The sequence below is a fragment of the Coturnix japonica genome, chromosome 6 (assembly GCF_001577835.2).
Source record: "Coturnix japonica isolate 7356 chromosome 6, Coturnix japonica 2.1, whole genome shotgun sequence".
NCBI classification, from domain to species: domain Eukaryota; kingdom Metazoa; phylum Chordata; class Aves; order Galliformes; family Phasianidae; genus Coturnix; species Coturnix japonica.
This window is the reverse complement of record NC_029521.1, coordinates 28365113-28424837: the sequence shown is the minus strand read 5'-3', so window position 1 is coordinate 28424837 and position 59725 is coordinate 28365113. Positions and strand designations below refer to the sequence as shown.

Sequence of the window (59725 nt, the reverse complement as noted above, 5' to 3'; positions counted from 1 at the left end):
TGCCTCAGTACTTGAGGTTTTGCTAAGGAAGGCACACTCATACAGGACAGGATAAAACCCTATACCACTCCGCAGTGTGAACAGTCTTAGCAGGGCTCATGCCTCTTTCTCACACAGTCAGGAATAAAGTATTAGGGCCCAAGCACCTGAAGTTCAGACCCTGTTTCCATTTATTTTCCTATTTGTGTTGCCAATTATTTCGCTTCTTTCCAAAATCATTTGTTTGGTATCGTCTAGACAGCAGCAAATAATTGAGAGGAAGGCCTTGGGGTGGTGAACGTGGTTAAATCTGGGAAGAGTACAATCATGACCTTTTACAACCCGTGTGAATGTTTGAAAAGGATCCTAAAGTCACAAGTAATCAGCTGGGTCACGTCTTTCATTAATCAGACCATCATTCTGCCTGGCTGCAGTGCCAGAATAAGGACAAGTTTCAATTTCACAACTTCTGTTGTGAAACTTCCGCATTGTGTCACCTCAGTCTACCACAAATGTTAATTTAAAGTGGTCAGCGGTGATGCATCTGCCCGCAGAGGATGGTGAGGAGCAAGGCTTAAATAGGAAGGTCACTGGTGAGACACAGGACTGCTTAGATAGATACAGGATTCAGGTCTGACGCTGGTTTTTATCCTCTTGCCTTAGTCTATTGTAATTGTAAGAGCCTTTTAATTCATATGGAGACGTTACTTACAGCTTGCTTTAACCTGAAGCATGTTAACTCCTTTAACCAGACAATTTTAGTTCTTTCCTTGAACTACAGTTGACATCAGAAAATTATGCTCATGAATCATGGAAGCAATTGTGCAGTGGAGCCCTGTGTTCACTCTCCAGCTCCTCTAGAAAACAGAGACTACAATGGGAAACGAGTTCAAGAATAGCACCTATGAAATCCTCTTTCTTGGCTTTTGGGAAGTGATTCTTTGGGGTGACTTAGCACACAACAATGAGGCGGGGTTGCATGAGAAATCAAAGTAGTATGTGGGCACTTTAACTACCGTGCCTTTTAAGATTAAATCTTCTCTTGCAGGTACATGTTTCCTGTGGGTTATGACTATGAATAGCTCTCTCTCCCTTGCCTTTCTCTATCTCTTTCTGGTGTTGGTTTGTCTACCAGAATTTCTAAGTAAGTCAGGTGTTATATACCTGGCATTACAGTGAGCCATAAGTATTTGAATTCTTTTCTTATAGCTGGACAACAGAGATTTGAAAAGTGTTATTATATGCCTACAGACTCTTCTATGCAGGAAGATGCAGTAATGCCAACTCTACTCATTAAAATGTCTGTTTAGATTTGAGCTTAGCAATGAGAGTTCATATCAAGTGAGATGCAGAAATCAAAGCTCCAATGGAAACTTCAAAGCTGAGGCATCTCCTTACAGTTACCACCTCCTGTTGAACTTTTTCCTGGAGTTGCAGAAACATTAAGGTTGGAAAGGCTGTTAAGATCAAGTCCAACCATTGACCCATCACCACAAAACCATTAAACCATGTCATTCAATGGGTCATCTACCCTTTTCTTGGACACCTTCTTAGAAGGTGACCCCAACACCTCCCTGGGTGCCCTGTTCCAATACCTCACCATCACTTCCATGCAGGTTGGAGAAGCTGAAGACTACAGCCAGGTGATGCAGTAGAGCCATTATATTTCCCATCATTTTGTATAAAGTTAGCCTCTTTGTTTAAATAGTTTCCCTTATTTTTGTCTCAGCCATGGTATTTCAAGCATGATCATCTAAGGTTCAAGTGAGGCAATAGCTTTTAGGAGCAGAAAGTTTATCTTATGTTGGATCAGTGTAAGACAACAGATAAGCACCCAGGCACGCAAGGCCAAGTGTTTTGAAAGGAACTGCTTATTTGAAAAGCTTGCCCTCTCTCTCCGGCTTTGTTAGTTTGTGTACAGAAAGTACTTCTCCCTGCAAAAAGGCCTTGGCTACCCTTGAAATGCTACAGAGGAGCTCAGGACATGGCAGTCTGGATTCCTCGTCAGGAAGTGCTCATAGATAGTTATTGAAGAGCTGGAATGCCAGCCATAAACATGAGTTATACAGAGGTCTCATGGACTTGGATGGAAGCAGATCTGTGTTTTGTGCTGCTGACGCTCAAGGCCATTCCTTGGCCATGTTACAGGAGCAGTATTTATGAAAGGATGAAACACGGCATTGTCAAAGCATTTGGACAAATTGAAAACTTTGCTTTTTCTTGCTATTATTTATAACAGCGCTCTGAGAAAAAAAAAAAACAAACCCAAAAAAACAACCAACCAACCAAACCCACCACCTCATTTTAGTTTTTCAATGAAGGAATTTTAATCGGTTTTCATAGCAGGACTGAATGACTGCTGTGACCCTTTCTCAAGAGCACAGGGTCTGGGTTTCTTCACCAATGTTCATTAGCTGTTTATGGCTACCTGTAGATCGCTTTTAGTAGCTAAGCAGTAAAAGATATGTGCATGATGTTAAGGTGTGATCCTGTCACCAAATTCATGCCCCCTTTTGACTCCATTCCATCTTTGATGAATCCTCTGTGCTTGAAGCCAAACTGCTCAGAGCCTTTCTCTGCCTGCAGCTTCACTTTGTAGGCAAATACTGGAGCTTCTTCATTTCTTTTAAATTCCAAAATACAACACAAAGTTAGCAGTTGCTGATGTAATTATCATCAAGAAACGCTATTGTGGTGCTGTTGAAGAAAGAAAAGAAGAAACAGTGAAGCTATCAGCTTATCAAAACAAGGCAGTGTCAGTTTCATAAGGAAACCGGCAGATGTAGTAAGAACTGATGTGTTATCTCAGATTGTTGCTGCAAAACTGCACTTCTCCTGGTCTTGTTCCATACCTCTACTAGGAAAAGCTGTAGGAGCCTCATAGTATAGAGCTGTGTCCTGCAGCTCACCTTTCTCATGTGTTAACAGTGGAGCAAGAATTTTCCAAGAATACTATTAAATCTGCTGATATCAGTTGCTCTTGTGTCATGGTGTCCTATGTAAGAACAGCCTGACTGAGCAGGCAGATGCTCTTCCTGCCCCAGCACATAAAATACAGCAGGATATACTACCATGTCACCTTTGTGCTGGCATGTTCTAAAAAGCCTATTTCTTGGAGTCTGAGCTGTTTATGTATCTTTCTAATCCTACCCTCCCTGCCTTGTGCAAAAGGCAGCTCTCAGATTTGCAAACTTCTGATCTCAGCACAAATTCTACCTTCTGTTGCAATGAAGCAATAGTAGGAATGGTGGGAAATGTTAGGGAATAAAGTCTGGTTTGACAAAGGTGAGCCAGGTCCCAGAAAGTCTATTTTGCTCCAGAGCTCTTTAAAGAGAAAAGCTTTGTGCATTTGTTCTTGCTGACAGAGTTAGAAATGTATGAGGCTGTCAGAAACAAACTCAGAAGCAATGTTACGTCTGTCACCATGTTGGTGGAGTTTAGATATGACTGAGAAAAAGAATTTGTTTCCTTGGTAGCAGAAAATTGCTTATTTTACAAGGTGCCATGGAGAGTGTTATCTACTTGGGATTTATGGTGTAGAGGCCTTAATAATGTATTTCAGCAGGAAAGGAGTATTTGTTTTATGACATGCTTTCCAGTGTGGTGGTTGGCTTTTAGACACAGTGTCTTTAAAATTAATAATGCACATTTCAGAGTGTTGGGAAATCACTTGCCCCAAGGGCAGGAAGGATTTGTGAAGGGGTTGGGGGCTCGCAAGTGGGGGTCCCTAAGGCTCAAGGCACCACAGCTGCTGGGCACCCTTGTGGGATGCTGCCAGGAGCAGAGTGTGAGCACAAACTTCAAGCACAGCTCATTATTTTAGCCAGTACCTCCTGGTGTGGAAACATCATTAGCAATAGTGGCGGAGTTTGAGCCACAAAACTACTCCTGCATGGTAGTACTAGGGCCTGGACCTGTGGGATACAGCTTGGTGACATCTGGAAATATTGATGAGACAGTACAAGATTTTGAACTAAACTCAATGAGGATAAAAACGGTGCTATTGTTTTCATGCTGAAGTCAGAGGATCAGAAAGCATAATGTAATTTACAGTTATTAGACATGCATTGGTTCTGTCAGCTGAGCAGAACTGCCGCACCGGGCTGGGGAGGGAGGAAAGCTGGCATGTTGTGTGACAAACACCAAGTAGGTGCTGAGAGTTATTTGTTGCTTAATGAAGAGCTTCCTGAGGTTAAAAATGGATGGTCCTTGCATAGTTCCGTTTTGTCAGAGTGTGCAATAAAAATAACCATTGACTAGACTGCGGGGATGGCTCAATACACAGGGGAAGTACTGCAGACCTTGAAGACCTATGGCACAAAGTTATATTGATGAGAGGTGGCGGATGTGGAAGATGAGCATTACTGATTTACTTTAGACCAATCTGCCTCATGATTTCTACCACCTTCTCCATCTTCCTTGAGGGAAAGGGCCTGGTCAAATAATAGGAATCAAAACTGGATTTTGGTGAATGTGTTCAAGGCAGGAATTGCCCCTTGCAAGCCAGAATGCAGCACCGCTCTTTCAACTCTTTGAAAGGGTAGATAACAGCAGGGTAAGGAGAAATGATTTTAAGTTGAAGTAGGGAAGATTAAGGTTGGGAAGCTCCTTACAATGAGAGTGGTGAGGTGCTGGAACAGCTGCCCAGAGAGGCTGTGGATGCCCAGTCCATGGAGGCTTTTAAGGCCTGGTTAGATGGGCAGTCTAGTCTGCTATTAAATGTGGAGGTTGGTGGCCCTGCCTGTGCTGGGGAGGGTTGTAGATTCATGATCCTTGAGGTCCCTTCCAACCCAGGCTATTCTGTGATTCTGTGACTATCTCTCTATGCCATATATATGACTCCAGAGAGGTAAATTACAAAGAAGACCAGGTCGCCTGTGTTTCCAGAAGCAAAACTTATGTCCTACTGGCAGCTGAACTTGATTTTTTGAGATGGTTGGAGTTCCAGCAGGATCACTTTACTGGCCTGTGTTTGACTTCATCCCGACCCCCTCCTCCAGGCCAAATTTATAAATCACACTCACTTTATTATACTTTTCATTTCCTGGGCAAGCAGATCAATAGTCCAGGCACACGGAAATACAATCCAAATCTTCTCTTCATTCCATTTCAGTTCTTATCACAAAAATGGCTTACCCTGAAAAGAACTTATACAAAAGATTGTTGATTCTGCCAGGATGGATAAAGCTAAATCCGTAATACGAAGAGATGAGAGAATTCGAATAGTCAGGAAAAAGTAAAGGCATCTGGGGTACAAAATAATTGTGCAATTTTAGCTGTGACTCTTTCACCTCTGCTTTTTTGTCTTCATACTATTATTATTCTAAGTAACATCTCGGATACAAAATGAGCATAGTACTTGAAATGAGAAAAAGATCAGAAAAGCTACAGAGCCCTGAAAGAGAAGTTCTAAACTATTTACTGGGTCAGTGTTTTTAAGGTACATGTGAAAATAGTATGAATTGAGGTGCTGAAACTGGACCTGTGATTGACCTGTTGGCTTGGTGCTGTGTCCCATCTCATGTGCAGCCTTAGGACAAATCTTTCAACCCCCCTGGAGAGAGTTCCCTACAGAGAAACTGCACTCCAAAGAAAGAGACTGGTCAGTGGGGTTTCTCTGGTTGCATCTTCCAAAGAATTCAGCCACTTTTGTCAGAGAATCATAAAGGTTGGAAGAACCACTAAGATCATCTATTCCAACTATCACCACTAAACTACGTCATTCAATGTGACATCCGCTTTTGTCTTGCAAACCTCCAGGGATGGTGACCCCATCACCTCCCTGGGCAGCCTGTTCCAATAAAAGGGTTGCATCTAAATCTGCTTACACCATATTAAGTCTAAATAAGACTTTAAATAAGAGAGTGATCATCTGGAGCAGCTGATAACCAAGCTGCACTCCTCAGTTTGAGCCCAAAGTTGAAGCAGGAACAAGATGATATTGGCCTGAAAAATTGGCTAGAGGTCACCTTTTCATCTATCCAACAGCAGAAAGAGCCAGGAGCCCCAGCTCAGCTGGTGACCAGTTGGAAAGGAAACCAGGACCGGCAGTAGGAAGTCTCCAGCCATGTGGTGAGAACACAGTGTGACTGTTTGTGTCCCTTTGTGTTGGGAATGCCAAACCTTTCTGTTGCTGTGAGCTGTAGGGGAAACAGCTGAGTACATGGCTGGCCACAGCTGAAATAAAAACATACAGGGATCAAACTGAGCATTGGGGGCAGAACCAGTGGGGAGGGGTTGCAGGAAGGGGAATGAGGAAGAGGTGGCTGCAGAGCTGTGCCTGGGCCACTCACCAGCAGTGGGTGGGAGTCCCCATTGCTGGCAGCATCCTGCTGCAGGAAGCACTTGCTGAGTCAACAGGAAATGACAGACAAACGTAAAACATTGGAGAGGAAAACAAATGTTGCAGCTTGGGATGCAAACAGCAATGTTTTCATTGATGCCGTCACATTGGCTGCAGATCACTTTTATTTCCTTGAAAGAAGTTGGAAGATGGAGAGTCAATCCTGCTTTGTACCTTCTATATCTCCAAGTGATGTGCACGGAGTGAGTTTGCAATGCCTTGGTGACTGCCTGGTGCCCCATGAAGTTCAGCATCAGTTCTTCTCTGTTGCTTGCAGGTCATAATTGACAGCAGCAGTTTAATTAAACAAACACAGAACGGTCGTTTCTTGCTAAAGCAGCAGACCCTAATCATCTGCTAGAAATGGATTCCTCCCGCTCTCACTGAGGATAAACACTTGGAGCACTTGCAAATTCTGATAAGTGAGTTCAAGCCTTCATTGTTATCTTGCTTTTTTTCATACTGCAGAGTTGTTGGGAGGAATAAAAAGAGAAAGAAATCTTTATTATGCTTCCTAAGGGATTCATTGCATTCTACTTTACAGTGCATTGTTATATTACCAATTTTCACTGTACATGCTCTTAATAAATACATAGCATTGCAAAGATAATGACGCTCTTATCTCATTAATGACTTGGCACTAGTGTAAATGAAAATGATTATTAAGTTAACAGTAACCTTGATACAGGAAAAAAAGATTCCATGGTTATTTCCTTTCACAGATCAGTGTCGTTTCTCTTACTAAAAATATCTGCTCAGCCCCAATTCTTTCCCGAGACAGTTCTGCTGCCTATCAGCTCCGCAATGAATGAAGACACCATATGTGCATTTCTTCCAGCACATATACAGGTCTTTAGGGGTTCGGCATGAATACTAGCATATGGGTCAGACTGACATTTCCCTTTTTTGATCCAGAATCAAAAATGCAATGGTGTTACAGCAGACTTCTGAGACAGTTCTGTGTCGTCTTACCCAAACAGCTTTCCTTTTCCTTTCTGATTGCTCATTCCTATGGGTTGTGTGCCAGCAGAGCGTGCAGCCACCTTGGCTGCTGCCAGGATGTGTCAGATCACCTTCATTGCCTCGTTTTTTGTCCTGCTCTGTAAAATAAAGCAAAGCTGGGATTATGTTTTAGGGATGTGCAAGCTTCCAGGTGGGCTCAGACATTGTGTCAGAGGGGGATCTGAGAGCACACAGCCAGCTCAGCTGGTGCAGGACACATCCAACTGGCCAAGGCACAAGCATTTGGCCTGGCATAGCCTAGAGATGCTGGAATGGCTGCGATGTTCTTTTGATCTCCATGACTGCAGGAGCTATGTCTGTGAGTAACAGAGGTCATGTTGCTTGGCATGAATGACTGGGAGCTGTGGTCATGGGGACAACACCCTGCAATTGCAACCCACTGGAACAGAAAAATTTGTGGAAGCAAATGCATTGTGGCACTCGTTAAGTGATTCAAACAGATCATTAGGTCATCTTGTGTTCTGTAAATATAGTCACCTCCAAGTAAATCATACTGAGATTTTTTTGCATTCCTGTATATTTCTCACTTTTTTTCCCTGTTCAGTAGAAAGGTGAATTTGGCATTGAAAGAACGTCAGGCTGAGCACCAAAGGTTTTCACACGACTTTACAACACTGTAGACTGTGCTGACCTAAAAACCTCCTATAGGAGCCATTAATACCAAGCGGTAGTATGTTCTACAGCAGAGAGAATAATCTATTCTCAACAAATTGCTCTCAAACATATGGTACCTCCTTAGTCTGAAATGAGAGTTAAGCCGAAATGCTGAATGTGCAGTCAGAAGGAAAAAAGATACTGCAAGATTTCAAATGCTAAGCATGGATATCTTAAACTGAAAAACCAGAAGCTTATGTAAGCTTAAATCTTGAGATTTTTAAGTCTGCACAATCTGATAATTCTAAAGTTATTGTCCTTCCTACGCTGAATCCTGTCACATTGCTCATTTGCTTTTATAGTTGGTGGACGTTTTTATACACTAAGGCATAAATTTAACAGAATAAACACTGGTGTGAAATACTACAGATGGCAACTGCAGAGCAACCAAGCATTGGTTCTCGCAGTGAATTTAACTTTAGAGTTTCTTGGTTTAACAGATGGCAAATGTCAAGCCTGATGTTGTATTAATGTAGACTTCTTCAGTGTAAACTTGATGGAGGGAACTTGTGGTCAAACTCGCAGAAAATCTGCATTAACTGGTGTCGGTATTTTATCCAAAATATTCACTTGTGGTAACAGCATCTCAACTAAGAGTATATTTGTATGGATGCAACTCAGATATTTGAGCTTGGCTTTCTTTTTTGGTGGTTTCTGGGGCTTACAGGGGGATGGGGTCTATTCACAAGCACCTGGTGGCAGAAGTTAGGAGAGATTAAAAATGGAGAATAATTGATTGAACCTGTTAGCTTGGAATAATGTGTTTCTCTATTTCTGATTTGTAAATGTAAAGAAGATGATAAGAAGATGTGGCTGTATCACTATGGGATCCTGCTCTAATTCAATCAGTGATCCCTGGGGAGCTTCATGAATGGTGTGAGATCTTGACTGAGCTATCAACACAGCCCCGTCTCTTGCACCATTATGATAATGTTACTAGCCTTGGGTATAAATGAAATGTAGCTGAGTTTTACAGAAAAACATGGACTCCAGCATGTTTGTTCACCTTACCATTTTGGCATTGCCGATCTGTCTTTCTTTGCTGCTCTTATTTACAGCACTCCATAAAACACCCACTAGGACCTCCCACGATTGTTATGTTAAAGCCATTTTTCTTTATTTAGTCTTGCTTTCGAGCCATCAGAAGCTGGCAGTTTTTAAGTATAAAAATGGATTGAATAAATTAATAATGGCCAGAGGGTATCGTGACAACTGGAGGTGTGGAGGAAAGTGCCCAGTTTCCCAAACACTGTGAGTAAATATGACAATATAACCATGGCAAATTAATGAGGCATCAGTTGCCCATATCCAAAACGATAATTTTACCATTCAGAAATACTCCGGGGAAATAAACATGCCTCGTGGTTGCCAGGGAAGCCAATAGTGTTTAACAATAGACAGTTTGCCAATGCAACAAGAAATAAGCAGTAGAGATGCAGGTTTTCCAAATCTGATCTCTCCAGTGGTGCTCCTCTGCTCTCACTTTGAGGGGCGCTGGCTCAGTGTGCATCTCCATCCTCAGTACTTCTGGGTAAGAGTCAGAAAATTGTTAAGGCTGGAAAAGACCTTTCTGATCCTCGAGTCCAACCATAATCCCACACCATGCTCACTAACCATGTCCCTCAGTGCCACATCTCCATGGTTCCTGAACACCTCCCAGGATGGGCACTCCATCACCTCCCTGGGCATCCAAGTGTTTCATACAACCTGCATAGTAAAGCTTGAGGTCGGTATTTCACTTTCCTCCAGAAGCTCTCACAGCTCTTTTCAAAGCTAATTAAGGTTTACATTACTTTTAAGAATGAGGCAGGTATCCTCATGACAAGAAAAATAAGGTTGGGAGAGGCAAAGTGACCTACTCAATGTCACACAGTTTCAGTCTTGAGACTGAAACACAAAGAGCTCAATTCTTGGTAGTTTGCTGTAACCACTAATGAATAATAATGACTGACCATATTGATAATTAATAGCACTTTCACCGTGCTTGGCACAGTTAAAGTGCTGTTGAAATACTAATTCATTCACCCTCTCTGATCACTGAGGGTATGTAAGAGCTTCATCCTTCATCTCGCTCAGCTTTGCACACATGGGAGACCACTGAGTTAATCAGTGGAAAGCAGAGCGTGGAAGTGATTGAAGGATGAGAAATGAGAGAGGATGCTGACATTGTTTGGCACTGACTGAAGAGTCTGATGTTGGGGTGCTTGAGTTAAGAACTTATCATCAGCAGAGAGAAGCAGGCCCCATCAGATGGCCATTCAAAGCATCTGAATGAGGAGCTGTTTCTCTCTGCTGAGCCACTGGAGAGCCCAGCATTAGAAGTCTTGAGCAAGATGTGTGAATTCTCTCTCTTAAGTGCTGATTATTGTTCCCAATTTGCAGGTGGGTGAACTGGAAAGGAGGGGACTGTGCCAGACGAGGTGAACTGCCTGAAGTGGGGAGGCTCCCTCCTGCCCCTGGAAACGTGGATGAGAAAAAAGAACACAAAGATGAACAAAGCTCAGGGGAACATGTTCAGGCTCAGTAAAAATAGTGAGGCAATATCAAGATATCTGGAAGCTCGCTTGGAATACCCCGTGAGTCATGGGCGCTGTATATTACATGGTCAACGCTTATTCAACACAAGTGATTTCTCATGCGAGACCACGGGAGTCAGAGAAATTGGCTTTGCACCAAGGTGCCTGATTCAGCAAGATGTTACCAGCACAGAGGCTCTGCTGCTGTGCTCCAGCTCTTAAATGCCAGAGAAAGAGAAGGGAAGTAAGCAGCATGAGGAGAAAACAGGAGATCCCTTACAGCTTTGCATGGCAGTGTTTTAACTCTGTGAGTATAAACTCATCAGTGAAAAATACGCGGTAAGAATAGGTAATATACACACGGGATTCATCCCTCCCATGCTGTTTCTTTGTATGATGCAGACTGAATGCTGCCTCCCTGTTCTCTGCCACCTCTGGCACTCCCCCTTGAAGTCAAAATTCTGTTGCAATGACGGCAGTCATTAAAAATGATGAGATAAGAAAGTGTTTACCAGTTTTATCATTGCAGATGTACCGGAAGAATGATTGCACGTCAAAATGGCTCCGTAACGAAGCCTGACTTAGGGGGAAAAAAGGCAGAAAAAATAGGCAGAAAACAAAAGGAATATTCATTTTTTTCCTGAAATTGGCAGAGAGAATTACACTTGGAGAACACATTTATCAGTATGTCAGCAAGGAGGTATGTGGTTTATCTTCATAATAATGGTTTGCATAACTTTGAAGGTAAAGACAGCCGATCCAGCTCGATGTTTTACACACCGTGTCTAGCAAGTTAAATGACTTTATTTGTGTACACAAAACAAAGGCAAACAGCAAAGTGTGCTGGCAGCATCGCCCTGCAGCTGGATGGGGTCAGGGTCCCTCATCTGGTCTGCAGGGAAGGAAGCATGGCATGAGCTGTTGCACAACCAAACCCTCTTCTGAAGGGTCTGACCTCACACACTGACCTCATCGTGACTTCAGGCCTATGGGAACTGCGCTGACCATGATGTTCCCTGCACCCAGTACCATCAGGGGCATTGCCTGAGGGTGAAGCCAGAGCCTGCAAAAGCATTGAGAGGCCTCAGCCTATAGCTGGGCTCCACATTTTGGCCCCTCTAACCACACTGCAGCCAGTTAGCAATGTCTTGCCAGGTCTGAGCACCTCCTGGATCCCCTCTCATGCAGGCATGGGATTTGCTCTTCATATATAGGATTTCTATTGCAGCAAACGGCAAGTCCATAGAGTGACCATGTTCCCCAAGTACTCCAGTTAACAAAACAACCCTGGTAACTGAAATATTTACAAATCGTGGCTAAAAGAAACAGTCTTTTTCATTTCATTATTATTGTTGTTTTTTTTTTCCCCCAAGCAGTATATAGTGTTTCATTCAGAATGTGAGTAATTCTTAAGATGCACAGTCTGGTCCTGTGTGGAGGTATGAGTTGGACTCAATGATCCTTACAGGTCTCTTCCAACTCAGGATATTCTGTAATTCTATGATTCTCTGACTGCTTGTTTACTAAATGTGCCTTAGATTCATGTCACAATCTTTTTTCAATGCTGAAGGTGCTGTTGAAGGTTGGAGTTTGGATGGAACTTACCTTTAGGCATGAACAGATGGCAAAGGGGGAAAGAATAAGGTATGCAAATTTACTTACATTTATAAGATGTTATACAGTTAAACAGATTTTTCTTGAGGCAGAATGGTCAACATTAGCTGAGGAAATAAGAGATGTAGAATCCACGTATTGGTTAGAATATGTACCTGATCAAATTTTAAATGGTTCAATTTGAATTCAGGGGCTGGAGGAAGAATAATGCATGACATGGAAGGAGAAATGCTGGGCAGTGGAGGGCACACAGAATGTCCCAGTGACCTACTATTCCCTGCCAAAGGCACAGGGATAGAAGATGTGGATTTTATAGTGGTCCTAGAGAGCAACATTTTCAATATACGACATGGAATGGAAAAGATTACTCTGTAGCACAAAGAAATGCAACACTCTTCCCTCCTCACTCACAAAAGCAACAGGCAACAATTGAGCTGGGCACATGGGAAGACTTATTTTCTTTACGAAAACAAATTAAACTAGAGCCAAATGTTGAGGCCCTTGGCTGCCAGCTCACATGGATGTACCACGGCTTTGAAGAGCCCTTGGTTGGTGCCACACACTTGAGAGGAGGAGCAACGCAAATCAGCACACGTGAGCTCTTGCTGGTGCCAATTGGAACCCATCTCCACTTTCTTCTAAATCCCAGCTCCTTGCTCTAGAGGATCACAGAGCACTGAGCTGAAAAGCTTCGCCTGCCCTTGGAGCTAAAGGCACGTATTTCCAAAAAGCAGCAAGCTTCATCCAGCTCCAAGCCTTCCTGTTGCATGCAGAGCCACAAAAGCATTATGGTAATTCAGAGCGCTGAACCATTTAAAATCTATTTTAATTGATTCCTGGCTACTTTGTGATTCCAGCATGTTGTTAAATGAGTGGTAGATAAAAGTAGCAGGAGGTAACATCTTCTGTGGGGAGATCATGCCTAAAATGCGGCGTTCAACTCTGGGTATCTCATTGCCAGAGAGATGCAGACAAATTGGAAGGAATTCATAGAAGAGCATTAAAAATGATTAAGGGTCTGAAGAGACTGAGTTATGAGCGAAGATTAAAGGAACTTAATATGAATCACTTGGCTAAATGATGACTAAGAGGGAAACGATACCCTTCAACAAGTACTTGGAGGGCATAAATATCACAAATAAAAAGGAATTATTTAGGGTGCTGAAGGACATACCACTTGGGATAAAAGGATGGTGTTAGGCAAAGGGAAACTGGCTCTGAACATACATCGTTAAAGTCTAACAGACCATTTATGGGAAACTAAATCCCAACACATTTATCTAACTCCGCTACAGTATTAATTTTTGCCTATAATAGTAAAAAAAGAATAAATCCCATTGTCTTTGATTAAAGATTGAGAGAGAACTCCTAGATGCAGTCCAGGGATGTATGGGAAAGAGGCATCACTGCCACTGGCAAGTTGGGAAAGCAGCAAAGAAACATTCAGAGCTTTTGAAGGTTGGTGTACCCTTTACTCAGCACCAAAGGATGTATAAGACGTGAAACCAGTGATCTGAATTTTAAGGATGTGTCTGTTGCCAGGATACCATGGGGAAAATAAAAGTAATAACGCATTTCTTTACAACATACACATTCCATTAATTCCGGTGAGAGCTGTACCAATATTATAATGGGAAAACAGTTCACAAGGAAGAATAAATCTTTCTCTGATTTTCACGTAGAGCCATTGTGCAGCTGGAAGAAGTGCCAAAAGGGAAGAAAAGCCACGGTGTGGCAGCCCTGACCCCAGCCTGTCTTAGAAAGCGGCTGTGCATTGAACAGGATTGAATATCAGCATGAAATCAGACTTGGCCATGCCTTGATCAGCAGAGCGGATCAGCGGCACAGCGCAGTGATTCCTTAAACTGCTACCACATATATCTACATACATCACCTTGTGGTTCTTTGGGCTTACTGCATGGAAACTGCCCACTTGCAGCCAGAAATCCCCACCCAGGGGGCAATCCCAACCTGACAGCTCCTGCAGATCCAGGCTCTCGGCCTTTCTCATTGCAGACACCCAGGGTCAGGGGATGGGCTCTGAGTACCTGATGGAGCTGTGGGCATCCCTGTCCATTGCAGGGGGTAGGACCAGGTGGCCTTTAGAGGTCCCTTCCAACTCCAACCAAGCCTTGAAAAAGGCTTTGGAAACTGTGCCTGGGGGTGGGAGGTCATGGGAAAAGGGCTCCCTGAGAGCAGCAGGAGCAGGAAGCAAAAGCCTCTGGGTGGGGTGGTTATGGGCAATGAACTTCTCTCTTTAGTCTACGAAGCACAGAGCAGAGACATCAGCATTTCCACCTCTCTTTGCAAGGGTAACCTAAAGATGCTGACAGTACAGTGCAGTCCATTTCCCCAGATTAGTATTCCATCAAAACTGTGCTCTGAGGACACATTCCAACTAGTTTATCACAAAGTTACATCTGGCTGTAAATGTGCAGCTCTGCTGTGGGCAAACCCAGACAGTGAGCCCTCCTTCAGGCCTCTGACCCCAGCATGGTCAGCAGCTTGTGATGGCAATAGGGAAGGACTGCCTTGACTTACAAAAATCACCTTTCACCTTCATACACATGCAATCCCCATTGTACTTTTCAATGGGAAAGAGGGCTGCCCCACCTTTTTCTGCTAGATAAGCTTACGGTTAGTGGGCATGGTGGGGATGGGTTGGGGTTGATGATCTTAGAGGTCTTTTCCAACCTCAGTGCTTCTATGATTCTGTGGTCTTGAAACATGATAATCGATGTCCAAACTTGGCTGTGTAAATTATTTATTCTGATGCTCTTTTTTTCCCCCGAGTATAATTGTCCACGATAACATAATTAGTTGCTGGAGAGTGACTCACGATGCCCAAACATGCTGGATTTCCCTCTCCACGTCACCAGATAGCACTGAAAATACACTGTGAATACACAACCTTCAGGGACCATCTGGGATGTTGTGGATGCTGCAGGGAAGCATCGACTCCAGGTGGCTGCCGGTAGGGATCAGCGCTACAGAGCATTCCCCAAGGAACAGAGACTTTGTTTTCCTGGTGTTTGTTTGAAATACATAAAAAGGAAGGAAGGGAGTATAATTATGTAGGTTTATGGCTGTGTGTAATTACAGCTCAGAGCATCTCATGAGGCCTAAAAAGGCCATGAAGGGCAGCACGGTCAACCCAGGGCAGGAATGTGGGGTGTGTGAATATTCCCAAAGTCACAGGTTTCCCTCAGTCAGCTGTTCTGCTCCGGGATGATTTTACAATGAAAAATCAGTGAGGTTCCAATGTGACCCGAGGTTCTCTGATCCATCCTGAGCTCACAGGCACCACAGGGAAGGAAATCTATGGATGTGTGATTTTAAGTCCATCCCTTAATTATCTACATGTTGTCTCACAGGTGTATAATCAATCACCCACTGGAGATTCTTAACCTGCTTTGCTCCAAATCCCAAATATAGTTTGGAAGGCTCTGTTTTGTGTTTTACTATTTCTTTATGTCAGGTTTCTCGTAGCATTAAATTTGTATTTTACTACAATTACTACGCTTTCACTTCAAAGGATATTCCCACAAATGGGTGTTTTTGATGCTTCTGAAAGTTATAACCAACGCTGGTTGGAAAACCTCATGCAAAATGCAGTATTTTCACGTTCAGCTCATGCTTCATTACATCAACTTGTTGGCACTAACACTGCTGAGCATTAAATGTGTGGACTGAAGCCCGTGCGAGGCTTCATGCAGTGTCAGGAGGGAAGTGTAGAGGGCTGTGCACACACACCAGCTGCACATCTCGGGGTGAGAGCTGTGCGAAGCAGCATGTTGTGTCCCAGAAGGTCCGTGCACATGTTATGTGGATGGCTTAAGAAACGGGCTGTGCATTCACATGAACGTGTGTATGCACACACAGCAGCGTCCTCTCTACGGAGAATGAACGTTGTACTTATTGAGTACCGGCTTACTGGCTTTTTAGTGGATTTCATTACAAAAAATGACGATGGCGGTACTGCGAGGAGGGATGGGGACCCGACACGAGCCGTGTCCCTCCTCGGCTCTACCTCTCACGCTCTGCGATGCCGCCTTTCCCCTCCTCTCCCCTCCTCTGTTTGCTCGGGAAGGACGGAATTTCCTGCGGGATCCCTCAGGAAAAGCCCATCTCCTTCGGAACGCTTCCTCCAAGCGGGTCGGAGCGCAAGTGTATATCTATGGGGGGGGGGGGAAGGCACTGCTGGGGACCTCCTCCCCCGCGGAGCTGAGCACGCCTCCTCCAGGACTACGGCGCAGCGCTGCCGAGGAGTGGCGAGGGGTTGCTCCCTCCCTCCCCCTTTTTCTTCTTCCTCCTCCCCCTCCCGCAGGGCACAGGCGGCGGGCGCAGCGCGGATGGGCGGACGGAGGGAGCTGCGGGCGCGCCTCCCGGCTGCGGGCAGGCGGAGCAGAAGGTAGGAGATCGGAGATCCTCGTTGGGTTCGGAGCTCTTTAGGTCGCATCTCTTCAAGTTTGGGAGGCAGCGGGGACTTTGCGGGAAGTTGGAAGCACGCAGCGCGCACCGCGGAGCCCCGAGGGGGCGGCCCCGGCTGTGCGGTGTTGCTGCCGTCGCCACCCGGAGGCACCGAGGGCTCGGAGCGAAGCGTGCGGGTACCACCGTAACCTCCATCCACCCTGGGAAGTGGGGTCTGGGAGCGTCCCCACATCGCGGGTGGGTGCTGGGGGGACACGGGGGGATGTTGCCGGCACGTGGAGCGCGGGGAATGGGGTTTGCCGAAGGGATGGTGACAGGGATAATGGGATTTGCTTTGGGAACGGTGCGAAGATAATGGGATTTGCTTTGGGGACGGTGACAAAGATTCGCTGCCGGCTGCACGCTGGTCGTGCAGGGGAAGCGCTGTGCCGGTTGCTGAGGTTTGGGAGAGCAGATGTATGAGGGTTGCATCCCATTCGGGCAGCGCGTCTCTGGAATGAAGCTGCGGATGGATGTTGCTATTCACCACTGCGTATTTTTAGGTGAAGAGAGGGGTATTTCTTAAATGCGAGCTGTTGGCTGGTAAAAATAGCTTCCTGTGTGTGTCTGCCGGGAGTGCAGTCAGGGTTTGGGGGTGGGTTATTACGGTGAGAGGATCTTCAGCAACAATTCTCTATCTGAACTTTGTCAGTGTCGTAAAGGGTGAGTTGCTGGGGTTTGGCTGGTTTGTTGTGTTCCTGCTGCTGCTGCCTCTTAACACTATGCTGCAGTGCCTCGGGATGATAGAGTTGAGTTCTTAGTTGGTGCATCTCAACACTGACCAAACTTTCAGATATGAAAATACAACATTTTCTTTTCCATTGTATTCTATGGGTTTTGGCTTAAAGGTGTCTTCCTATCGATCGATTTACATGCGACACGAGGAAAGTTTTGCTTCTTGAAAACTGTGACCATCCAGAGAATCGATGCGTGCCTTTTGTGTGTGGTGAGCAAGAAAAGAGCAGAGCGCTCAGCTGAGCAGATTGCAGGTTAGAACTCCGAGTTTGCTGGAGCTGTTTGTGAAGGGTAAATATTTTTAAGGTCTTACTGAAAATTTTATGTGCTCACGGGTGTAAACAGATGCCTAAACGAACAGCGTTGCGCTTCATGCTAACTGGGGAATGCCTGATCTCTGGCAAGAAGGGAAGTTTCCATTAGTGAGATGGCAAAGCATCTCTGTGCATCTGTGTACATTTCTATCATTGCTATTCATATAAATTGATACAAGTATTTCATATATAGAGACACACACGTATATATACATACTCCCTCTAGATACCAATGGAATAGCTGCCCTGGAGCTTCTCTTTGACAGCAATTAAAATGTTGGCCCACATCATCTGGTCTGGTGGTTGGTCCTGCACATTGCAGGGGAGGGTTGAAACTAGATGATCATTGTAGTCCTTTTCAACCCAGGCCATTGTGTGATTCTATGATCTCTTGGCCTGAGAGTTCCTTTGCTGCTGGTGCCATCCCATTGTTGGGCATTGAGTCAAAGTATTTGGCTGACTCTTCGTGTTCCACCAGGAGCAAAATCAATTTGAATGCAGAAAGGATGTAACTACCTCTATGGAGAGTTAGTAGGGAAACTAATACATGTTTTTTCCCCTTTAAATGGCACTTAGATCCTATGCCTGCAAGTGCAGTCAACTCGCAGTTCTAAAATCAATAACAAAACAGTTTTATGGTTCAGATTTTGTAATAGGAAGAGTAATCTCAATTTCAGAGGGCTTTATTTGAGGGTCTGGACCAGGAACACGATGAAACGGTGGAGATTTGCATGACAAAACACTTAATTCCACTAATGCAGGGGAAGACGGTAATGGATTTTATCTTCTTTGCTAAACAAAAAGGAGTTATCTGGAAACTCCAAATGAGCAGGTTGGAGCAGGCTCTGATGTTTGGATTATTTCGTGTGGCTGAAGTGGAAGGATAAAGTTATATAATCCACTCGCAGCATTAGCAAGGATGGGATTATGTGGGCATAATCAAAGAGAGGCAAATAAGATCCTGCTGATATTTTAATGCTATTTTAAGCAACACAGGCACTGTGCTATTTGTACCTGGAGGCAGCGTGATTTGGGAGCTGTCTTCTTCAAGTGCAGAATATTGCTCTGTAGTTACTGGCTGGAATGGATTGATTCGCTAGAAGCAAACTGGTAACTATCAAATTAATGGAACCTGAAACACGTGGTAGGTTTTTATGGGGGAAAAATGGAAGTAACCAGAAAGTCATAAGCCCCCTGGATGAAGTAAATACACTTGTGCAGAAATGGTTACAAATGGGGATGAACAATTCTAATACTGATCAATAAATCATTATTCTGTGATTTATACTCTGTGTTAATGACCTGCCAGTACCCAGAACAGTCTCAGACCTTATCAAAGTGTCACAGAGGGTGATTTTAGCTTTTCTGGGCTGGTAGCAGACACCTGTGGCAGGAGCTGTATGAGAACCAGGTGCTTCAGTAGGCTGAGATGGTAGCCCAGGTGAAATCAGTGGGCACTGTTATTCAGTAATGGAACATGTCCCAGCATTCTCCAATTGGTATTTAGTTAGGTGGGTGGCAGCAAGCTCCCAATGTTCACGGGGCATTGATGATGTGATACTACATATCCATCACCATGTAAGGCTTTCTTTTTTAATTAAAGTCTCTTTGCTGCCTGGATAGGGGATCCTTCTCATTATTTAAAACTATGTCCATTGGTCAAAGATGCAGCATATTATTTGGGTGTGTATATATCCGTATATCTATCTATATATATGTGGATTTACTCCATGTTTACATGGGCTGATAGTGATAGAACAAGGGGAAATGGTTTTAAACTGAAACAGAGGAGGTTTAGGTTGGATGTTAGGAGGAAGTTTTCAGCCAGAGGGTGGTGACGCACTGGCACAGGTTGCCCAAGGAGGCTGTGGATGCCCCATCCCTGCAGGCATTCAGTGCCAGGCTGGATGTGGCTCTGGGCAGCCTGGTCTGATGGTTGGTGGCCCTGCACACAGCAGGGGGTTGGGACTGGATGAGCACTGTGGACCTTTGCAACCCAGGCCACTCTATGATATTAATAAGCTGTAACTCAGCACTGTGTTACCTTTACATTTTGTGTTCTAATCATTGTTCAGACACTTTCCTTAGGGGGAGGCAGTAGCTAATGTTGCCCAAATGGCATACTGACTCAAGGAGCTGCAGCATCCAGCTGTGCTGCTGTTTCAGTACCAATACATTGGTAAGGCAAAGAGAGCCATGACTTAAATAGGTGCCAATATACTCCTTCTACCTCCTAGGACTTAATTACACCTGCAGTTACTCTGTCCTTAAGGGCTATGTATCCTGCCACCAGAAACTGCAAGGAAATATGCTGTTAAATCACTCGGTGCTGCTCTGAAAACTCAGGTGATGTGAATTGCCCCATTTCCAACAGCTTGGAGGTTTACAGGAGCCTCCCCTGGCTTGAGCTGGGCTCCCTAATTGCTTTCTTCAGTCTCAGTCCTCCCCCCACTCCACCCATTTTTCTCTTTACTTTGCATTCCCACCACATTTCTTGGCTGAAGAATGCAAACCACGGTGGAAAAAATAAGGTAAATTTCCAATAAAGTAAATTTTTCAGGGCTTTCCCCCCACAAATGAGTATTATTTATTTATGCAATTAGTGCAGTGCTATGTTGTTGTTTGTTATTTTAACTGAAGAACTGCAGTGCCAGATTGGAGTCTAAATACAGCTATTCACACGAGGGGACGGGATCTGTAAGCTCCCACAAGCTCTTATCTCAAAGCAGCCTGAATTACACTGATCTCTCCACTTTCACTGCAATCTCACTAAAACTGCCCGGTTATACGTAGCATTGTTGACCTGCTCCCTTGCAAATATGTTGGGCTGCTTATGTGTATCTACCAGAAAGCACACTGTGTGCTCAGCCACACTGACTGTTTGTCTGTACAACCTTTGCATTTGTGTTTCTGATCTGAAGGACGCGATTACAATTCTACCCCAGTTGCTTGCTTTGGTTTTTACACGCGAGGGAGAAGGGAAAGCTCACAAGGAGCTGGAGAGCAGCAGACGCGCTGCAATGGGAGCTCTGTAATCCTTTGATTACACAGCTGTGCTTGACATGCCACTAAACAGCACTTTAGGGGCAAGCAGTTAATGTAGCTTTGCTGTGGAATATTTATTGATTTATGTTACACCTGGCTTCCAGCAGCTGTTGGATGTGGCTTGCAAACGCGACTTGGAGGAGCATGGTGCCCTTGTTAAGAGGCAAACAGGTGAGGTGCTTGCTGCCAAGCAAGAAGAAACACTTGAAATGAAGTCTAGTTGGGTAGCAATGGCTGGCTGTGTCCTCTGTGTCCTTCTGTGGCTGCATACTGGAGTCAGTGGTTTGACAACACCAGCCCATTGCCTCTTCCTGTTCTTGGACCCAGATGAGTAGTAGGGAAATGCCACAGGCTTTAGAATTTCATGCTAACATGGAAGTGAAAGATGGAAAGACATAATATCTGATAGGATACTGGCAGAACAAAGCGCTGCGGCCCTTCCCCAGACTGAAATTGACACCTGCAGAGTCCTTTTGGCAGCCCCAGTGCAAGTGCAGCTTTGGGCTTTGAATCCATCCTCTGGAAGCAATCTAAAATCTAGGAACCTGTTTTGATTCTGGATTGTAGACCCTTAAACTGTGCGTTTGGGTGCAGTGTTAACTGTGTGGTGCCTAAGTTAGAATGTAATGACCTGTGAATACCAGAATGTATTGTTCTGAAGAAGGAGTGGTATAGCCAGGAGGTCTGACTGTGTAAAGCAAGGAATGGGAGGAAACGGAGAGGGATCATTTAAGACTAGGAATATTTATCATGTAATGAAATGGGTTTGCCTGCAAGGCCAGCTCTTCTCTAGGAAGCTTCTTCCCCTGAGAAGTCTTTAAAGTCTTAAAGCCAACACTTCTTTTGCAGGGCCATCTGGCCATAAGCCATTTTGCTATGGTTTATCTGGTATTCCTTTCCAACCTCTTGGACTTCGGCTACTTGTTAGATCAGCAATCTATCTTTTGACAGACATATAAAGATATTAAACAGATAATGTGAGGTAGACACTGTTAACGCTAAATAAGTGAAATAGAAATTTAAAACTTCTAAGACTGCCAAGGAACGCCTAAAGCTCAGTTCTTCATAGATCTTTTTCACAGTGGGATGCCAAGGGTTGTGCTCTTCTTCCTCCTGCAGTCATGGTTAGCACATTTGTAGACTACTGCTGTAGAATTGATCCTTTTGGTTTGATTGCTGAGACTTCAGAAAATTGCTTGGGGTCGTTTCTGTAAAGCATCTTGGATGCTGTTTTGTTGAAGAGGGCCAGGCTGCATGCGTGCATCAGGCTTTGAGCACATGCAGAGCTGATGGCAGGTCAGCTCCACAAAGGAGCATGGGTTCGTGCTCTGCAGCTGTGCTTCAGGATTAGTAACTCCTTGCTACTTTGGTGGCTCTCTGGATTTCTAACCATGATATTTGAATAGTAGTTTTGCATTCATTGCAAGTGCAGAGCTCAGATAGACGGACTCAGTTTCGCTGGGTGAAAACCTACAAAGAACAATGACTGCACGAGCTAGAATTGTGTCTCTGCATAAAAGGACAAAAACTTGTTCTTGAGCACTTCAGCATTGACTATTACAGCTTCAGGGCTTGAGCAGCTCGTTGGACCTATTCATAAGGAAAATAACTTAGATGAAAAAAGAAATCATAAATTATAGAGCTATGAAAACGGTATCTCAGGTTGAGGATTAACTTGCCTGAGGAAGAGATAAGAATAAATCAGAATGAAACCACTATTGCTCTTGACATTCAGTATTAGAATTACTTTGCAAAGCTATTTATGTCAGCTTTAAAACAGTTTGAACAAGAAATGAGATGTGAGAGGTGAGCGGAAGGGAGCAGTGGATCCTAAGCTCATCGCTCGCATTACAGGAGGGAGGAAAAATTGATTTGTGTAACATCAGGCTATTTAAATAATGAAGCATTTAACTCTTCAGAGGAGATACTTGGAACACTGCTAAGGAAAGCAGCCAAATTAAAAATACTCAGTGTAGTAAAATGGAATATATGTATTGGTATCCATGGAAATCCCACATGGACTCTTGCTTTGAGGTTGCTCAGGAGCAGCTCAGCTCTTGGTGTTGACTGAGGGGCATGGTGTTAATGGACATGGTAGTGATGAGCTGATGCTTGGTCTTGGTGGTGTTGGTGGTCTTTTCCAAACTAAGTGATTCTGTGATGTAAGGGAAACCAGAATTTGGCTCTTCCAAACTGTGGGCAATGGGAATGTTTTCCACTTGTTTTGGAGAAGTTCAGTATGGACTCTGAACTGGGAGCAGACTGGTGTATTCTCTGGTGCCTTTAATGGTGCTGGATGGTGACAATAAAGAATCGTTAGTTTCAGTCTCCACTGCCTGTTTAATTTATCTTTTTTTAAACAGGTTTCAGTAACTCTTTGGATAAGGTATCCTTCCTAGGTGGCTTCAGGTCATCTGCTCCTTATTTCTGCCTACAGCTTAAGAAACAATCAGTATTCTTGCTGTTTGAAATAACAGTTTCTATGTTGCAGTAACTCGTTTTTGGTGTAATACAGTGGAATGCATAAAAAGCTGCTGCTGTGATTTAATAGCTTTGTCTTTTAATGGTAGCCATTAAGTGGGTGTAGTAATCTCTCCAGTTTCGTAGGTTTTCATCTTGCTATGCAGCTACGTTGGATAATAAATGACAGAAATACTGAAAAATGTACTTTGAAAATACATGTAACCATTTAAATACCAACAGTGGCTTTTGTTGGGCTATTATAATTCCTAGATATTTTGCCAAGGCTTTTCTGTATTAAGAAAATTCACTTTCTGACAACACGTGCATTTAAACCACCTGCCTGTTACTGAAACAAGACTCTCCCAACCATAATACCTAAAAATGTAACACTGCAGTATTTTAATAACTTTATCTGTGTATCTTTAATGGTAACAAATAGTTCTGCATCAGCCAGTACCACTGAGCTGCATTTAAGCAACAAATCACGGGGTTTCAAATTAGGTGATATAAATGCTGTGCTCATTCCAGCACAGCAGTTCTCAGGGTAAACTTCTGGCTTCATTGAAATCAATGAAAACTCTTCCTGCTGACTTAAGCGTGCCAGGATTTAAAAAATAAATTGAGATGAGATCCTAAAAAGTTTTCTTGATGAGTTGCTGGAGATGGAGTCGTGCAGCTGGAGGTTTCTGTGCGTGTGTTCCTTAGTTCAGCTTGGAAGTCTGAAGGTGGAAGTGATGTTTGCTGGGGTTGAGAGCATGTGAAAGGGGATGATGCTTTCATTTGATAACAGCACTGCTCTATTATTTCATAGATTTGGGGGATGACCTCAGCTGTAAGGAACCCATGAGGTTCCAACCCATTGAGTCCAACCCCTGGCTTCAAACATGACCACCCCAAATCCAAACCTTGTGTCTGAGAGCATTGACCCAGTGCTCCGAGTTCTGGCAGCAAGGGGCTGTGCCCTCTGCCCTGAGGGGCTGTTCTGTGCCCGCTGCCTCTGGGACACAGACTTTCCCCATCCCCCAGCATTACTATCTCCTAATGCAGCTCCATGACAGAGGTCCCCTTTTTATGAGGTAATGTGGAGATGTGCAGGTTTCAGGGCTAAGGGAAGCGAGTGTGCAGGTGGACTTCCTTGCTATGGATATTTAGGCACTCAAAGTGATGCCAACACCCTGAATCCACCTCTTTATTTAAATAGACTTATTGCGTTGCGTGGATAGGAGTTCAGCCTTTTGCATTGGGGCACCATTCAGGAATGGTCTTAGGGCCATTTTTAGTGTTGCCCTTTTGGCACCAGGGATATTTTTAGGTAGCACTTGAATAGGAGGAAGGAATTAATTTGATTTAGTGATGTCAAACTGAGAACCAAGTTCCTTCTAGCGCATCCATCGAAGAACACTCAGTGGCTCTGGATTTAGCCTGCCATCCACTTTACTTTGCAGAGATAATTTTGAACTTCCTTTGCTGATAAATATTTAGACTCTGTTTATATTCCTTCTGATTTTTTTTTGCTAGATAGAGCTTACAGACTTTTTTTTCCTGTAGATATTTATTACTGGAGAGATTGGTATCACAAGATTTGAAAGCACGCTGATGGCAGTTTGATAATTTTAACTGTAGCTCACCACATCTTTGCTGATTATCCAAGAGAATCTTACTATTTTCCTAAAGGGATCCGTGTTTCTGGCTGCAGGAGTTGGAAGGGCAGCTCTAATTGCTTCACCTGCAGTGCAGGTGTAGGTGCAGAGGGCGTGGATGGATTAGATGGGACCATTGCTGAGGATTGAGAAGGGGTGAAAAGAGGAAAGACTTCCAGGTTTGTTAACGCTTTTGGTACCAGTACGTTGCTGAACCCAGCATAAAATCACACCCATTTCTTTTGGTTTTAAAGGTAGCAATGTAAAAACCTGGAGAAATCTAAGCTAGTATTCATTAATATGAGCGTCTGAAGGATTTCCTTCTCAAAACTGTGTGTGTAACCCTTTCCTTCTGCCCTGGCTCTGTGATGTGCACTGGGGTAGCTTGGCTAAACTTACTCAGTGCTGTTTTGCCATGTCTTGCCAATTCCTTTTTTGAATCCTTTTTTTTCCTGATGTGAACGTGACAACCACACCTTAATTAGCTAACAGCAGTTGTCACCATTGCTGGGGATCACAGTAAATGAGAGTCTTAGAAGTATCTGTGACAAAATAAATGAATAAAACATCTAAGAAGCTTCACAGCTTTACTAGGAAGCAATAAACTTAACCAAAATGGTTAACAGCATCACAATGACTTGCCGACTTATATTACAGCCTGTAGCCACCAGATGTCACTTAGTTTGTGCGCTGTGTTGGGGAGAAATATGTCCCCGTGTGTAGAAGATTATAAAAAGAAAAATAGCAGCTTGCTCTAAATAGGTTTGTTCCTGTTTGTACTCATAATTGGCAAGTTGCCTTCCTTAATAAATATTTTCATCTCAAAATAGATTGTATGGTCCTGTTTTTCACAGACAAGATAGACATTGCATTTTTTATGAGCCTTAAATGTCAGCAGTGACATTTTGAATTCCAATCCTTAAAAGCATAATTAATAGGCTTACTGAATTTTTTGAAAGGATGAATGTACATTTTATGGAAAGGATTTTTTTTATTACGAACTGCACAATCACTAAAGATGCCTTAACCAGGAGTTTACACGTTCATTTCTGGCCAGTTTAAAAGCAGTGAGATGGATCAAAAACTCATGCAGGACAGAAAGGAAGGTGGAAAGATGCAAAGACAGGGAAAACAACATCCACTTACAGAACTCTGCAGTTCATCCTCAGGTTTTAAAGTCTTCAAAACAGAATGTAAATATGGGTAGACGTGTTCTAAACTGTAGAAGAAGCACTTGGTGCCCAGTGTAAAACTGCTTCTTTCAACCCCAACGAGCATAAGCTGTCTCAGTGGGCAGGATGTGATGGCTGATTGGCCATTCTCACTGGTGAGAAAAGAGCTCGTGCTCTGGGTCCTTGTGGTAAGCAATGTTTCTTCCTTCCCATTACTAGTGATGCTAAATCTCTGCTGCACGCTTGGTCTTTTTCCAAAGGCAGTACTGTGGGAAAGTAGAAACTGAATTTATTGGATTGGAAGCGAAGAGACTGAAAACAGGATTTTTATTGGAGAAGAGTGATGAGTGCTTTTCAGAATTTGTTTCTTTGCTGTTGTTTGCTTGTTTTTAATATTTCAATCCCAAATAAAGTCTGGTGTTGTAATAGTTCTGTGTTCCATGCAGATTGGAGGGCATAAATCCACTGTTTGATGTTTGAATGATGTTGTTTCTCTCCTATCTTTTTCTTTGAGGTCCTCAAGAGTAGCTGTTTTGAAAGACTACCTACCTTCATTTTTCATCTATGGTGGGAAAAATGTGCTCTAGTATGGTATTCAGTAACTTGAGGCAAGAGTTTATGACACAGCCCTTTCTTTTTTTTCCCCTTTCTTTAGTGCTTGAGCAAAACCAGAGAACATCACCTGAAAAGAAATGGCGTTAACCAATAAGTGGGTCAAACTGGTGTTTTAGCAGCTAATATGAAACTAATTATATTAGTGGGGGCCCCAGTGTCTTAAATGAAGGCTGTTTACTGAGAGTTTCACTTCCTTGCTGCAGGTCTCGCCGCAATAGCTCCGAAAAGACCATCTGTGACCGCGGTCGGAGCGAGGGGCGGCCCAGTGCCGGAGGCGCTGCGTTCTGTCTGCCACTAACATAAATAGTCTGTTTATTCTTTCAAGCTCGTCGGGAGGCTGAGATTTGCCTGGTTTAATGTGGCTACTAGGGGAAATTGAGATTCAGCACTGCCTTAGATGGTTTATTTAGAGTTTGGTTTGCCGGTGACTATCTTGTGCAATGCTTATCTGAGCTTTGGGTAGTGTCTCTCAATCCCTATGTAACAGGATTCTGGTTGGTGAGTAAGGATATCTAGGTTGTGCTTGGGCTTCCACTGTTTTACACCATATTTATTTGTGTTTGTGGATTATTCAGAATCTGTGGAGGCACTTACTTTAATGATTAGAATTTTAGATAGTGAAGGCATTTTCTGAGATTTAAGCAAGTGAGAGAATTAAAAATTCAGTTGAATGTCCAGTGGTGAGGCTGTCATTTCTCCAGTGCCGCTAGGATGGCTGTCTAGTTTGCCTTATTTCTCCGCACTCTGGGTACTGTAAAAGCAGGAGGTTAATTACTTTCACAGTTTTTGCACACTACAAAGTCTTTATCCCTTGGGTGCGCCACTAGTGTTAGTGCCAGAAGGTGGAGAGTTCTCACGGGCAGAACACCAAAGCAAAATCACTTAATAATAATAATAACTAACCAATTTGGCTGAGAATCTCACGGCCTGGATTGAGAGACCCCCACATGTGTGTGATGAGGCTCTGTCTGTGCTGGTGATAGAGGTGTTTGTAGACAGAGGGATGCCAGAGCCAGCTCTTTACCTCTGTGCTGTGGGGCTGCTCCATCTGAGATGGCTCTTGCTGGCTGCTGAGTCACACTCCTGGGGCTGTGATGAGAGATGTGGCATTTAGCAGCACTTTATTGCCTGTTGCTGACTTTGGGTGTGGGTGTGGAGTGATCTTTGCAGCAGACAATGATTGATATGACCTTCTGCAGCGCATGGCGAGTTTTGTTAACAGCATTCTTGAGGGTGGAAAGCATTAAAGGAGACCAAGCGCAGACCAAGTTGTACAATGCCATATTTCTAAAACCATAAAACTCCTTCTGGTGCCCTTAATAAAGCTGGAGGCATAATTCAATAGCATTATTTATATAGCAGGTCAGCACGGTGCCCTTTTTTTGCATTTCTCAGGACTTGAGGCACTAATACAAGGGCCTTCCCTGGAGCTGCAGTTCGGTGCATCAGCTATAGCTTACACTTCCACTGCCAAATGCACCATTACAGAAGCATATGTTATCTCCCTAACACACACATATTCTATTTATCCTTGCTTTGTAGCGATGAATGTTACTTTTGAAAAACGAATCCTGCTTTCCTAGAATGCTTGTGTTGTCATTTACTGACAGAATTTTAGGGATTTTTTTATGATGTCATTATTTATATTGCATAGTAGTGCTTAGAAACCATAAGTGAGCTTGGAAGCCACCTCTTCTAGCCCTAAGACACCCATTTAAGCTTTTATCTCAGCATAGACCTTGCTGCAGACATATATTAAGGAATCCACAGTTTATTTCACATAAAAAAAGAAATATCCCTTCCAAATGTATCTGTATGCACCTGATGCCATTTGGGTCTCCTGGGTGTCTGAAAGCCTTGAACACATTAGCAACCTAAATTAAGTTATTAATTAGGCTCATAAAATCAAAGAATTGTGTCTTTAACTCGAGGTAAATACTATTGGAAATAGAGAAACCTAACAGGTGGAAACATGTTTCAGCACTTCAGAGGTGCTTTTGCTGGAGCTGGTTTTGATTAAATGACTAATTTGGCTAAAGTCGGAGTTTCGTTACAAGAAGTGGAACGAGTGCTCCATAACTACTGAAGGTCCAGATTTCAGCTGCAATGTCCCAATGAAGCTCTGTCCTCCTCTGAGCTTCCCCCTGGTGCTCAAGCAGGGGTGCATTGAGGGTGAATTTTTTCATGTTTTAATGCAAAGCCTTAAGAAATGAGTTTTGAGCCCTTCATATGTTACTTAAGTAATTAACGTCTCCATTGGGAAAAGATTCTCAGAGCTTGCCTTGGCTGACTTCTGAGCCATAGATAAAGACTGTCTGGGTTGCCTTTATGTTAAAGAAAACCTTACAGAAGAGGAAGGGTGGGGAGGAGTATGTGCCAAGTTTTTCTTGGTGCATTCATCAGTAGAATTGGTGGTTGTTCTCTTTCTTTTTTTCCTTTATTATTTTTTAACCTTTTTTTCTGTCCATAGAAAGGAAGTTCTCAGATTTTATCATGTTTGTTCACGATCTGCAGCTTGGTTAAGTGTAACATAAACCATGCAGAAGCATTTGTGCTTGTGTTCTTGCCAGGAGGGCAATAAATACAGTGAAACCTATAGGAGCACACGGCCAAGTCCAGGGAACCAGTGACCCCCATGACTGAGGAATGGATTTATGGTATTGTTCTGGATATTATGGTGTGTGCTTACTGGGAACGGGTTGGTCCTGCACGTGGCATAGCTTTATTTGTTGTTTCATTGTAAATTGGAATCCTTCTGCTGTTCAAAGATCACCGATCTAGAGTTTTCTGAGCTATGAACGCTGCGTGAAGACCAGCGAATTTGTGAGATGCTGATGAAAGACTGTTGAAAGACTACTTCTTTCCAGTAGTAGTAAGTATTAGCAAATGAAGATATTTGAATTTCCTCAAGTTTGTGGTTGTCTGAACATTATCTTTTAGCTGTGATTATCCGAAGAAATGAGGATGATAACGAGCGTTTAAGCCGTTATCGAATGGCATTAGGTTCCACATCTATCATGTGCTCTGTGCCTGTGAAGATGCACGTTGCCATCAGCAGATAACAGAGTGCAGCCATGCAAAGTGTCTTCAGAAAGATAGCATCTTGTAGGCTGGTTGGTAAAAATTAGTATCGCTTTTATGTAGTTAAAGAACGTGTGGTAGGGATGTGCGGCTGGGGCTAAGCCTTTGGTGAAGTGCTGATGAGGATCAGTAGAAGGCTTTGGAAGTAAATATCAAGGTACTTTAGTTGGCTGAGACTTATCTGCTGTATCATCACTTAAGGAATACAAGTTACTGAATGTTTACAGAAGTTACTGCTGCTCTTGGAACGTTTATTTCTTTTCTTTATGTATTGAGACAAAGCCACGGTTGTGATCTGGTATCAATGAGTAGTTTCTGTTGATGATTTTTTTGTTTGAATTTACAAGAAGCTTTAATGACAGACTCCAACACTCAGTTTGTCTTTTCAGGATGCAGCTGTGTATGTTTCCTTTCACGCACTCAGCACTAGATGAAAGATGAAATGCCCTATTCATGAAGAAGTACTTACAAGGTACTTATGTACAGATGAGATATGTTTTTCCATCTGGTTTAATGCACGTCTTGTGGAGAAGGTACCATATATGAGTCATGATGGCAAATTTCAGATGACAGGGTTAAGATAACAAGGTTTATGGAGAGAATTCAGTTTGGAGGTAGAGGAAAATCCCTTTTACAGTCACTGAAAATCAGAAGAGCAAGTGCTAGCATTTACTCTGGAGTTGTCAGAACAATATTGTGTTTTAAGTATTGCATCAACCCATCCCCTTCAGGAAGGCTGCTTATTTATTGAAGCATGAATGTGTATCAGGTGGATTCTAGTAGATGCCCTTTTGTAGTTCTATTGTAAGCAGGTAAATGTTACCAAACCATAAGATGAACGGGTACTGAAGGCATCATACTATGCATGTTCTATTTATTCCATGTAATGTTATTCATCCCTCAAAAGCATCCTTAAATTAGCAGCTGATCTCTCACTGCCCACAAGTTTTAGCCATCCCTACTGCCTACTGTTTGCAAAGTGACAAAGTATTAGATTTCAGATGGTGGAAAGAATATGTTTCTCACTTTAAATCAACTTGAGGTAGCAGCTGCTAAAATCAAGTAAAATCAAATGTGTAAAAAGAACAAGTTGGTAATCAGGGTAACATAACTGTGAATGCCCACAGTTTTGCAGCGTGCTGAGGCTAAAAATGCTTGGCAAGACCACTGGAAATACTCTGGGAACATTTATCTCCCACGTGTTGGTTCTGGACCCGTAATCAATGCAGGAGACAAAGATCCATGCTGAAAATAACTCTTCAGAACTGGAAAATCTCTTCCTGCAAATTCAGCTGTGCTATGTTCTATCTGTATCTCTTTCTTGAATAAGAGTAGTCAGATGCTCTGAGTGTGGAGATTTATTTCTCTTCAGCATGGAGAAGCTTTAGTGTGCATCTTGCCTTAGGGGGTATGGATGGCATAAGCCTAAATCTGAGGCAGTCACTCGGTTTTCATGTTGCAACCAATGCAAGGAAAGAGGCTTTCGAAGGACATTGCTTTTCCCTTGGCTGCTCCCAGCACATGACTCTGATGTCATGGCAGGGAAGTTGAAACCAGATGTTCATTGTGGTACTTTCCAATCCAGGCCATTCTATGATTCTGTGAGTTTCAGCTCAACCACAAATTTGTTGATGTTTTTAGGGAAAACTGAAGTATGGAATTGCCAGATGGGTGCTCAGTTTGGCTTGCTACCCTGTGTAAATGTATAAAGCTGCTAGGTTAAAATTAGATTGGTTGAAGAACATACCCAGGAAACGCTTATTTTTGAATGGGTTCTGGATTGTGCAGGCAGATACAAGCAGTGTTGCTTCTGCAGGTTAATGCTCTAATATTGTACACTTCAGAGATGTTATTTTTACAAAAGCTTTGAGAATGGACTTCTACTTGCTTCACTGCATTAATCATACTCTTGTTTATACAGTCTAGTAAATGCAGTGAGACTGTTGTACTTTAGTCTAAATTTATATAAGTATCTCTCTGCTGCTAGGATGTCTGTATTTAACACATTAAGTCTTGGAAGGAAGTAGAATGATTGCACAGCTGCCCAGGGAGTGGTGGGGTCACCATCGTTGGATACCTTCAGAGCCATGGGGTTGTGACACTGAGAGTTGTGGGTACGGTGGGGGTGGTTTGGGGTTATACTTGTGGATCTGAGAGGTCTTTTCTAAACCATGGGGAGGTTCTGTTTGTTTGCGTCAGGAATGAAAGGACAGTGCTGGGGACATCTTCTCCTTCCAGGTTATCTTTGTTGTGGGTTATCCGTACTGCAGTTTTAAGACTGGCACTTGCCCAGTGCTCCAGAAGAGCTGTTATCTGCCCAGGATCTTGCTGTGTGCTGTCTGACTGCCTTGAAGGCTGTCCAACCACACTGCCTTGTTCTTCAGTGAAAGAAGGAGCTCGATCCAAGCTCACTGCTGTGCTTCACTCTTAGTGGCTTGGAAGCACTCACTGCTGTAGTATCTGTGTGTCCTGTACTCACCGTATCAGGACTATTTGATGCTCTGGTGTGACCATGGACAGCAATTTTTGCGTGGTCAGATAAGGTGATGGAAACAAGCACTCTGTTCTCACCAAAGCCAGCTTAGCAGGAACGCAAAGGGCATGTCTCTGAGCGAGTTGCTCCAGAAGAGCACTTTTAAGTGAATCACAGCAATGTCTGCCCAGGGGTTCAGACAAGAGAGCAGGCTTGGGAGTCTGAAAAGAAAGTGAGATGGACAGCAGCCAGAAAGAAGTGCATGATTAAAACAAAAAATAGCCTGCATTTAGTAAGTGAATTCTTCCAGTACTACAGCAGCTCTTTGCCTCTGGAGCTTTCTGAAGATAAGCACTTATTTGTTTTTGATTACAGCTCGACTGCAGGGTGTATGGGAGCTGTATTTAGATATAAAAGCTTTTCCTACCTGTCTCCCCCCCCGGATTTGGGTGATAAAAATACTTGGAGTGGAAGAGTCCTGTATCAGATTAAGCCCTCGATTCATGTTTCTGTTTTTAATTAGTTCTTTTAGAGGGAATGCCACTGATCTGCTGATTTACTCTTTGAAAGTGCGCATAGGCAAGAAGTTATGTCATCATGGAGTACTGTGATATCCTGTGCTGAAAATAAAACTTCAAGGGCTGTTTAATCTTATTAAATACGTAATAAAAACATTCATGGCACAGCCAGGCTTATTACTTCTGCTGTGTTTTGGGTGTTCCCTTTGCCTTTACCATGAGTTACTTGGTTCTTTTTCCTTTTGCTGCATAACAAAAGAAAATGCATATGGCAAAGCCAACCTGAAGAATTATCACTGATATTAAATTGCTGAGTGGTTTAACCTCCTGTCTGTTTTGATTTTATAGTTTATACTGGATGTCTTTCTGGAGATTTAAGGAAACGTGACTTTTTTTTTCCATCAAGGGATAAAGGTTAGTTGCCATTAATGCTGATACTTTGAATCTCTTCGGGCTTGTGATTTGGTTACATTCAGTGAGAGTCCAGCTGCTTTGGTAGCTGTTAAATAGAACTGATTTCTGCTTGCTTTCTGAATGCCACAACTTTTAAATTGGGTTCCTTATTATTGGGAAAGGAGTCTGTGAGCCATACAGAATGGATGCATCACTTTCTCTGTTTCTGTGGAGTGACCTCAAGAACTGTGTAGGCTATATCTGGAGGTTGCTTACAGTAACCAGTGACTAATAATAATAACAAAAAAAAGATACTGAACTTTGACCATGCAAAATGTTTTAAGCCAGATTCAGACTTCAAATGGCTCTTCTGTGAGAAGGCATGCCCTGCTGTAATTAATATAAAGATGAAGTTTTTCTACAGTGCACAACTTTTCCAATATTCAGTATAACTCCATTTGTGTTTCTCTAGCAATCCGTTATGTGAGATGAATAGAAAATAAGTGAAGTGAAAGGATGAATTGTTGGAGATGCTGCACATCACAGGTGATGTCTTTTGATCAAGTGCTGAGTAGCCTGTGAGTACTTTAGGCAGAATTCTGCTTTGAGTTATCCTTATGAATACGTAAGAACAACATTTTGCTCCATACCTGGGGAGGAGGAGCATCTTAAACACAGTGGTGTGAGCTCCATCTGGGTGTGGGGTGAGGGGTTCTCCATGTGTGGGACATGCAGTACTACAGGCCTGGTGGCTGGCAGTGGTGGCTTTTCTTCTTTTAGGGTTTTCATGGCAGATGATGCCCAAAGACTCAACACTTTGCTTCAGCTCTCATCATTGATACACAATTTGCATGGGAATTGTTTATGGAAAATGGCCTTGTGTGGATCTGTGTTAACTACTGGACTAGTCCTTGTCCTTGCTTCCAATGTGGAGGAATGCAGCCCTTGCCTTCTAAACCTTAATTCTAGATTAGGTCTAACTGAGAGACCACAATGTGCTTTGACGTTTACCGGTAGGACAGAGTCTGGCTGTTCTCAGATCTGTTTGGTTTTTCTGTCTGGACATTAACTTAAAGAAATGATGGGCCTGATTCTAGGTCAACATAAAACAAGTGAATTGTGAAGATACATGTTTCTGTGGTGGTGAAATTTTTAGTGATGCTTTCTGCTGTAAAAGTTTGATTTAAAAGCGAGCAGTATCAGGCTGAATGGTTATTTTTCATATTTTCAAGGCAACTCAAACAATAACACATCAGAACAGAGCAGCAAGAAGCCGTGCCTGCATCATTTCCAGGAACCTCCAGGAGGTTCACTTTCAGATGTGGTGTTGGGATTCTGGGGAAGGCATTGTTCCTCTTTCTACATCCCCCTCTTTCTCTTTGCCTCCAACAATCTCTTTACTCTTACAGTGTTCATGCTCTAAGTGGTGACTCAAATTTAGTAACTATTTCCTGAGCACCACTGGGCTAATAATAAGACTGGGTCCGTATTTGATTGAAGATGCTGCTGTTGCTGTGGTTTTAGAGAGTTTGCAGTTTTTTCAAATAGAGGGTTTTGCTTGTTCCTTTTCTTGCGTTTTCTTGTGAAGTGCATTGATGAGTCAGTAACAGAGCTTGTATGGCTTATATCTTGAGGAAGAAACCATCTGGGTTAGGGAAGAAGCCACGGGGTGTATTATTATTATTATTATTGCAAGATTGGCAATTTAGAGGCAATTCAGAAGGTTTGCTTTGGCTCTAAGCGCTTCAGGACTGCATCCTTTAAAGAGTATTGTGCTCTTGAGCAAGTGTTCGGCAGTTGTTCAACAGGGTGAATGTATAACCATGGGCTATGACCACTATATCCTGGCTTTTAGACTTCAGCTGTTTCTCAAGTGTTGGCTTTAAGAACATCTGTGGTGGCTTGATGTCATTTCTTGGCATTCTTGTATTTATATATATATATATATATTTATATTTATGTGTGTGTGTATATACACACATTAATGTTTTTGAGGAGCTACACAACTTCAGTTTGCAAGAGGCTGCAGAGCTTTTCTAAAACCTCTGCAGGAGCGTTTTTGAATGATTTTATTTTACACTTATTTGTATATTTTGCAAGAAAGTTGCAGAGATCAGTGAATCAAAATGCTCATTTTATTGACTTATCATTTTTTTATTTTAACAGCTGCTTGTTTTCTTTGAGGTAAATAGGGGAGAGTTCAGGCAAAGTTTATTTCCAGAAGTGCTAACTTGAGCAGCCAAATGTGTACAATAAGCAGGACGGAGCAAATCCACAATTATTCCTTTCCTTTCCTGAGCTTGTTTTCTTTCCTATAGATCCAGTTTTTATTACTCGTACTGTTTGTTTATTGAATGGGTGCCTCCTGCCCACTGACAGGATGAACTTCCTTGTGCTGCTTGCACAAATACCTTGGCTTGCCCTGATGAGACTGTGTTTGAGAGCAAGAGCAGAACCTTTGTGCAGCCTGTAATCTTGGCCAGTCCTTGTCCTTTTCAGTAAGCTTGTATTGGAGGAAAAAGCTAGTGGGTCAGCAGGCAATGTGGGAATGAGGAAATAAATGATGTGACTGGGCTATGCTGCTTGCAGTATCAATTATTTTTCTTATATGAAAATTTCATGATGATTTCATGGTGCTAGCCTCACTCTGCCTTTTATTTTCCTTTCTCTATTCAAGTGCATCATGGAAGTTGATCATAGAATCACAGATCACCAAGTTTGGAAAAGACTTCTGAAGGTCATCCAGTCCACACATACCATCAATATTTCCGCACTAAACCATGCCCCTCAGTACAACATCTAAATGTTTCTTGAGCACCTCTAGGAACAGTGGCTCAACCACCTCCGTGGGCAGCCTGTTACAGCTCCTGATTGCTTCTTGCCTTGATATGGTTGTGAGCTGTTTTGCTTAGTGCCCCACATCTTCTTGTGGCCTCACAGGAGCTCCATGGCACTGATGTCTCTGTCCCTAGTTCTTGCCTCTGGTCATGGCCATCGCTAGGCATGGCCTTACTCTACGAAAGAATGGTATGAGCAGGTATTAATAGATTTCTCTCAGCCCCAACTCTTCAAGCTTGCGGAAATTAGGGATAGCGACCATCAATATGTTTACTTATTGTTTAGTGTCTTCTAAATGCTTTTGAACTTTTGGCCTTGCTGAGATCCAGGTTTTAATTATGTTGCATGAAGAAAGGAAACAAAGCAATGTGGCTTCATCGATATCAAACAGGGAAAAGCTGTTATACATCGATTTGGGAAATATGTTGCTGTTCTACTTGAAGTGTGTTTCCTATGGGTTCGCAGCATGACGCTCTTTGATGTGGCAGCAGGAAAATCTGAGCATATCTAAAGAGTAACAAGGCTAATAGGATATGCAGAATTAAGCATATTAGCCAAATCATTTGTCTTCATTTTAAAGAAATAGGAAAAAAGAAAAGAGTTCATTAAAAATTAAGAGTGGTGACCTGAAAAGTACAAGTTGTATGTGGAGATGTCCAGAAGATGTGTGTGTGTTGAAAATCTATTCCATGTGGTTTATGTTATTCTCGAGGAAGGGGATTTTGGTTATATGACTGAACATATGAAAGTAACTTATTTTCGTAGTCATTTTGATTAGTCTTCCCTTACGATCCTTTAAAAGAAAAGAGGAAGATTATATGAAGTCTTTATTGAAAATAAATACAACAAGATTTCAAGTATTTGTCTAGATAACATTTGAAAATACACAAGTAATGAAAAATCTGATGTTTTTTATTCTCGGTGGGATCTATCTTTTTATCCTATTTAGCTGCCCTTTGGGCTATACTTAAGGTATGATAGGTGCTCCATATTTAGTCCTCTGTATGCCCAGTGTGGGCAGTTTTATGTAAATAAGGAGTTGTACAGGGAGACTAGCAATACGAAATCTGGTTTTAATAGTCCTACTAAATCCTCTGTTATCTGTATTAGCTGGGGTCTGCTTCAGTTTGAAGAAAGGATGTGGGACCCATTGGCTTCAGCAGGGTTTTAATGAAATTTGAGATAGCTGTTTTTTTGGTGTGTTTTTCCATTCTGGTGTGTCATCTCTCTATTATATTTATGTCTCCTACTTAAGAGATCCTCCATATATTCTCATTTTTAAGAGGAGGGTTGATTTGACCAAGGCACTCAAAAAGGTTTCTGTGGATTCCTGCTTTGTCAGCTGGTATATATTTATTTACATGCATAGACATGATCATAAATAATTCACCATTCATCTCAACAAGAGGAAATTACATGCTACATTATTCAAGAATGTACAGAGACGCTGCTGGTTGTGTAAAGAGTGTAAGATTCTGTTGCTGAACTGACAGCAGTTTTGCAACTGAAATAAAAAGACATAAATGGTTTATTACCAACTCAAGGCTCGCAGGTTTTTCTCCTGTCTGCAATTTGCTTCTACTTCAGTCAGTATTGAAATACAAAAAAGGTGAACTGTGTCTGTGGTTACACCTGCTGGAAATGCTGAATGGGAGAAGTGACAGAGATGCTTTGGATTGCTTTGTTTTGTGGGATGAATGAGGAAAGCTTGGGCTGCTTATACTGGAGAAGATCCTGGTGTGCATCCTGCACTGCACAGTGAAAGAACGGGGAATTAATTTAATTAAAACCTCTTGATGAAGAAAGGGAGTGGCTGTAGGGAATTATGTTCTGGCTTTCATGTATTTATCACAGTGGGGTTTTATGACATGAACACAACCAGGCTGGTCGTGGCTCTGGGCCAGGCTGGATGTGGCTCTGGGCAGCCTGGTCTGGTGGTTGGTGGCCCTGCATATGGCAGGGGGTTGAAACTAGATGATCATTATGGTCCTTTTCAACCCAGACCATTCTGTGATATGATTCTATGATAGTGGGAAATCATATAAAATGTAAGTCTGCAACTAACACTTACTTTCACCTCTCTGTGTTCTATTAGCTGAGTAATGTCATGCTGCCCTGTGGTAGGTCATCTAATGAAGCAGCTTGTTGCAGTGTGTAAGCTGGCAGAGTTATGGTTGCTGGTGAACTCAAATTTTCCCTCACAAATGGTGTGATTAAGATCTCATTTATGCTGTAGCCTAAGCATATTTCTTTTTCTCTTTTACCCTTGTGTCACCTTCCTCATAAAGCATTTTGCTCAGCATGCAAAGATGTAGTTAGTGAGATTTTCCTTTGACTTTATAACATATTCACCACACCTGGCGAGGGTTCAATAAATTCATGTCCATTTTATTAACATGCAAATGGACATAAAATTGTATGGAGAAGCTTATGCAGCGTCTGTATGATCCTGTGCTTTGGATCCATTAATGCATCTCTGATGGCTCTTTTAAAAAGTTTGAGAATTAATGTCAAGTACCCAAAGCTTGAATTGATTGTGCAGGAGTGTCTCAGATCAATCTGTTCAGCCACTAACACCAAGTGAGTTTCAGGTCCCTATTAGAGGAGGAGTGGAATATATAAATAGGTTTTTCTTATAGCAGTGCATAGTAACTGGTCCCTCTGAGATGTGGGCTGATTGTCAAAGTGGAGGAGCTTAGGGAGGAAGGACTGCACAAAATCACACGTAACACCTAGTGTGTCTGATGCTATATGGTTCTTTCTGGCAACCCAGATATTATAGCTACCAGTGTAACCTTCCTTCATTGTCCTCCCTCTCTTCAGCATTGGGACTGTCCATGTCATGCCATTGAACCAGGTGAACTCCAGAGGTCCCTTCCCACCCTGATGAGAGAGCTGCTGACCTTTTTCCCAATTCAGTCTTGTATTCTTCTTTCTTCTTGCCATTATGTTGGTGCTGAAGAATGGAGGTGGTGGGGGAAGTGGGTGGCCACTCTCACAGATGTCCACATGGGGACTGACAAAGGGTGCCGAAGTGATGGAACCATTCTATCCAAGCCAAGTGATAAAAGCCAAAATAAATGTTGACCTTCAAAGTCATACATTACAACTTCATTTTTTCAGCATCTTTTATTTCCCTTTTCAGCTTAAGTTTACTGTTTCTTTTCACCCTCAAAATTGCTTTAAAATATTTCCTGTCTTTAGTTCTCGAACCAAAGTAGTTCTTAGGATTCTTAGAAATAGGAACTGTAAGTATTACCTAGAATATTGAAGCACATATATCATCTGTCAGCTTCTGTATTTGATCATTTGTCTTCTCCAAACAGAGATTTGCTTTTGACCTGATAATGTGAGTATTCCTGGTGAGGGATTTAATACACTCCAAAACCAGAAAGTCTAGAGGGACTACACCTTAATGTGTTTTACTTATGACCATCCCTTTGAAGGGTGATTGATCGCTTGGTTGCACATTTAAGTGTCTGCTCTGAGTTCTGCCTGAAGTCATAGAATTGCTCAGATTGGGAAAGACCTTAAAGATCATCAAGTCCAACTGCAGCCTAACTATGATACCCTCACAATGCCAAGTGTAAGCACAAAGGTTAGCACAAACAATTCGGAATACCTTTAGCCACTTTTTGTCTGTGAGCAACCATGGTGAGGAAGTGCTTGGTAGAGGATGGCACGTGCCCTTTGCAGCAGTGTCCTTCAGCCTGTATGTGGCATCCATGAGTGTTCAAGGGCTTGGAATGAGGAAGCATCCACTTGAGTGGTTCCTGCACAACCTTGCCTGTATTGAAGTGCTGGCATTTGAGAGCATTTGCTGGGTCAAGGCCTTGTCTTGGATTTGCTGTGCTGATGGTACATTTCATTTAACTAATACGTCTTGATGTTCTTATTGAGCGGTATGTTTTCAACATATATTTGACAAGGAATGCTGAAAGCATCGTGCTGACTTTTCTCTGTGTTACTGGTAGTTGCTCTTGTTCCAGAACCATTAGGTCCAGAAGCCAGATCCTGCTGTGAGTTTTTGCTTATGTCTATATTTCAACCCTTCAATTTGCTGAATGCTTTCCTTGTGGCTTCTTTTGTTGCCTGTTGTTTGACCTTCTTCCCTGTGGTCTTGAAAGCAGGCTGTTGTCCCAGCCTCATCCTCTGACCTGGGTTCCTGCCTCATTTCAAGGAAGTTAATGTAAGGCTGTCATGCACAGAGGTTGGGAATTTAACCTGTGTTACTGGCTACCACCCAAAAAGAGCAAATTAAAAGCTGTTACAGAGGTCAGTGAGCAGATGGAGAGTCAGTGGTGTTACCTGTGGCTGCCACAACTATTTGCTGATGTGGGCAGGAGTGTGGATGAAAAGAAACAGCAACCTGTTGTAGACCTGAAGACAAGCATTTCCCAGGTTTAATATCATGAGGAGAGACCTCTTTCATATGCTAGTGTGAAATTGCTGGTGATGGATTGTAGTTCTGCCATAACCTCAAATAAAGGTGAATGTAGGTATTACTCAGTTTGCTCTTCTGTGTGACAGCATATCTGGCTTTGTTTCTTCAGGTTGCACAGCACAGATCCTTGAGAACATCGCTGGGATGATGAAGCTTCCAGGAGCAGCAGCCTGGTTTGGAATCTGAGTGCTTTAAGAATATCTGGGGGATTTCTACCCACGTTTGCCTATTCCGGTATAAATCAGAAGACAATGAATTCATCTTATTTTTTGCATATTTTCATACTACGTAACGATTTTTCTCCTTTCCCGTTTTGTTCAATGGGAAAAACTTGAGCCAATGGTGCAGCTGATTCTCGCTTTGCCACATTCTTCCTCCTGAGCCAGATTCTTGGAAACCACGTCCACAGTACATCTATTTTTGTAGCTGGTGTTCTTTTTTTCTGCATATGCCACATGTCGCTTTCGGAGTGTTTCTAAGTATTCTGGGTTGAACCTGCGCTTTCATGTTGAAGAGAATTCATAGAATCACTCAAGGAATTAAATAATTTCACTCTTGCAGAAGATGACTCATGCTTCAGAAACGTTTTTGTGGCTGTCCTTGGCTTGTTAATACAGGAGTTTTAACGGTATTAATATGAGGCATTGCATTAATTGTTGCATACACTTATTACCAAATGACTTGCACAGACAGTGTTTCAGATGCCGCGGCCATAGCCACAATAACCAGAAGTGTCCTGTTTGCAAAGGAGAAAACAGAATCCCTTTGTACGCTGATAGCAAGCAGATGAAGTTGCTTGCAGTTTTGGAAGTAAGGACTGATCACAGTGAAAGCTGGAATGGATTTTTCTGCTTGAAGAAGGGGAAGCTATGCAGCTTAATATTTGGGTTGATTATAATGACTCTAGTAATGGCGTCCTATGTACTGACTGGAGCCAAGCACGGCCTGTTGTTAATTCCATCTCCCTTCCATTATGGAGCTTTTACTAGCAATCCAAGCTTAATGGACAATGAAAGCCTTAGTGACATGAAAGACCATTACCAGCCTTCTAAAATGAATATTTCATACATAAAGGATTATCCAAGCATTAAATTAATTATTGACACTATTACTTCAAAGATAGAGTTTATAACGAGACAGCGCCCTGGTTTAGAAGAGCTGAGGAAACAAGAGCCACACGTAAGTATGAATTAAAGCTTCTGAAAGTGCTGCATGCTGGTTTGTTTTGAGGGTTTGGGGGTCTGTCTTCTGAGATGAAAACAGTGCAGCTACTCTGATGTTTGCGTTGTGATTCACGCCACCCAGCGCCTCCTGATTTACGCCTGTTGAAAAGCTGATGTTACAGACCACATCCTTCTGAGTCACAGGCAGAATGGATGGGCTGTCTAAATGGTCTTGACACCTGAAACAGAAAATCAGGCAGTTTTCCGACAGCTGTACAGTCTAATTGAATTGAGAACCTTGTCTCACTCAAAGTCATTCCAAGTAAGTTGTGTTTGCCGGCAACCTGAAATGATAAATAGGAAAGCAGCTTTTCTGTCGGCAGCTTGAAGAAAACCTGGGCATTGCAGACTTTGTGGTTCAGAGTGACCGTCCTTCAGGCTGCGGGTTAATCTGAGCATTGCAACTTTGACTTGAAAAATTAATTCCTGGGGTGGCAGTGAGGCGGGGAAGTGTGGATCTGCATTCTGGCCTTAAAATCAAAGCATTTCCTGTTTTATTCCTCTCCCAGTCCAACTGTTTGCACTGGATTTGGTTCCAATGCCACTAGAAGGGGGAAAAAAGAAACCACCTAAGGAGTTATGTCTAAACTGTTTCTATCTGTGCTAAGTTAGAAAAATAGAATTGCCACCTTCTTTTGTTTTTTTGCTGCCTGTACTGAAATTGTTGTTCTTTATGTTTCAGATGTTTTCAGTAATTCCTAATAAATTCCTTCCAAATAGCAAGAATCCTTGTTGGTATGAAGAGTACAGAGGAAACACAACCACTGACCCTTACACAACAAACTCCTATGCACTCTATTCAAAGCGATTTCGAACCATATTCGATTACCTCAGGAAGGTGTTTTGGAACCACTTGTACCATTACAAGGGCAAACACTACCGGCTGCGTTGTCTACCCCATTTCTACATCATTGGGCAGCCCAAGTGTGGGACGACAGATCTGTACGACAGGCTTCGGCTGCACCCTGATGTTCGGTTCTCAGCCATCAAGGAGCCTCACTGGTGGACGAGGAAGCGCTTTGGTGAGTCAATGTGCTACAAAATATGGGTTAGTAGCTTAGTGGGTAGTAATGGTGGTATCAGGATGGTTGAACTAGATGGTCTTGAAGGTCCTTTCCAACCTCACGATTCTATGACTCTACATTTCATCTGGTTTGTTAGCAGTGATTTGGAGAATATAGGGGGGAAAAAGCAACACATTGAAATCTAGATGAAACTGGTGCTGTTTTGTAAAGGCAGGAAGAATAACAGCTAGCTTGTGATAGGAGCTATAAAGTATGACGGTAACCGTTTTGCTTTGCAACATTTTTCTCTGAAGCCTTTCTTCAGTGAATAGTGCTGGGTTGGTATTTGATACATGGGTTCCTTCAGTCCTTCTGATTCAGTAAAATACAACTGGCTTTGGTTGCAGCTTCGCTAGTGTTGTAGCTCTAGTCAGATGCTCTGCATGAGACAGCTCTCTCCCACCGAGAAACCTGGATATATTTTTAATGCTTTCTCTCCTGAGTTGCATCAGTATTTCATGGCACGACTCTTCATCTCTAGAGGCAAACAGCAGCTGAGGTTATGGCTTGCTGGAGCGAGGCACATCCATCTCTTGTGGTTGCTTCTTCAGAGGGCGACTGAGAGCCATGGGCCTGACTGCATCGTTTTATCCAGCTGAAGTGTTTATGTCCTTCATGTTCTCTTTCCCCTGGGTGCCAGCATGGGTCAGTCTTGTGGTTGAAGACAAGATGAGACTTGGCAGGTCCAGTTTCAGTTCTTGGCTTTTCTGTGTGCTTCGTGCTTTCCTTAGTTCTCAGTTTGGAGAATCTGGAGATGCTGGAGGTGCCAGTTGAGAAATAAAACAAGAAGCTTCATGGTTACCAGGGAACCTCATGGGAAGGAGCTCATTCTTCACAGGCAGAGTCTGGCTGAAGATGAAGGCTAAGAACTGCCTCCTGGGCTGAGGGTGGAAAGTCAGATCAGTGAGGGAAGTGGATTTGAGACTTGGGCACTGTGAGTGCCATGCTGCTTCTCTGTGGGTCTAGAGGTGCAGGGACCATCAGCAAAGCCATATGTAGAAGATTGTGCCTTCCTTGAGAGTATCTCCTCCATGACAACTTCCTTTTCATAACTTCTTGTTAATGTTTTTAGTTTTTTTAAAGCTGTAGAATGAGGAAAGCTCGCAGAACCCAGGATGTGGTGGGAGGGAGATATGGGTAGAGATATAACCTGTCGATCATCTCAAGCTGTCTGCTTGAGTTTAGTCAGGAAGACTAAATTTTTGTTGCCCCAACAGTACTTTGTCTGGTGGCTGCTGCTTGGATGGGGAGGTGCATAAAACAAATAGTCTAAGCTGTGAAACTGAGTCAGAACCCTTTAAAAGCCAGCTTGTGGGTATGACTCCCGTGCTGCTGGCTATGAAGTCGTTTAGTTTCTAACGCTTACCTGGAGAAGAAAGTCTCTTTGTTCTATGGCATTCTCTAATTCAGGGATTTTTACAAGACTGACTAATTTCAGCTAAAGCCAAATAACCCTCCTGGGAAAGTCTAATTTCACAAATCATCGCTTTTCTGTACTGCTGGGGTGGTTGATGCTTGGCAGGACTTTGCCCAGCTTGACTGTCTCTCTTCCCTGGCCCTTAGCCACAGCTTCCACTCACGGGTGTGCAGTGACAATAAATTGACACTGCATGCAGGGGGAGGGCTGGTGTCATTGAACGTGCCTTGGAGTGTGAGGTGGGAAGGAGAAAATAAGGTGCCAATGTGGAGCCTTGTTTTCCTACTTATAACAGAGGAACACATGAATGATTTCCCAGTCCTCTGGTTTTGCTGAGTGTGTGTTGATTTGCATGTTTGGCTTTAGGGTCTGGTTTTGGTCTCAATACAGTAACTCTAGTGGGAGTCCCTATTACTCCGGTTTGTGCTGATGTAAATGTAAGCAGAATCTGATCTTTTATCTTCATTCTTAAAGCTAAATTTAGAAGAAAATAAATACAAGCTATTCATGCAGGAGCCATAAAACGGATTACTTAAGATATCTGCTATCACTGTGAATTTACGGCTTAATCGTATAGTATCTTGCATCTCAGCTACTTCATTATTGGCACTTGTGTCTGAGTGTTACACTTCATGGCTCTAATTTTGTGCTGCTGTTAGCTGGCTTGGGTCCAGAGATGTTAACGAAGCTGTCTTCATCTACCCAGCAGTTAATCTTGCAATCTTGCCCTGCTATATATACATTTTCTAACTTCTCTCTTTTCCCTGTTTCTAGGAATCATTCGTCTGAGGGATGGATTTCATGATCGCTACCCAGTGGAAGATTACCTTGATCTGTTTGACTTAGCAGCTCATCAAATTCAGGGTGTGCTGCAGAGCGAGGCAGCAAAAGAGCACAGCGAGATGAATAACATCATAATCGGTAGGGCAGATACAGCTTCTGAAATGTTTGTGTCTGAGTCTGTACCATCTGGAGTTGATGCATGAGAGGGGCATTTTTAGGTGTGACCGATTCACTGCACAGGGCTGGTGGCATTGGTTTCATCTGCTGTGTGTGGATAGTGCAGAAGTTGTTATAAGATGCCCAGTGAACATCAGCATTTAATTAAATAATACAATAAAAAGAGAACAAGGGAATTTGGTTACTCCTTCCAACATGGGTTGAATTTTGTTCTTATTACAGAGAAGCCTGTAGCTTCTGGTTCAAGCCCTGTAGTGGTGTATTGCTTCCTCAGGCACAGCAAACAAGTCATGGCATTTGTTTTAACAGTCCTGTAGATGACAAGCAATGCTTTCCATGGTAGCAACGGAACTCCAGTTGGCTGTTCTAAAGCTCAACCATAAGAGATTTATAGACAGAGAGGCCACTGTTTTGTGTGCTATCATCCCCATGTAGCCTATGGTGGACTAAGTGCAATTGTGTTGCTCCATATGAAAGCCTGTGGTCAGTTCCAGGCTCCATGAGGAGTGCCTGGGTTTGCTCTCCGCAACACGTAGTGGCCAACCATCATGCAACTAGGTTATAGTTCCTATGAGGAAAGTCAGCAGGTGTTCTTAAGTTCTGGTTTTGCTTCCTTTTAAAAGCAGAAAACCAAGAGGAAGACACTTTGGCCTCAATATCTGTTTGTTGGAAAGAGACTTCTGAAGTAAGCTGAAGTCCTACACGATTTGGGGACTTTGCTTCCCCCGTTGTAGGAAACACTCTCAGAATCTTCATTGCATTCTGACTAAAAGAATAATGAATCTACTGTTGACTTGATGAAATGGTGACGTTGTCTTCCATTGCCCAGCCTTGGCTGCAGTCATGTCTGTGTGATGCTGCCTCAGCCTCTCTTGAAGTCTGCCATCCGCACTATTGAATATTCAGTGCTGAGCAAAACTTGTAAGACTAAGAATTATTGCCATCAAGGACATCTGCAGATTTTCCTCCTACTTATAGTAATATCTCCTGCCCTTTCATGGATGAAGTGTTTATACTAATTATATTCCCTAATCTAATCAGCAGTGTACGTCTTTGATTACTTACCTCCTGTTGTAGCTTTTTCTGGAGCTCGATTGTGTTTCTTTTTCCTGTAGTCTCATTTCTTGTTTCATTAAGGTTCTGTTCACCTTTTTTTTTTTATTAGGTTTACAGGAAAAGTCTTGAATGATTATTCTCATTAAGTCATTTTTTTTATTACCTTGGTTAAAAACACAGCCCACAACAACACTAAAACAAAGCCAGCTTGTCTAACTTGACTTTGTGTGAATATCAGGTTTGCTTAGAATCCCCCATTTTCTTATAACAAAAATCTAATTAAAGCTGTAAGCGTTTCAGCTGTTCATCACACTACGTTATTTTGAGATCTTCAGCTTTGTTGGATGTTATACTTTAATGAGTAATAATTGCATTTTTGCAAGTAGAATGATGTCTGCTGAGAGATGAACCGAAGCGGACAGTGCTGCTCTAGCTTGAGGCATTCCATGCAGGACTTGTTTATCTGTGATCATTAATAGGATGAGTTCACAAGATTGTCTTTTGAAAACATAATATGACTATAATCCATTAATGACCAAATACAGAAGTTGTAAATTTATTATTTAGGCAGCTTAGTAGTTTATATGTTCTTTGAATCCATAAGAAAAGATAATTTTTTTGGTTGCTCTGCAGTAATGAGACGTAATTACCAGCAATGTTTAATTAATCTCATGTCTAGAATGGCTCACTCCCTTTGCAGATATTAAATCTGCAATATAACACAGAAGAGAATACTGTAAAATTACTAGGAGGTGGGTTTTTTTGGCTGTTTCAGGAAATTAAAATTATCAGTCAGGAGAGACCAGAATTACTTTATTCATTTACTTTTTTTCCCTTTTAAATGCCCGATGGCCATCTTCTTTTGAGAAGAGTTGTGGGACCCATGCTGTCTAGGGCTGTGTGCATTAGGGCAGTGCCTTAAGCTTCTGTTAAAGCTTCAGTGTTATTTGGTGTCTCTGGTTGTCCTTTGCTTTTGCCCCACTTCTGGATGCTGGTAATGGCAGCTGATCCAGCTGAGGTTATTTCTGTGGAGTATTCTGGTCTGTGGCATTAAGAATATCATCCCAATTATGGTTAAGTGCAATGACTTTATTTAGTTCGGCTAGCACCTGTGTATGCAGATGTTGTGTTCAGCTTTGTTCACTCTCCATAAGCTAATTAGGGAAAGTCCTATAGAGAGCTTTAAATATCATCAGAGGTCCTTGGAGCAGAGGAGTATGAAGGAAGATCATAATAAAAACAGGAAGAGGCTGCATATAAAAGGGCATGGAAATGGTGAGGACCTGCAGTGCAGCCAGACATGTGCTGTGCAGAATGTTTCCCATTGTAAGGACCATGAAGCACAGGAATAGGGCTCTTACTGAGGTTCTAGACTTCAATCATCAGTGTGATTTAGGCAAATGCTGTTCAGGAAGTGTATTCAGCACAGCCCTTCCTGCTGGGGGGATATTGTGGTGACTGCCCAAGGCCCTTCCATCCCTGCAGCGCATTATCCTGTCACTCTGGGCATGCCCCATGTCCTCCTCTGCTGGCACAGGTACAGCTGTGTGATTCTTCCGGGCCTGGCCATCTCCTCTTGTCCTCTGTTGGGTCTTTTATGCTTCTGCTTCGCTCAGCATGGGATCTGGGCCGAGTGCATTTTAATTGACGAGTCAAAGCATGCTGATGATCAGGCAGTGCCTTGGCTAATTAATTTAGAGCGGAAAAGCAGAGCTGTTGTGGATGCCCAGCTTTAGCCAACAGACCTGATCTCCTCCCTTTGAAATGAGGCAAAATGAACATGACAGAAGATTAATGTGTTTTCTAACAACTCCAAGACTTTACTAATGAATCACATTATGCTAAGCTGGTTTGGAACAAATACCTATTTCACTTTGTGTTTTGGCAATATTTTAAAGTCTTTATTGGACTTTCCCAAGAGAGGAAAACAAGGAAGATCATGTGAAAGTCTACAGGTCTGCAACGTTATTATTTTTTCATCTCATTACCTTTGATGGAGGAAAAAAAGAAAAAGGAAAATCTCATTAACAAGAATTAGCTTTCATTAAACTTTCAAAGTGTGGAAGATTCCAAAAGGTTTTTTATATGTTTTATTAACGTATCCATGCCACGTAAATACCGGTATGACTTCAAAAGAGAGACAAGGCTGAACCATTCACAGCGTCACACCAGATCATTTATTCAGTAGTTGAAGCATCACACGCCTCGTTCTGGCAGAGGTGCTGCTGCTTGTGCTTCTCCCTCCCTGTAGCACTGCTTAGGAGTAAGTTGCTTAAGAATCTAAGAGTCTGACACTTAACCAAGTGTTGATCTTGAATAGCTGACTTCTTTCATAAAGGGATGCTTCGAACTGCAGCGACTGAGTTCAGTGCCAGTGCTCTGTTTTGTTCTGTATTTCCCACATGCTCACCAGCTCTCGTGTTTCTGTTCTAAGCAACACTGATCCACTGGAGTGCTGGTTTCCACTTCTTTCACTGGTCTGTTGCAAACTGTAGCTTGCAGTGTGAGTGTTCTGTCCCAGGGGAGCAGCAGCCAGAGCAGTCTGCAAGAACCAGCGAGATGTTCTGGAGCTTGCAGCATTTAAATGGTCTACACCAGCTATCAGTGTTCCACTCTGATACAAGGAATGAAATGAGTTACCAGCAGAGATGCTTTCTATTTCCAGGGGAAGCCAGTGCCTCCACCATGTGGGACAACAATGCGTGGATTTTCTTTTATGACAACAGTAGTGAAGGAGAACCTCCCTTCTTAATCCAGGATTTTATCCATGCCTTCCAGCCAAATGCCAAACTTATCATCATGCTGAGAGATCCTGTTGAAAGGTGAGCAAGGGTTGTGTTGTAAAAGACATTTATATGCCTCAGTGTAAGTAATCCTGTGAAGTGCTTCAGTTCATATTAAATAACAAGCTTTATGTCTTCAAGGACACACCACTCCAAATAAATAAGATTGCAGAGAGCTCCAGAATCAGCAAATGATGAACTTTTTAAGTAATAAAATGCTTAGTGCACCACTCGAACTCATTTAGACAGTGTTATCTTGCTGAACTAACAAGTACTCAGGAGCTCACCCTTGGCCTTCCTGACTTTGTGAAGGAAGGGCTCTGTCTTTGCATTTCACTTCTCTCTTCAGTCTTCCTCCAGTCTTTTAAGGGACTTCTTTCTGCTGTGTCCTCTGCAGGAGGGAGGATGAAGACGATAGATACTGGGAAGGGTGGAGGAGACCTTTTCAGGTGTCTGTTCAGATTACTTGGGCCAGGTCACTGGGGTCCCTGTTACTGGAGGTGTTCAAGAAGTGTAGAGATGTGGTGCTGAGGGATGTGATCAGTGGGCATAGTGGGGGTGGGCTCAGCTTGGTGATCTAAGTCGTCTTTTCCAACCTATGACAGAGGTCAGGAGGATGCAGATGTCAGCAGGCACCTACTCTTGAGCTCCAGAGCAGTGCATGTGCTTCCCACCTCCCATGACAGCAAATACAGTTCTCAGCTTTTAACTGGTTCTCCTGACCTCAGGACTGAGCAGATGATAATTTTATGCGGGAGAAGTGGCTGAAGTGGCTCCCTCATGTAAATTACCAACAAATTCCCTGATTGCTTTAACCATCCTCCATAATGCGTATGCCAGCTCTAATAAGGGTGAGATGAAAAGTGAGCTTCACCTCCCTTAATGTCTTTATAATCAGTTGGCTTCTATTTGTTTACAATTCCCAGTGCCTTTGTTGGTGACAGCCCATCTGAATGACAGAAGGGGCACCTGGGGACTGTTATCTTGCAATATTTGGGAGGGTGAAGGAGCTGCACAGAGCCTGGTGTGTGAGGCCCCACAGAGTAGGGGATGTTTGAAGAACCTCAAGGATTGGAGGCGGTGGGCATCTATATCCCATTGTAATGGATAAGCATAGAGGGTAATGACTTTAAGGAGCTGGATCAGCTGAAATCCCAATCAGTGAAGGTTTTATTTCCAAGCAGATGTCCCCAGAATTAAAAACAGATGGGAAGAAACAGAAAATCTCTTGCTCTGCAGAGAGAGCACTCATCTTCAAGACTGTAGCTTTCCATAAGATGTCATCAAGTCTTTAACAGTCTGGGTTTATTTTAATGGATGACTAGAAATACTGAGAGCTCCTATTAAGCCTTTCAAACAAGTGACATCCTGCCCATGCTGTATGTGATACCTGCTTTGCCCCACATCTCTGTCCGAGCTCATCATTGCAGTCTTCAAGCACTGTTGGGCATCAGTGTTCTCAGCAACTGTGTAGTTTGGGTACTGTGCTTAGTTCTGTCTCTTTTTTTATAGCTTGCTGTAACTTCCATTTTAAAGGGTGTAAAAAATGAAAGCCAGTCTGCAACATATGCATCCCTTCTCTTCCTTTTTAAGTGAACAGAGAGTTTTCATTTATGTCATGTGGGAATTAAGATCCTGTTGTTGCAGAACACTGAAATAAATAAGTACAGAGGGGCTGTTCCTGTGCTTAAGTGCTTCACTGGATTAGAGCCGAATCTTTCCAAATGAAGTGATGAATTTTAAAGTACCTGTGGCAATCCAGGGAAGTTTAAAAATAAATAAAGCTGGCACGGTACAAAAGGCTGCCACAGCAATAAAATGAGCCAGTGTCTTTTGAATGAGGCTGATAGAATCAATGGGCTTGTGTTGTGGGGTGGTGCTGAGAGTTATGATATGCTGCAAACACAACAAGAAAGGATGGGAGATCTCAGGTGTTTCAAAGTTGACTAAATAAGAAAGAAAATGGAAATACCGTGTTCCACAGATGATTCATGGCCTTAATATTTATGCCACGCTACAGCATCCACCTTGTCTCTCAACCAGGTGTTGTTGGAAGAGTTTAAGCAAGTTCTTAAGGATTAACACACAAGTCAATCTGTTACTTGCATCTAAGTTCTGGGCTGCTTTTTGTCCTGTAATTTACTGAGGTTTGGATTTCACATGATGCTGACCTTTCAAGCAGGGATGAGAGTGAGCAGCTCCCTGGAGTAACTGCCATTCTGAGCCAAAACCCATCAAAATGAGTCCAAAACGTGTTATTGCTGAACAGTGTGGGTAGGGCAATATTACTCACACATGGCTCTTCTCTCTCAATTCATGCCACTGATTGCAATTGTTATGTAAATAGATCTTCTTTCATTTCCTTTTTCATTTACTCGCACGTATTTCATTCACAGACTGTACTCCGATTATCTGTACTTTGCAAGTGCTAATAAATCTGCAGAAGACTTTCATGAAAAAGTGGCGGAATCGCTGCAGCTGTTTGAGAATTGCATGCTGGATTACTCCCTGAGAGCCTGTGTCTACAACAACACCCTTAACAATGCCATGCCTGTACGTATTCCCAATGCCACTGGATTCCTTGCTTGTATAACAACACGCAGCATCAAGGTTATTAAAATGCCTAAATACTATTGCCTATAAGCATCAAGAAGTAAAATTCTCTTTTCATTCAAAAAGCGGATGAAATAAATATACATTCAGGCATGTAAAAGCTGATGTATTGGCTCAGTTGTCTCACCAGTCTGTTCCCTGATGAATGCCAACAGCAATAATATGGTTGTTCTATTGTGCAGGCATATGGGGAGCACATTTAGTGAAGATTGCAGTTGAATGTGTAAGCTTTTTGCAGATCTCTCCAAAAAGTAGCTCTGGCAAGGATATTTGTGGCATAAAATTGCCTCAAAATGAGGAAAAACTGTATTCTTTTTTAAGGAAAGGCTACCAATAACCAGATAAAGCCTTCTTTTTAGAGTTATGGACATCCAGAAATGATGAGAAGTGCAGAAACTGCTGCCAGGAGATCAGAATGCTGAGCCTGTTGTACCAGAATTCACATGTTTAGTGTAGAACTGGCTTCAAATTTTGCTTGAGGGTGAGAAGAAAGGCTTTCCAGAATAATATGGAAGAGATTGGCTTGAAGTATCATGTCTGGCAAGTTTGCCATTCAATCCTGTTTTATTTGCTAAGACTTCAAAGGCATCAGAAGGAATACTTCCTTCTCTTGTCACCAGGGTGAACCTATTGCCTCCTCCAGTCAATGCAATAACCATCAATAGTGTACTGCAAAGTTATTTGCTAAAATACTGCAAAGTCTGCAGGATATTCCTCTTCCTTACTTCAGCAGGTAGGTGGGAACTGCCAGGCTTGGATGGAAGCCTCCAGAACCTCACAGATACGAGCTGCTGCCAGGGAGCATTAGGATACTTCTAGTCATCTGATTGTACAAATGTCTTCTAGTATAGGGAAAGTACCTTTTTTCCCCCTCTCTTCTTCATTAGGATGCAGCAGCACTCTTCTTGTGTTGTCTTATGCAGCCCTCATAGGATGATATGAACACAGGCAGGTGTTTGTAATAAAGCACAGATGCTAACAGTTCCTTGATGGACCTCACCCTCTTCTTCAGCCAAGTTAATAGGCCCTTTTATGTGCATCATTTGCTACAGATGTAGGGATTATTTTCCCCTAAGAGCTCGTTCAATTGCCAATTGTGAGTTCTCACTAATTGTTGTAGCAGAAGAATTTTGTTTTGCTACTGGTTAATATGTTCCTGAAAGAAGGGAGGTGAATGTCGTAGGTGTTGTCACTAGAAACGATGGGTGCCGACATGTACAGAAAGGGATGTTTGTTGACTTCTCCTTGTGGAGAAAAATGTGTTTGGCTTGTCTTTGCCTGTGAAAAATATGTTAATTGGAGAAAGGCATGCAGGGCCACGGTGATCAAATCAAACGCGCAGATGCGGATGTTATGGGAGGGAGAATGGCTTGGGAAATAAATGCTGTTTAATGTTTAAAACACTGAAGATTAGGAAGGAGGCAGCGTTCTGGAAGAGGTACAGTGGAAAAGAAGTCACACAGGGTAGAAAATTAAAGTTCTTCCTAAAGCCAAGAAAACACAGTATGATAATAATGACTTAGCAGCAATTCAAAATGTGGGTTATTTTGCTGGAATTCAGGTGTCAGTGTAGGTTTCATGAGTCAGTGATCTTTCTAGAGAGCAAATCTGGGATATCTGCCCACAAGACACAAGAGAGTGTTGGTTTGGTTTGTTCCTGCTCAGAGTGTTGTAAATGAATTAATTTGTGTGTATTTTTCATGCTTGCAGGTAAGGTTGCAGGTTGGGCTTTATGTTGTCTACCTTTTGGACTGGCTGACTGTTTTTGACAAGGATCAGATACTTGTTCTTCGCTTAGAGGACCACGCATCGAATGTGAAATACACCATGCACATGGTGTTCCAGTTTCTGGATCTGGGTAGGTGTTCTCTGGCTGCTTGGAGATAAGTACACATAAAATTGTGTTTTACTGTTGCTTCATTGTTGCTTTATTAGCTGACAAAACATAATGTGTGAATCCATCTTGAAGGATGTGTTAATCTTGTTGCCTTGAGTCAAGTGAAACTAAAATTCCCAAATGCCCATAGAAAAGTTGGTGTTAGGAGAACTTAATAATACTACATTAAGGAAAAAAAACCAAACACATTCATTTCACAGCATGGAGTGAGAGCTTACCAAAAAGAAGCCAGTCCTGGTTCTGAAGGCTTACATAGGTTCAGGAGCTTAAGTAACATAAAAAAAACCCACGCAGCTTAAATAACTTAAAGTGCTAACAGGTTGTGAATGCTGTTGCCAGCTAAAAATGATCCAGCATCTGAATCTGCATACGATGAAAGGTTGTGGTTTTTAGCTGGGAAGAAGGGGGGGTAGTTGTGTTTTTGCTGTGTTGACTGAGGCATCTGTTGCTAATCTGACCAACTGTTGCCCAATGTTGATTTGACAGTAGCAAGAGGACAAAAATATGGCTGCAGAATAGTCTGGCTGGTCCAAACACTGGTCTAAATGATGAGAAAGTTTGAATGTAGCAGATTGAACAGGCAAAGAGCTTGGCTTCTTCTTGAAAATGGTTTATGTTGGAAAAATCAATGGGTTCTTATCATTCTGAGGTACATAGTCAAGGGCTAAGATGTAATTCTGGAGTATATATATATACAACCATAACTACGTGTCAGTTTGATCCCACTGACAGCCTCAAAATCAGTAACAAAGGGCCTTTCATGACACGAGTGAGTCTAATGGAGTTTCTAACAGATATGAGACAACTCACCCCATAAAAGAAATAACAGTGTGTAAGAAGTTTGACTCTGAAATGGATGGGGATTTATACTCAATGTCTTCGTTGTTTGTCTGAAAACAAATCTCTTCCTTTAGAAGTGATTTATATCACTGGTTTTGGAGATGATTAATTAATGTGAGAGAAAGAAAACATATTATTTCCATATTTACTAAAAGTGATTTATTTTACTAATCTAAGCCTGTACTCAATATTCTGAAGCATAGTCTCTGCTAACAAAAATTCAATTCGTCTTCCCTTGGCAAGCCTTCCAAGTTAGCCATTTATCTTCTTTAGCAAGGGCATTGCTGGTGAAAGATATTAAGATGTTATTCTGTTTTACCACAGGACCTCTAAGTGAGAAACAAGAAGCTCTGATTACAAAAAGTCCCGCGTCAAACACCAGACGACCTGAAGACAGAAGCCTGGGACCTATGCTACCAACCACAAAGGCAATCCTAAGAGATTTCTACAGGCCTTTTAATACGAAACTGGCACAAGTTCTTTTTGACGATGCTTTTTTATGGAAGAGGACGTAAATCTGTAAATTCAGTGCCACAAATACAGCGCTTAAAGGAGTTTTTATTTTTTTAAATTCTATTTTTGTGCGTGGAGATTGACCTTTTTCTTTTCCCCATTCCAAAGAGATGCCGATTGAGGAGATGAGACTCATCTTCAGTCAGCACACTTCATGATGACTGTATCACATTTTCCTTGTGAGAATGTAAAGCATCTTGCTTATCAGTTTCTTGCAACTTCTTTTACCCCAGCAGAAGCGTGGCATGGAAATGCATTAGTGCAAAGGGTGACATCTTACACTCTCGGCTGGGCTGTTGAAGTTTAACCTTATCTAAGATGCTGCAACGAGGAGTTAGCATCGTTTTCTTACAATTACACTTATAATCTCGTTTTCAATATATGTAATTCCTTCATATTTTTTTTCAAACTATCAATGTCATGTAGTCATTAAATTTTTTAAATTGATTTCAGCCAAAATTTGGTTTCTTCCTGTTCACAAATGGTCTTCACTCGCCTTAGGTTTTCTATATCTCCTTAATTCTGAAAGTAACTTTAATAGATAATCATATTTGCATACATTTCCGAGACTAATTTATATCTTTAGTAACTGGGCTTTCCTAACCACAGTTCTTGTGTCTGTCTTAAAAGAAGTTTTATATTCACATAAGAGTAAGAGTGAATGATTGAAATTTCAATGATTGGCCATGTTCAAAGTTTAGAGTAACAAATCCATTTGACTTCCATACTTTGCTTATGTTAATACAAATACGTCTATTCACATTGCACATGTTCCCTAGAAGTAGCTGCTGGGCTTAATGTTAAGTCCAGTACAAGTGATCTGAGCAGGATGCTCAGTACCATATGTCCTCATGGGAAGGTTATGTTAGCTATTGAATCAGTTGCACGTTGTATCTTTCCCTTTCCAGAAAAGGTGAAAAATCAAGTTAAAAAGGGGCTGGAATGAAGACTCGATGAAAAGCTGTTTTAAAAATGAGAAACTTTGTGTTTGTCCTGAAGTTTGGAATGGCTGTAATAAGTAATTTGGGTAAGTAGTTATGGGTGACCGGAGCTGGTTAGCTCTGTTTCTGAAGTGCATACACATCAAAATCCACTGAGAGTGCATTACTTTGTGCTCTCTGAATTAGAATCAGCACTGTATGCTCAGGGAAACTCAACTGTTGTGGCAACATATTTCTGTTTAGTTGTCAGCTAGATCCACTATCTGGTGATTTAGCAGAGGGCTGTTAGAGTTAGGGCTGTATGGTTAGGTTGTGGTTGGACTTGATCTTCAACATCTTTTCCAACCGAGTGATTCTGTGTTATTACCAGCTTTAAATGCTAGTTTAATTATTGTTTAGTGTGAAGATTAGTGTGTATGATTTGTTCAAGAAAATAGTTTGTGCTGAGGCATCATGCTGAGATTTCACCACTTACCGGGGAGGTTCCATCCATTGCCTATATGCGCAGTCTAAATTAAAACATGCTGTATGGCCAAAGTTTCTGCTTCAGGTTGAATGGGCCCCAGCACCCTTTTCTGTATGAAGGTGGACTGTGCTGTGTGTGTAGCCCTTTACCCTTTCTCTTGACAGCTATACTTGTAGAAGAATACAATATTACCATTATTATTCGGCGCAACACTGAGTTGGCCTACCTCCCCCAAAGCAGTGATTTGCCAAGAACTGGACTTTCTGTGAAGATGGTGTGCTCTCATGTTTGCCAAACTAAAGCAGTGGCTCTTTGCATAGAGCTCAGAAAATACATTCTTTACTCTGCTTGCTCTTATCTGTGCTAAACAAAAGTAATCAGGCAAAGATGCAGCTTTCCCGAATCCAAAGGCACTGGGGAAGGGGTCAGTTCCAAATGTTTTTGCTGCTACTGCAGAGGAATGTGAAATGTGTTCTCTGTAAGACCTTGCTCACTCGGGCCAAGCACTCTGGCTGGAAGATGCAGTGAGAACAAAGGCTCTCGTGCTAAGAAAAACAGGCTCTGATTTACAAAGAAAAATAAGCCTTGTTATCTATTGAGTCCAGCACACAGGCTTATAGGCTTCAGCTCAATCTGATAAACAGCGAACTTATCATAGTACTGAATATACCGTTCTACCAAGTAATTAATCCATCTTCCAACCAGCGCTGTTGTATGAGATGGGGCACAACTGCATTACAAAGTTATTCCTGCTGTATGCCTCCCTCCAGCGGTGTCTGTTCTGAGCTGCTGCGTTTGTCGAACAGAAACGCTTGTGTTGCAGTGCCATCCTGTGGGAAACGTGCACAATACTTCATGCATTGGACATGCAGCTCCTTTCTTCCTTCTCTTCCATAACACTGGAAAAAGAAAAGGCAGATAAAAGGAATAAATACATATCCTTTTAGGATCCCCAGATTTGCTGGGTTACTCTATTCTCCTAGTACTTCTAGGATAAAGGTATTAATAGGTAGAAGTCCTGGTTTGCAGAGATGATGCTGCAGGATCTGGTCCATGCTTCTATCTGTACTAACTCCCTGGCATGGTTTCAGGCAGAGACACAATGTTGTCAGCAGCAGAGGTTTGAGAGCTTTTGGCAGTGTCCTGCTGGGTACTTTTGCCTTTAAGTCACAGCTCCTATGGAAACTTTGACAGCGCTCTGTGGTGCCTCCCTCGGTAGGAGAGTGCTTAATGTGATTGCTGTTGTGGCAGGGGCTTAATGGACTGCCAGGCTGAAATGTACTGTTGGAAATTAGAGGCCTGCTGTGTGCACGCTAAGCTGTAATTAACAGAAAATAAGGCTGTAAGGAGACAGAAACAGTAATTGGCATTCTGCATTTCACAGGAAGGAAACGCTTCCTGTCTCTTGTCCTCTCGGCTGCTGAGCATCCATTTGTTTGGTGGAGAAGCGTAGGACACTGTGCAGTTATTTACTTGGTTTGGCTATATCTCATGGCTATATCTGTCCCTCTACTTTAATAATGAATGGGAAGGAGCAAAGAGAAGGGTTGTGCTTGTGCTCAGGGCGTTGCAGTGGAAGGCCAAACCCAGCAGCTCCTAGAATTGTACCTGTCCTTGTCAGCAAGCTGAGAGGTGTCCCTCTGTCCTCCCATTTGTGGATGGTGGACCTACGCACCCCAGCTCCTCCCCTGCTGTGCTGAAATCAAAGGTAACATGATGAAAACTCCTGTCTGGTGGTGCCTGGGGAGAGGACCAAAGGGATGCAGCATGGCTGTGTTGGGAAGGGAGAAACTCTTTTAAAGGGTGTAGAACAGCGGGATTATTGTGGGCTCCCCAGATGCTGATTTTCCAGTACCACCAGAGGGCAGCGCACGTCTGAAATTGAGTTTCAGCTGGTAAGGATGGTGGCTGTGGGACGAAAAGGGGGACATAGGCAGTGCTCTGTCTGTAAGTATCTCCCCTCGGAACTGCACTGAGCTATGAAGGGAAAGTGATTGTCAGTGCTGCATAGTGAATGTATAATTCGACTTATGTGCAGTGTATAGCACAGGGCACCTGGAGAGTGGGGTAAAGAAGCAAAATGTGCGCAGAAGGACCATCTGTACCTTGGAGGATATTAAAGGTATGTGCTACAATGCTGTTCATATCGTGGCATTGGCAGTGAGATCCTCTTTTGCTCTCCTGGAGGAGGTAACCAGCACTCTTCTTGCTTGCTCTGACCCATGCTGCCAAGCACAAATCTCTCCTCAAACCTGAATGCAACACTAATGATTCTGAAGGGAGGAAAAGAAAGTTCCCTCTGTTATCACGATGGGCATCCTGCAGCATGATACATCAGGAAAAGGATGGTTGAACTCAAAAATGCTTCTGTGGCAGTTGTACACAAAGTGGTCTGTTCAGTATTTATTGGGATGTTTAAAGGTTATTTGTTAAGGATGGTGTTGCCTTATAGTATTACCAAACTGAGGGGAGCTGGAATGCTTTGTGCCATAGTAGTACTACCAAAGCATGAGGAAAAAGAATTATTAGACTGGAAAATCCACACATTTAAGTAACACCTCTTAAGCAGGCATGTATGAGTCAGTCCCTGATTTACTGTGTAGCAGTGCTGCGTCATCCATCCCTGAGTGAATCCCACAGCATCTGTTCCCGGCCCAAAGCTGCAGGACCATGATGTGTTGCTGATTGAACAGCTAAAGCATGTGCTTCTCTAAGCGGATGGCAATCTGAGTGCATTTGCAGCAGGTGGTGCTGCGGAGCAGTCCTGTCCTTGCAACTGTGGCTGAGCTATTTTAATACTGTATTTGAAGAGTATTGAATATATACATTCACTTTAAGCTGATTTTCTATAGTTTCCCATTCTCTGTGTGTTACAGAGGTCTGTATTGTTCAGCGAATGCCCCCACGGGTACACATTGCTGTGTAATTAGAGGCCAGGAGGCTGCAGGCAACACAGCGGGGACTAACGCAGGTATTTGAGACAGAACAGTTTGGAAAGCAATCAAAACCTGAAGTTCTGAAGCCAGAAGGTTCAAAGCACTTGGACTAACCTCAGCAGGAGCATGATAGAACCTCAGGATGCAGAAGCCATTGGTTCTGGCGCTGCGGGAGGCTGGCTTTGCTGCAGTTAAACTGCTGGGAATTGGGAATGGAAGCAGTTCTGAGGTCCAGGAACTGAAGTGCTGGAGGAGGACTCAGGACAGTGAGAGATGAAAGGCTCCAAGGGCAGTGCAATGGGGATGGGGTAGGAGTGATTCTTACTGCCTTACGGAAATGGATGCCTGCCATCTAAATGGGTAAAATAAAAATGGTGACTTTTCTATACTGATAGCTTAGAAGGCCAGAAAAACACTAAAGGGTGTAAAGCTGTAAAACAGTTTCCATAGCAAATACCAGGTGCCAGGCTTATAGGTAACATAGGTAGTGCTGTGATTAACAGCATCAGTTACCAGTGCAGCACCTCTAGTTTTCTCTGTGCCACGTTAATATGGACGCAGGACCTTTCAGCTTTAGGTTATGCAGTATTTCAGGAAGTCTATTGGTTGAGATGAAGTTATGATGTCTACCATCTGCTTTGGGTGATGAGTTGATGGTTGGACTAGATGACCTTAGTGGTCTTTTC

The 59725-nt window shown here is 42.6% G+C and overlaps 1 protein-coding gene across 2 annotated transcripts; it reads left to right on the top strand.

Annotated features, from left to right (window-relative positions):
* Positions 1-16418: 16418 nt before the first annotated feature.
* CHST15 (carbohydrate sulfotransferase 15) lies at positions 16419-55148 on the top strand. 2 transcript variants are annotated; one of them, XM_015867564.2, is made up of 8 exons: positions 16419-16540; positions 40440-41509; positions 42236-42575; positions 44809-44955; positions 48716-48872; positions 51230-51386; positions 53157-53304; positions 54508-55148. In XM_015867564.2, exons 2-8 carry the CDS (start codon positions 40967-40969, stop codon positions 54696-54698), a joined length of 1683 nt encoding a protein of 560 aa, XP_015723050.1. In that variant the 5' UTR covers positions 16419-16540; positions 40440-40966; the 3' UTR covers positions 54699-55148. The 2 variants fall into 2 exon arrangements, with proteins under 2 accessions (XP_015723050.1, XP_015723051.1); XM_015867565.2 differs by lacking the exon at positions 16419-16540 and adding an exon at positions 16587-16797.
* Positions 55149-59725: the final 4577 nt, after the last annotated feature.

What these genes read in the sequence shown, in the direction of transcription:
- CHST15 (XM_015867564.2), top strand. Translation starts at nt 40,967, where the DNA reads ATGAGGCATTGCATTAATTGTTGCATACACTTATTACCAAATGACTTG. An exon ending in GTGGACGAGGAAGCGCTTTG is followed by an intron (nt 42,576 to 44,808) that starts GTGAGTCAATGT and finishes CCCTGTTTCTAG; the next exon opens with GAATCATTCGTCTGAGGGAT. An exon ending in CTGAGAGATCCTGTTGAAAG is followed by an intron (nt 48,873 to 51,229) that starts GTGAGCAAGGGT and finishes TTTCATTCACAG; the next exon opens with ACTGTACTCCGATTATCTGT.